The sequence below is a fragment of the Pseudophryne corroboree genome, chromosome 6 (assembly GCF_028390025.1).
Source record: "Pseudophryne corroboree isolate aPseCor3 chromosome 6, aPseCor3.hap2, whole genome shotgun sequence".
NCBI lineage: Eukaryota > Metazoa > Chordata > Amphibia > Anura > Myobatrachidae > Pseudophryne > Pseudophryne corroboree.
In genome coordinates, this window is record NC_086449.1 from 254,512,765 (window position 1) to 254,584,853 (window position 72,089).

A 72,089-nucleotide genomic window follows, 5' to 3' on the forward strand; every position below is an offset into this window, starting at 1 on the left:
AAATCCCAGACTCCATGACAAGCCCACAGCAGATGTCAAAAGTCAAAGTCAGATGCACGGCACTTATTACATTCTGCAGAATCTCTGGTACCTTAGCCAGACTAAGGGGAGTCCTTGAAGACCTATGAAGTATTTAGTAATTAATCTTTTGGTAGTGGGCACAAGGCGTAGTATATCTAATAGAACACAAAATGCAGCCCCACTGCTCACCAATTGTCAGGTCTGTAACTGTGTCTGTTCCCGGAGGGGGCACTAGTGGGTCAGTGGTGGTGTGGTGGAGGAAACGAGGAGGCTGTAGAAGATTCCTGTGCATGTGCGCAATTATATTTATTTATCACACAGAGATACATATGAACGGTCACTGAAGCACAATACAATACTGATGGTTCAAGCAAAGAAGCTGACGGAGGTATAACAACAGTCACAGATGATGATCTGTAAACCAGTGAAATAAATGACAGTGATGACCATCCTGGAAGCCGGTGGCAACAGGATCAAATACGTAGACGATAGTAATGCAACTGAAGACAGTGAACACAGCCAATAGTAACTCCAGAGATTAGTCTGGAAACCAATAGATTCACACAGTCTGTATATATGCACAAGTCCACAAAGCCAAGCAAGGCCAGAGCAGAAGACAGTTTGTAATTTGCAAGCTGGTTGTTTTAAGTGCCAGATGGAATAGCACAGTGCTGAACGCAGATAAACAACACACAGGTGAGAATAGTAAGTAGCACCTGGAGAGAGTCTCTTACTGCATGCAGAGGTGGAATGCTGACTGTGGAAAGAGTTATAGCAGAGCAGGATAGCTGGAGCCTGTAGTTCCACGGAGACACTGGAGCAAGGAAATCACTTGAGCCAGGAGATGCTGTACACTGGATGTGACGCGTTGTTCAAGGCAATGAGATTGAGCCGATGTTCTGGATTTATACCCCCTGGTCAGCAGGCATTGGATGCTTGAATCATGTGTGCAGACACAGCGCAGGATTGGGTGTTTTCAGGTCAGCTAACCTCAAGTGTCATGGCGGCGCCCATGACGTACAGATGGTGGGTACATACTAGATGGACTTCAGGGGTACACAATGACAAAGGGCACTGTGCCCGTGGACAGAGCATTCATGCAGCCGCAGACAGGGGCTGTGACCTCCGGAGGCCTACACACCAGCGCGCTGGTAGGTGAGATGCCACTGAATGCCGATTCCTGACAGAACCCCCCCTTTATGGGTGGGCACCGAACACCCACAACGCTTGGAAGGAAAAAGTCTATGAAAAGCTTGAACTATCCATGGAGCATGTACATCAGTGGCGTTAATCCAACTCCTCTCCTCAGGACCATACCCGGACCAGTCAATCAGATACTGTAGACGACCATACCGATGTTGAGAAACCAAGATCTTCTCAGCCTCGTACTCTACGTCCCGATGAGTTTTAACTTTTGGAGCCGCTGAAAGAGCTTTCTGGAAACGGTTGAGAATCAAAGGTCTGAGGAGAGAAATATGAGATGAGTTCGGGATTTTTAAATAAGGAGGTAACTTTAGTTTGTATGCCACTGGATTGATGACACATTTAACAGGAAATTGACCAATCAACCGTGGAGCAAACTTCATAGAAGGAACTCTGAGACAGAGGTTACGGGTGGATAACCAGACTTTATCACCAGGCATTAAACTTGTAACTGCTCGCCTTTTCCGATCTGCAAAGACTTTGTACTGGTTATATGCTTTCTTGAGAGAAAGGTGAATCTTTTTCCAAATATGAGAGAACTGTTGAAGAACTGAAGAAGCAGCGGGTACATCAACAACAGGAAGATCTTGAAAATCTGGAACTCTGGGATGTTGACCATAAACTGCAAAGAAAGGAGTAGTATCGGTGGCTGAATGATAACGGAAGTTGTGAGCAAATTCGGCCCAGGACAACAAATCCACCCAGTCGTCTTGCGAAGAAAAGATGTAGAGTCTTAGAAAGGTCTCAAGCTCCTGGTTTACTCTCTCTGTCTGCCCATTTGTTTGCGGATAGTATGCTGTGGAAAACTTGAGTTTGACTTGCAAGGCGGAACATAAGGCCCTCCAGAATCTTGGCACAAATTGATCTCCACGGTCGAAAATAATCTCGGTTGGAAGTCCATGTAATCTAATGATTTCACGTAAAAATAATTGTGTAAGTTTTGGAGCAGAGGTCAAGCCAATGAGAGGAACGAAGTGGGCCATCTTAGAGAACCTGTCGACCACTACCCAGATAGTATCGTACTCTTGGAGGGAGGTAGAGCTGAAATAAAATCCATTGACAGATGAGACCAGGGACGACTTGGTATGGAATTTGGCAACAGTTGACCAGCAGGAGCTTGACAAGGAACTTTATGCTGGGCACATTTGGGACATGAAGCTACAAATAGGATTGCAACAAGAATTTATAAGTTTTGAAGATTCCAGGATGACCAGTGAACTTAGAAGTGTGAGACCAAGATCGAAGATGTGGATGAAGCTCAGGTGAAATGAACATCTTGCCAGGAGGCAGAGCTGGAGACACATTAGTGGAAGCAAAAACCACAGGATTGAGAACTGGTCGAGAAACTTGTTCTGAAGATTCTTCATTAGCACTCATGGAGCGTGATAAGGCGTTCGCTTTGACATTCTGAGAGCCAGGATGAAACTGCAGCTTGAAATTAAAATGGGAAAAGAAAAAGGCCCACCTTGCTTGTCGAGGATTCACACAATGCTGTCTTCAGGTAAAGGAGGTTTTTGTGGTCGGTATAGATGGTGATGGGATGGTGATGGTGATGGGAAGCTTGGCGCCTTCTAACAAATACCTCCATTCTTCGTTTAATTGCTAGCAGCTCCTGGTCTCCGATGGAGTAGTTCATCTCGGCGGGTGAGAATCTTCGGGAGAAGAACCCACAAGGGTGAGTCTTACCGTCGGCGCCCGCTTGGGACAAGACTGCACCAACGCCAACCGTCGAGACGTCCACCTCTAAAACAATGTCAAAGAACCTCTTTCACTTGTTGGCGATGGGAGGCCAAGTCATGGGAGAAGATCAGTATGTCATCGAGGTAGACTACCACATACTTGTACAATATGTCTTAGAATATTTAATTGACAAAGTTCTGGAATACCATCGGGGCATTACTTAGGCTGAAGGGCATCACTAGATATTCGTAGTGGCCATTGCAAGTGTTGAAGGTGGTTTTCCACTCATCGCCACTTTGGATCCTGATGAGATTATAAGACCCATGGAGATCTAGCAGAGGGTAGCTGTTTTAATAGTAATATTATTTAAACCTTGGTAATCGATGCAGGGGCATAATCCTCCGTCTTTTTTCTTGACGAAGAAAAACCCCGTTCCTGTTGGAGATGAGGAAGGATGGATGAACCCTTTCTGCAGATTTTCTCTTATGTACTCACTCAAAGCGAGGGTCTTAGGAATGTAGAGAGGATATGTGCGTCCTTTGGGTCGGTTTTTCCCCGGGAGGAGATCAATGGAACAATCCCATTCTCGATGGGGAGGCAGAACATCAGCAGCCTTTTCACTGAAGACGTCAGCGAAATCCTTGTAGGCCTCAGGAAGTCCAGAATGTGCTTTTAACCCCGAAGATCTCACGGGACAGATTTAAGACAAACAGGAATGGAAACAAGAAGGACTCCATGCTGTGAGCTGTAGTGTGGACCAGTTGATTTGTGAGTTGTGTATTTGAAGCCAGAGCATGCCCAGTATGATCTCATGAGTGGCTTTAGGGATGACCAAAAGTTCAATGAACTTAGAATGGAGGAAGCCCACTCCCAGGACCACTGGCTTAAGGTGGGTACACACTAGTAGATATATCTGCAGATCAATTGATCTGCAGATGTATCTATGGACAGATCGGGCAGTGTGTTCAGCATACACACTGCTTGATCCGTCGGGGACTGACGTTATGAACTGGGCAGGCGTGTACACACGCCCGCCCAGTTCAGCTGTCAATCACCGCCGGCCGCCGCAGCATGTGTACGGGCGGTCGGCCGACCGCCCCGTACACACACAGTGACGCGCCAATATATCGGTAGATATATTGGTCGTCGGCTGTGCTGCGCGGCCGACGCGATACGTCTGTGAACGACGGAGTTCACAGACATATCGGCCGTACACACTGGCCGACGGTCCCGCGATATATCGGCCGTTCAAGAGAACAGCCGATATATCGACCAGTGTGTACGGGCCTTTAGTCTGCTTGTTGATGGAACCCTCGAAAATACGACTACCATCCACGGAAGTGAGGTAGACTGGGCAAGACAACTTTAAAACAGGTAGATGGATCTTATCAACTGCAGCTTGTGTAATAAAGTTCCTAGCAGCACCACAATCTACTAAAGCAGATCCACTCTGTGTTTCCACTGTTACAGGGAGGATGAGGTCTCGAGAAGAAGGAGCTTTGGCTGAAATTCCTAACTGAATTCAAACTGAAATCTAAATTGCAGTGTAAAAATAAAGCAGCCAGTATTACCTTGCACAGAAACAATATAACCCACCCAAATTTAACTCTCTCTACACATGTTACAGTACATTTGCCCCACCTGCATTGCAACATGGTTTTGCACAATTGCTAACTTTTTTTGCTTGCTAACAACTCTTGCTAACAAACCTGAATTACCCCATATGTTCAAAGATGCACTGCCGCTGCCACAGAGGCCATACTTGGAGAAGCAATCTGCATCTACCACAGAGCAGGTGCAAGTGTCGTTGTTGCACCTGATGGTGGTGTGTCAAGAATCACCCATGCTTACAGCGTACAGATGCTGAAAGTGGGCATCTCAGCGCTTGCACATTTAAGCGCAAGCCTGTACACCAGTCGTAGGCTAAAACTCACATGTACATAATGGTAAGAATAGCACATATCCATATGGAGGAAGTTTGAAGTTAGAGGGAAAAGACTACAGCAACCTGTAGACAGTGTCGGACTTGTGCATGAAGGGCCCACCGGGGGAGATGCATTGGAAGGTGCCCATGCTTAGGGTGTGTCCAGCCTCCTTATAAATATATAGTAAACACTGTTATTGCATGCAGTGTAGTGTAAGAGATAAAGAAAAGCAATGCACTGTAGAAAAATACCATAGTCCTGTGCAGTCAGTGCCAGATTAAGGTCCACATGGGCCTGGAGCTGAAATGTATGAAGGGCCTATTGTGTGCGGAGGCGTGACAAGTGCTGTGGTGGGGGTGGGATAAATAGGGGGTGTGGCCTGTGCCATGGGTGTAGGTATCTCCATGGAGGTCATAGCTAATTCCTACCGTCAACCATTTAGTAGAGGAGCAGAACAACAGACCCGTACACACATACATACAGTGGTCGTCGAAGTGGGAATTTAAAGTGGGGGTATGGAAAATGAGATGGGATTACAGTTGCGCGTACCTAAAAAGGGGGCATGGCCAATGAAATGGAGTGTGTCATTAAAAGTATATGCCTCAGTGTGCCCCCTCCTAGTCTCTATATACGTCAGTGTGTGTCCCCCTCCCCTCCTAGACTGTATGTGTATTAGTGTGCCACCCTCCCCTCCTAGTCTGTATATGCGTCAGTGAGCCCCCCTTCTCTCTTAGTCTGTATGTGTATTAGTGTGCCACCCTCCCCTCCTAGTCTTCTAATTTAACTAAGTTGTTCTGAAGAGACTCGGCATCCTCCTCCGTATTAATAGCCTTATACAATTTGGTATCATCTGCAAAAATTGACACCATGCTCTCTAGACCTTCTGTTAGGTCGCTAATGAAAATGTTGAACAATAGCGGTTCTTCTAATACCGAGTCTTGTGGCACACCACTTAACACTTCAGTCCAATTTGAAAAAGATCCATTGACCACAACGCGCTGCTCCCTATTATCTAACCAATTTTTGACCCAAGTGCATATTGGTGGTCATTCCGAGTTGATCGCTCGTTATTTTTTTTTCCGCAACGGAGCGATTAGTCGCTAATACGCATGAGCAATGTCCGCAGTGCGACTGCGCCAAGTAAATTTGCTATGCAGTTAGGTATTTTACTCACGGCATTACAAGGTTTTTTCTTCGTTCTGGTGATCGTAATGTGATTGACAGGAAGTGGGTGTTTCTGGGCGGAAACAGGCCGTTTTATGGGAGTGTTTGAAAAAACGCTACCGTTTCTGGGAAAAACGCGGGAGTGGCTGGAAAAACGGAGGAGTGTCTGGGCGAACGCTGGGTGTGTTTGTGACGTCAAACCAGGAACGACAAGCACTGAACTGATCGCACTGGAAGAGTAAGTCTCGAGCTACTCAGAAACTGCACAGAGAAATCTTTTCGCAATATTGCAAATCTTTCGTTCGCAATTTTGATAAGCTAAGATTCATTCCCAGTAGGCGGCGGCTTAGCGTGTGCAATGCTGCTAAAAGCAGCTTGCGAGCGAACAACTCGGCATGTGGGCCATTGTGCTGTATATGCTTCAGTGTGCCCCCTTCCCTCCTAATCTGTATGTGTATCTTAATGTCTCTACTGGTAATCATCGCCACCAGTGTGGACTTGCAGGATTGTAGAAAGCAATGGCCGGCCAAGTGATGGGAGTTTGAAAAGAAAAACAACTATGTGCAGTGACATACATTGCACTCCAAGGAGGGGGCATTCTTTCCCCCCCCTACACAGCTGGCATGGGCCCATTACAACCCCCCCCCCCCTTTCCCCTTTGCACCCCAGTGGACTTGCATCTGCCCTATAATAGGTGCAAATGTTTTGCTCAGCTCTGCATAGCCTGCATTTGCAACATCGCTGCACTATGCCTACATTAAAACGGGCGGTATTCATGTGACCAGCGGTTAGGAGACCGATAGTCACATGACGCCCCACAACATCCCACCCTCTCACTATCCTGACAGTTGGCATGCTAACCAACAGGGACTATTCATACTCGTGAGTATCCACGACACACATAGAGGTCGCTACCGAGCCCGCAAGGGGCTTGCTGCACTCGCCCCTCCCCGCCAGGATCCCAGCGTCGGTATGCTGCTGGGATCCCAGCGTCGGTATGCTGACCGGCGGTCAGGAGACCATCGGTCAGCCATACCACACACCATTAAAACGTCCAGTAATAAATCATTGCCACAGTATTGGGTGCTGACAGGGGGAGGGGGCTGGTACTATTTTCTTGGGAATGAAGGGGGCATGGAAAAAGGGGAGACCTGGACTGCACATCCTATTACTAAAGATATCAAGAGGTGCTATCATGCTGAGGCTTCTAATACTATGCTGGAGGAAGAGAGATGCAGATGCACACTCTTAGCACTAGGAACACTGATAAAAAATAATTTAAATAAACCCTCACAATTAACATGGAGTATAACTGAAGTTCTTAGCACACATTTGCGCAAATATGCGGGCCCATGTACCGCAGTCAGGTGACTTCCTCACATGGGTCCCAAACATTCCTAATACTAACGCATTCTATAAAGTTATTCAGGACTTACCTCTAAATAGGGCCTTATCAATGTGTGATCTGAAATGCAGGAACCCAGCTAATTAAAACACTTGAGGGTGAATGGGAGGAGTGCCAATCCAGAGGAAGGAAGCCTTGCCTTCCAGTGTACAATATATACACAAATATACTAGTGGAAAAAGGGGGGAACCTGGATTGCACATCCTATTACTATAGATATCAAGAGGTACTATCATGCTGAGGCTTCTAATACTATGCTGGAGGAAGAGAGATGCAGATGCACACTCCTAGCACTAAGAACACTGATAAAAATAATTTAAATAAACCCTCACAATTAACATGGAGTATAATGGAAGTTCTTAGCACACATTTGCGCAAATATGTGGGCCCATGTACCGCGGTCAGGTGACTTCATCACATGGGTCCCTAACATTCCTAATACTATCACATTCTATAAATTTATTCAGGACTTACCTCTAAATAGGGCCTTATCAAAGTGTGGGAATTCCAAACACGTATTATCCTTACCTTGAAAAAGCCTTTACGCCGTATTGTGCGGGATCTCCTCTCCTCTAACCTGATCTAACCAAAAACAGGTCCCGCGCAAGCTCTGTGTATTGTCCCCTTATATATTTGTAGATGTTGATCATGTCCCCTCTTATTCTTCTCTTTTCCAGTGTAAACATGCCTACTCTTGCAAGCCTTTCCTCGTATTCCAGCGTCTCCATGCCCTTAATTAGTTTGGGCGCCCGCCTCTGAACCTTTTCTAGCGCCAGGATATCCTTTTTTTATTATGGTGCCCAGAATTGTACACAGTATTCAAGGTGTGGCCTTACTAGTGTTATATATAACGAGAGTATAACATCCTCGTCCCTTGCATCAATTCCACGTTTTATGCATGCTAATATCTTATTAGCCTTCTTTGCTGCAATCCTACTTTGGGTATTGCTGCTTAGTTTGCTGTCTATGAGAACACATAAGTCCTTTTCCAGTACAGTATCCCCTAATTTTACCCCATTCAGTATGTAGGTGTTATTTTTGTTCTTGCTACCACAGTGCATTACCATACACTTGTCTGTATTGAAGTGCATTCTCCATTTGGCTACCCATGCTTCTAATTTAACTAAGTTGTTCTGAAGAGACTCGGCATCCTCCTCCGTATTAATAGCCTTACACAATTTGGTATCATCTGCAAAAATTGACACCATGCTCTCTAGACCTTCTGTTTGGTCGCTAATGAAAATATTGAACAATAGCGGTCCTAATACCGAGCCCTGTGGCACACCACTTAACACTTCAGTCCAATTTGAAAAAGATTCATTGACCACAACGCGCTGCTCCCCATTATCTAACCAATTTTTGACCCAAGTGCATATTGTGCTTCCTAGCCCTATTTCATGTAGCTTGTAGATAAGTCGCATGTGTGGTACTGTATCGAAAGCTTTGGCAAAGTCTAAAAAGATTACATCCACCTCTTTACCCTGATCGAGGTTTGCACTTACTGTTTCATAAAAGCCAAGTAAGTTTGGTTTGACAGGATCTGTCCTTCACAAATCCATGTTGATTCCTTTCAATGACTTTATTGGCTTCAAGGAACTTCTGAATACTGGGGGTAATTCCGAGTTGTTTGCTAGCTGCTTTCGGTCGCTGCACAGCGATCAGGCAAAAAAATGGCAATTCTGCGCATGCGTATGCGGCGCAATGCACATGCGCGTCGTACTATTACAACGAACAATGTAGTTTCACACAAGGTCTAGCAAAGCTTTTCAGTCGCACTGCTGGACGCAGAGTGATTGACAGGAAGAGGGCGTTTCTGGGTGTCAACTGACCGTTTTTAGGGAGTGTTCGAAAAAACGCAGGTGTGGCTGGGCGAACGCAGGGCGTGTTTGTGACGTCAAAACAGGAACTGAACAGTCTGAAGTGATCGCAAGCTAGGAGTAGGTCTGAAGCTACTCAGAAACTGCACAAAATTATTTTGTAGCCGTTCTGCAATTCTTTCATTCGCACTTCTGCTAAGCTAACATACGCTCCCAGTGGGAGGCGGCATAGCGTTTGCACGGCTGCTAAAAACTGCTAGCGAGTGAACAACTCGGAATGACCCCCACTATCCCTTAGAATACCTTCCAGTACTTTCCCCACTATAGATGTAAGACTAACTGGTCTATAATTACCCAGTTCAGCTTTACTTCCCTTTTTGAATATAGGCACTACTTCCGCTATACGCCAGTCTTTGGGAACCATACCTGATATAACTGAATCCTTAAAGATCAAAAATAGCAGTTTTGCAGTGAAGCTCCATTTGAACCCTTGGGTGAATTCCATCGGGACCTGGTGACTTATTAATCTTTAAATGTTTTAATCGGTCACAGACTACCTCCTCACTTAAATAAGTACCTATCAGTGGGATATTCTCATTATTGAGATTGTGTATTAGTCCCTGAATTGGGTCCTCTCTAGTAAATACTGTTGAAAAAAACTAATTTAGTGTGGCCACTATGTCATTATCATTTTTGATTAAGACTCCCAACTTGTCTTTTAAAGGGCCTATACTCTCCTTCTTTAATCTCTTGCTATTAATGTACTTAAAAAAATTTTGGGGATTCGCTTTGCTTTCCTTTGCTACTAGTTTTTCAGTTTCTACTTTAGCTGCTCTTATTTCTTTTTTGCATATTTTGTTACAGTCCTTATAGTGCTAAAGTGATTCCGCATTCCCGTCAGATTTGTATTTTTTAGATGCTCACCTTTTCTTGCCCATAAATTCCTTTATCTATTTATCAAGCCACATCGGTTTATGATTTTTATACCTTTTTTTGCTGCTCGTAGGAATAAATTTGAGAGTATTTTTAGCTAGCAGTGATTTTAATACATCCCATTTCTCCGTAGTATTTTTTCCTAGGAACAAACCTTCCCATTCAAGCGGTGCGAACGGATGTGGAATGCGCATGCATGGTGGGCGCAGTGCGTGGACGCAACATTGCCCGGCGACAGGGGTCGCCGGGTTACATCGCGGCTACCGACGGGAGCGGTTGCAGCTGCGACCGCTAAGAAGATTGACAGCAAGGAGGCGTGGTTGGGTGGATCCGGACCGTTGGAGAGCGTTTTCAGGGAGTGGTGAGTAAAACGCAGGCGTGTCCAGGACAATGGAGGGCGGAGGTGTGACGTCAAAGCCGGGACCATCAACCAGGGCTGCTCTATGTCCAGGACTGCTCTACTTCTGCTTGAAATTTTTTTAGCTTAGCAGGGCTGCACAAGCGATCGCAGCCCTGCTAAGCTAAAATACACTCCACCATAGGCGCGGACTGTTGATCGCAGCAGCAGCTAAAAGTTGCTGGCTGCGATCAACTCGGAATGAGGGCCTATATCCCTTAAAGTTTCCCTCATCATTTCAAAGTTGGCTTTGCTAAAGTTTAAAGTCCTAGTTGAGCCAGTATAAGACTGTTTATGAAAACTTATATTGAATGTGACCATATTGTGGTCGCTGTTTCCTATGGGCTCACCTACTATAATACCTGATACCAATTCCCCATTGTTTGTTAATACCAGGTCTAAGATTGCATTGTACCTGGTAGGTTCCTCAATTAGTTGAACTAAGTAGTTATCATTAAGTGTGTTTAAAAACATATTGCCCCTAGCAGTGTTACATGAATCGTTTTTCCAGTTTATCTCTGGATAGTTAAAATCTTCCATCATTATTATGTCACCTACTCCTGCTGCTCTTTCAATTTGCTTCAGCAACAATTCCTCATCAGACACATTAATACCAGGCGGCCTGTAGCATACACCCAATGCTAACTTTTTTATTCCTTTTTCCCTGCATGCAATTTCTACCCATAACGTCTTGACAGTGTCTACAGTCCCCTCCTGCATATCTTCCCGTATATCAGGTTTTAAAAATGGTTTTACATAACGACACACCCCTCACCCCTTTTATTTAGTCTGTCTCTCCTAAACAGCGTATAGACCTCTAGATTGACTGTCCAATCATGAGATTTGTCCCACCAAGTTTCAGTAATGCCTATAATATCATACTGTTTGCTTGCAGCAATTATTTCTAGTTCACCCTTTTTACCAGTAAGGCTTCTAGCGTTCACATATATACAACCAAGATAAGTATTTCCCCTTGCGTTAGGGACATCATTCACCGTATGTAGCAACGATGACCCGTAATTGTTATTAGTTAGTGCTTTGGTAAAACCTCTTTTAGCACCCATGTTAATACCCTTGCCGGCTGCTCTTACCCTCTCCCCAACTTCTCCCCCATTACTACCGCCATCCCCACTATTCTCACTGCACGACCCTTAGTTTCTAGCTAAACTCTCCCCCCAGGCTCCTAGTTTAAATTCTCCAACCTTCTAACTAGAGATGTGCACCGGACATTTTTCGGGTTTTGTGTTTTGGTTTTGGATTCGGTTCCGCAGCCGTGTTTTGGATTCGGACGCGTTTTGGTAAAAAATCCCTGAAATTTTTTTGGCGGATTCGGGTGTTTTTTTTCAAAACCCCCTCAAAAACAGCTTAAATCATAGAATTTGGGGGCCATTTTGATCCCATAGTATTATTAACCTCAATTACCATAATGTCCACTAATTTCCAGTCTATTCTGAACACCTCACACGTCACAATATTATTTTTAGTCCTAAAATTTGCACCAAGGTTGCTGGATGACTAAGCTAAGTGACCCAAGTGGCCGGCACAAACACCTGGCCCATCTAGGAGTGGCACTGCAGTGTCAGACAGGATGGCACTTAAAAAAATTGGCCCCAAACATCACATGAAGCAAAGATAAATTAAAGAAAAAAGAGGTGCAAGATGGAATTGTCCTTGGGCCCTCCCACCCACCCTTATGTTGTATAAACAGGACATGCACACTTTAACAAACCCATCATTTCAGCGACAGGGTCTGCCACACGACTGTGACTGAAATGACTGGTTGGTTTGGGCCCCCACCAAAAAAGAAGCAATCAATCTCTCCTTGCACAAACTGGCTCTACAGAGGCAAGATGTCCACCTCCTCCTCATCGTCCGATTCCTCACCCCTTTCACTGTATACATCCCCCTCCTCACAGATTATTAATTCATCCCCACTGGAATCCACCATCTCAGGTCCCTGTGTACTTTCTGGAGGCAATTGCTGGTGAATGTCTCCATGGAGGAATTGATTATAATTAATTTTGATGAACATCATCTTCTCCACATTTTCCGGACGTAACCTCATACGCCGATTGCTGACAAGGTGACCGGCTGCACTAAACACTCTTTCGGAGTACACACTGGAGGGGGGGGGGGGGGCAACTTAGGTAAAATAAAGCCAGTGTGTGCAAGGGCCTCCAAATTGCCTCTTTTTCCTGCCAGTATACATACGGACTGTCTGACGTGCCTACTTGGATGCGGTCACTCATATAATCCTCCACCATTCATTCAATGGTGACAGAATCATATGCAGTGACAGTAGACAACATGTCAGTAATCGTTGGCAGGTCCTTCAGTCTGGACCAGATGTCAGCACTCGCTCCAGACTGCCCTGCATCACCGCCAGCGGGTGGGCTCGGAATTCTTAGCCTTTTCCTCGCAGCCCCAGTTGCGGGAGAATGTGAAGGAGGAGCTGTTGACGGGTCACGTTCCGCTTGACTTGACGATTGTATCACCAGCAGGTCTTTGCACCTCTGCAGACTTGTGTCTGCCGGAAAGAGAGATACAACGTAGGTTTTAAATCTAGGATTGAGCACGGTGGCCAAAATGTAGTGCTCTGATTTCAACAGATTGACCACCCGTGAATCCTGGTTAAGCGAATTAAGGGCTCCATCCACAAGTCCCACATGCCTAGCGGAATCGCTCAGTTTTAGCTCCTCCTTCAATCTCTCCAGCTTCTTCTGCAAAAGCCTGAGCAGGGGAATGACCTGACTCAGGCTGGCAGTGTCTGAACTGACTTCACGTGTGGCAAGTTCAAAGGGTTGCAGAACCTTGCACAACGTTGAAATCATTCTTCACTGCGCTTGAGTCAGGTGCATTCCCCCTCCTTTGCCTATATCGTAGGTAACTGTATAGGCTTGAATGGCCTTTGCTGCTCCTCCATCCTCTGAAGCATATAGAGGGTTGAATTCCACCTCGTTACCACCTCTTGCTTCAGATGATGGCGGGGCAGGTTCAGGAGTGTTTGCTGGTGCTCCAGTCTTCGACACGTGGTGGCTGAATGCCAAAAGTGGCCCGCAATTCTTCGAGCCACCGACAGCATCTCTTGCACGCCCCTGTCGTTTTTTAAAAAATTCTGCACCACCAAATTCAATGTATGTGCAAAACATGGGACGTGCTGGAATTTGCCCACATGTAATGCACGCACAATATTGCTGGTGTTGTCCGATGTCACAAATCCCCAGGAGAGTCCAATTGGGGTAAGCCATTCTGTGATGATGTTCCTCAGTTTCCGTAAGAGTTTGTCAGCTGTGTGCCTCTTATGAAAAGCGGTGATACAAAGCGTAGCCTGCCTAGGAACGAGTTGGCGTTTGCGAGATGCTGCTACAGGTGCCGCCGCTGCTGTTCTTGCTGCGGGAGGCAATACATCTACCCAGTGGGCTGTCACAGTCATATAGTCCTGAGTCTGCCCTGCTCCACTTGTCCACATGTCTGTGGTTAAGTGGACATTGGGTACAACTGCATTTTTTAGGACACTCGTAAGTCTTTTTCTGACATCTGTGTACATTCTCGGTATCGCCTGCCTAGAGAAATGGAACCTAGATGGTATTTGGTACCGGGGACACAGTACCTCAAACAATTCTCTAATTCCTTGTGAATTAACGGTGGATACCGGACACACGTTTAACACCACCGCAGCTGCCAAGACCCGAGTTATCCGCTTTGCAGCAGGATGACTGCTGTGATATTTCATCTTCCTCGCAAAGGACTGTTGGACAGTCAGTTGCTTACTGGAAGTAGTACAAGTGGTCTTCCGACTTCCCCTCTGGGATGACGATCGTCTCCCAGCAGCAACAACAGCAGCGCCAGCAGCAGTAGGCGTTACACTCAAGGATGCATCGGAGGAATCCCAGTCAGGAGAGGACTCGTCAGACTTGCCAGTGACATGGCCTGCAGGACTATTGTTTTTCATGTCTAATGAGGAAATTGACACTGAGGGAGTTGGTGGTGTGTTTTTCAGGAGCTTGGTTACAAGAGGAAGGGATTTAGTTGTCAGTGGACTGCTTCCGCTGTCACCCAAAGTTTTTGAACTTGTCAATGACTTCTGATGAATGCGCTCCAGGTGACGTATAAGGGAGGATGTTCCTAGGTGGTTAATGTCCTTACCCCTACTTATTACAGCTTGACAAAGGCAACACATGGCTTGACACCTGTTGTCCGCATTTCTGTTAAAATAATTCCACACCGAAGAGGTGATTTTTTTTTTGTAATTTGACCAGGCATGTCAATGGCCATATTCGTCCCGCGGACAACAGGTGTCTCCCCGGGTGCCTGACTTAAACAAACCACCTCACCATCAGAATCCTCCTTGTCAATTTCCTCCTCAGCGCCAGCAACACCCATATCCTCATCCTGGTGTACTTCAACAGTGACATCTTCAATTTGACTATCAGGAACTGGACTGCGGGTGCTCCTTCCAGCACTTGCAGGGGACGTGCAAATGGTGGAAGGCGCCACCTCTTCCCATCCAGTGTTGGGAAGGTCAGGCATCGCTACCGACACAATTGGACTCTCCTTGGGGATTTGTGATTTAGAAGAACGTACAGTGCTTTGCTGTGCTTTTGCCATCTTAAGTCTTTTAATTTTTCTAGCGGGAGGATGAGTGCTTCCATCCTCATGTGAAGCTGAACCACTAGCCATGAACATAGGACAGGGCCTCAGCCATTCCTTGCCACTCCGTGTCATAAATGGCATATTGGCAAGTTTACGCTTCTCATCAGACGCTTTTAATTTAGATTTTTGGGTCATTTTACTGAACTTTTGTTTTTTGGATTTTACATGCTTTCTACTATGACATTGGGCATCGGCCTTGGCAGACGACGTTGATGGCATTTCATCATCTCGGCCATGACTAGCGGCAGCAGCTGCAGCACGAGGTGGAAGTGGATCTTGATCTTTCCCTATTTTACCCTCCACATTTTTGTTCTCCATCTTTTAATGTGTGGAATTATATGCCAGTAATATATCAATAGCAATGGCCTACTGTACCATACTGCTATATATATATATATATATATATATATATTTATATACTGGTGGTCAGCAAAATTCTGCACTGTCCTCCTACTATATACTGTGCACAACTACAATGCAGCACGGATATGTATAGTATACTATACGACACAGAGGTAGAGCAATGGACTACTGTACCGTACTGCTATATATATACTGGTGGTCAGCAAAATTCTGCACTGTCCTCCTACTATATACTGCGCACAACTACAATGCAGCACAGATATGGATAGTATACTTGACGACACAGAGGTAGAGCAATGGACTACTGTACCATACTGCTATATATATACTGGTGGTCAGCAAAATTCTGCACTGTCCTCCTACTATATACTGCGCACAACTACAATGCAGCACAGATATGGATAGTATACTTGACGACACAGAGGTAGAGCAATGGACTACTGTACCGTACTGCTATATATATACTGGTGGTCAGCAAAATTCTGCACTGTCCTCCTACTATATACTGCGCACAACTACAATGCAGCACAGATATGGATAGTATACTTGACGACACAGAGGTAGAGCAATGGACTACTGTACCGTACTGCTATATATATGTCCTGGTGGTCAGCAAAATTCTGCACTGTCCTCCTACTATATACTGCGCACAACTACAATGCAGCACAGATATGGATAGTATACTTGACAACACAGAGGTAGAACAATGGACTACTGTACCGTACTGCTATATATATACTGGTGGTCAGCAAAATTCTGCACTGTCCTCCTATTATATACTGCGCACAACTACAATGCAGCACAACTACAACACAGAAACTGAGAGAACGCAGCCATGTCCTCTCGCTATAATCTCCAATGCACGAGTGAAAATGGCGGCGACGCACGGCTCTTTATATGCAATACGAATTTTGCGTGAACACAACAGCGGGATGATGACGTTCGGGTGCGTTCGTGTTAACCGAGCAAGGCGGGAAGATCCGAGGCTGCCTTGGATCCGTGTAAAATAGGTGAAGTTCGGGGGGGTTCGAACCCGCTCATCTCTACTTCTAACCATCCTTCCCCCCCCCCCAGCACTGCTGCCCCCTCCTCATTCAGATACAATCCATCACGACAAAAAAGATGGCGCCTGAGAAGTCCGCCCAGTTTTCCAGGAACACAAACTCCTCTTTCCTTCACCAATCCCTAAGCCACACATTTACCTCCCTAATCTCCCTCTGCCTCTCTGGACAAGCGTGTGCCACAGGTAATATTTCAGAGAATATTACCTTAGATGTCCTTGCCTTAAGTTTCTTGGTTAAGTCCCTATAGTCTTTCTTAAGGACATCCTACCTTCCGCTAACTTTGTCATTGGTGCCAACATGCACCAAGACCGCCGGGTCTTTCCCAGCCCCTCCCAACAATCTATCTACCCGGTCCGCGATGTGCCGCACCCGAGCACCCGGGAGACAACAAACTGTACGGCGATCATGGTCCTGGTAACAGATTGCCCTATCTGCATTCCTGATGATAGAATCCCCTACCACCACCATCTGACTAGGTACCTCTCTATCTTTTATCCCAACCGCGCCAGAGGGACCGCTCCTTTGGATGCTGGAGGGAACAGTCTCCTCCAGCACCGTTATTTCCTCACTATCATCCTCTGAATCCTCATCTAGTCGTGCAAATTTATTCGGGTTTGATAGTTCGGAGATGTCGAGCCTCCCCCTCTTTTTCTTCCTTCTGTGACCCAGCTGGCTACCTGATATTCCTCTTCTACCAGTGACCCTTCCCGCAGCTCCTCCACAATTCTATCTAGTTCTTGCTCGAGATTGTTAATCTCCCTCAGTCGCATAACTGTTAACTCTAGATCAGTTACCTGGGCTTCCAGGGCAACCGTTCGCACACACCTCGTGCAGATGTAATCACACTGTGACAGTTGCTCCAGGTGTGCGTACATCTTGCACGACATACACTGAGTGAGGTCCCCAATCACAGCCCCACCCATAGTGTTTGTAAGGTCTAACTCCCTGTTACTCTCAACAGAGAAAGAAGAAGCAAAAATAGAAAAGAAGAAGCAAAAAATCTGGGAGAAACCACTCACTTATACAATAATTACGTTGGGCTTATACTTATCTATCTTTGTGCGGTCCTTGATCCTTCGCTTTTATGTAGCCGTAGCCCCCAGTTCCTCCAATGGCAGCAGCTGTAATGGCAGCAGTCTCTGTCCCCTTCTCTCCCCTGATGGCTATAGCAGCCAACTTCCTCGTCCCCCTTGTGCAGCTCAGTAGAGGGTTCTGACCCCAAAGGCTGGTTGCAGTGAGAACAATATGCAGCAGCCTCCCTGGAGGTTCCTAGTAAACACACAAAACACAGAACAAAACAAAACAGGCACCCTACACACCCCAAAAACTCTGCCCCTCACACACACTCAAAACTCAGCCCCTTGCTCACACACTAGTCGCAACCCCTCACACACACAGTAATCTCAGCCCCCCACCCACACACTAATCTCAGCCCCTCTCTCACACACAATTATCAGCCCCTCAGTCACACACTACCCTTTGTCCCTCACTCGTTCAAGATTAAACCCCCTTGATATCCTTTTTTACACTTTTTACACTGAGAGCGGCAGCAGCAGCTGTGACACTTGCTGTGCTCCACTCTGACCCCCCTTGCTGCGCTCCGCTCTGACCGGCTCCATATCCCACAATCCGGCGCCCAATACCACTGGCCCGATCCGGCAACCCCACTGGCCCGATCCGGCACCCCTCTCACGGCAGCTCCTCTCACCACTCACACGCTCGCACCCCTGACCCCCGCTCTGTGTCACTTCCGGCTCATGGACAGCCTCTCCTCGTCTGCACAGCGTCTCTGTGCCAGCTCTATAGGAATCTCTGGCTTAGAACAGAAAAATTATAGGACGTGTGCTCCTCAAGAGTGTATGAAACGGGAAATATGCAACTCTCAGGGACACAGATATAGGTTTTGCAGTGGTACATGCAAATTCGCAGTCATAAAGGTCCAATTTTGCATCACATTCCAGAATTTAGTTGTAAAATATAAAAAAAAGCTGGAAGAGCCCCCAGGACACTGTCAAATGTGACGTGGACACATTATAGTCCGTGCGGGTGATGGCCAGAGGGTGGCCAGAGTGGTGTAGGGATCGTGCAGCAGGAGAAGGCTGAAGGGGCCAGCGCAGTGTGTGAAGGGGGAGGTGGCCAGGGGGTGCTTGCCAGCGCGCGGTGTGGATGCGGCCGTTTCCTTGCGGTGCCCCTCCTCCCCGTCTGCAACCGTCCTCATCATTCAGCAGCACTGAAGACAGAGGGGGAGGAGCTGAGAGGAGAGCGGCTCCTCCTCCACTCTGCCCAGGCACTTCAATGACTTGCGGGGAGGAGACGCTCGAGAGGAGAGCTGCCTCTCCTCCCGCTCTGGACGGGATTTACAGACTGGGAGCCGCAGTGGCGGCACTGTATGTCACCGGCATACAATGAATCAGTGTGACTCATTGTTATGCCGGCGGTTATGAGCCTCTTCACTGCGGTGGGCTGTGGGCCTATTTTCAATGTGGGGCCTGGAGCTGCAGCTCCATCCGCCCCATTGTTAATACGACCCTGTGTGCAGTATAATATAACATATGTAGAATTATACATATGGGGGTATTATAATGTATAATTCAAGTGCACTGTCTGGAACGTAATCCCTAGTAGAGGTGGGGGGACGTCAGGCAGTTGGGCCCACCAAGGGTTTCCCCTGTACCCCTGTGGCCAGTTTAACCCTGCCTGTAGACAATGTAAGCTTTTGTAACATTAAAAACGACAACGTGTAGTGATATTTGGCTCTTGTGAGACCTGTAGAGGCGTAAAATGTACCCATTTATGTAGCAAAGTTGGAACATTCTAGCTGTACCACAGTTTCAGATTGGCGTCCACTAGCCTTGGCATCCACTAGCCTTGCTTCTACCGACAACATCCTGAAGAGGAGGAAGGGGTTTACACAATCTACGCAAAGTCAGCTGGCGTAATCGTAATGTTCACAAAAATGTAATAGAAAAAATATAACTCAAGTTGATTAGTACAAACTTAAAATGCATCTACAGTATTTATAACATCAATGTATTGTGCTGGCAATTCAGGTCTGATTCCACAAGAGGGCGCTTCTGCAACATCCAGCATAATTGCTTCTCTGTTTTTAGTTAGCCTCCTGTAAACGTCTGGAAAGTAAAACAAATTAACTTTATTCATTTTGATAGAACATTGGGGGTAATTCGAAGTTGATCGCAGCAGGAAATTTTTTAGCAGTTGAGCAAAACCATGTGCACTGCAGGGGGGGGGGGGGGGCAGATATAACATTTGCAGAGAGAGTTAGATTTGGTGGGTTATTTTGTTTCTGTGCAGGGTAAATACTGTCTGCTTTATTTTTACACTGCAATTTGGAATGCAGATTGAACACACCACACCCAAATCTGTCTCTCTCTGCACATGTTATATCTACCCCCCCCCCCCCCCCTGCAGTGCACAAGGGCCCTCATTCCGAGTCGTTCGCTCTGTATTTTTCTTCGCATCGCAGCGTTTTTCTGCTTAGTACGCATGCGCAATGTTCGCACTGCGACTGCGCCAAGTAATTTTGCTATGAAGATAGTATTTTTACTCACGGCTTTTTCTTCGCTCCGGCGATCGTAGTGTGATTGACAGGAAATGGGTGTTACTGGGCGGAAACACGGCGTTTTATGGGCGTGTGGATAAAAACGCTACCGTTTCCGGAAAAAACGCGGGAGTGGCTGGAGAAACGGAGGAGTGTCTGGGCGAACGCTGGGTGTGTTTGTGACGTCAAACCAGGAACGACAAGCACTGAACTGATCGCAGATGCCGAGTAAGGTTGAAGCTACTCAGAAACTGCTAAGTAGTTTGTAATCGCAATATTGCGAATACATCGTTCGCAATTTTAAGAAGCTAAGATTCACTCCCAGTAGGCGGCGGCTTAGCGTGTGTAACTCTGCTAAAATCGCCTTGCGAGCGAACAACTCGGAATGAGGGCCCTGGTTTTGCCCAACTGCTAAAAAATGTCCTGCTGCGATCAACTTGGAATTACCCCCATTTTCCCTAATATTGTGAAACAATGGACGTTATTTAAGATGTGGCCTGGACTTATAGCACAAATCACTTGGGTTTCTGCACTGGGGCATATATGATTTGCTTAGTGCTGTGCTGTCCAAGGTACATGCAAACCTTATGGCATGAAGAGATGACTCTGAAAACTATCAGTGCACGTAGGTTTGCAGGAAGGGGGGAAACAATAAAGAGGTGCATGGTGCGGAACAATAAACATCACAGAAAGTTGAACATTTTAAGTTAATTTACAGATGCAATTAGAAACGTGCTGCCCTGCAGTAGTGTAACTGGAAGGTGCAACGTGCGTAACTGGTGCTTGCTGGTGACGCAGTTTTGTTCTGATTTGCATCATCGTGATCCCTCCTCCTGCAGCTTAACAGCATCACCAGAGAGGCTTTGGCACTGTTCCTAAGCCATGATGCGTGTTATAAATGTTACTGAGTTTATGGGCTTGCAAAGAAGTCATACAAGAATCCATATTACACAAGTATAAGATTTACATTTTTTTTTAAATTGCGCAATGAAATATTTACATCAAAGTTTATGCAGATTAGATATATTTGTGGGTTTTTTCTGGATAAGTGGAAGTGCTATCTATGTATTATGAAGGTGGTCTCTGAACATATGTATACTGCTGTGGTCTGTGCATATAAACGAGCTGATGTGTTTTGATTCAGTGCACAATCACAAACCATACTAGCGCTTTCTGGACATTTATAAAAATCAGGAATAGTTAACTGGATAAAGGGGCCTAATTAAGACCTGATCGCAAAAGCAAAATATTTCTCTAATGGGCAAAACCATGTGCACTGCAGGTGGGGCAGATATAACATGTGCAGAGAGAGAGTTAGATTTGGGTGGGTTGTATTGTTTCTGTGCAGGGTAAATACTGGCTGCTTTATTTTTACACTGCAATTTAGATTTCATTTTGAACACACCCCACTCAAATGTAACTCTCTCTGCACATGTTACATCTGCCCCACCTGCAGTGCACATGGGGCCTAATTCAGATCTGGTCGCTTAGCTGTGTTTTTTGCTGTCCTGCGATCAGATACTCCGCCTACAGGGGAGTGTAAATTCACCGTAAAAGTGTGCGATCACATGTAGCTGAGCTGCAAAAATTCACTTTTTGCAGTCTGTGCGCAATCCATGACTTACTCTTCCAGTGCGATGTGAACGGCCTCTTCCTGTCAATCACAGTGCGAACACCCGTGCATTCGGATTTTTCGCAACACCCCATCGCTGACTGGCGATGCCCATTGTTGCTGACCAATGCGTGTGCGCATTGCTGTGCATACGCATGCGCAGTTAGGATCTGATCGCCCGCTGTGCAAAACCGCACAGCAGCGAACAGATCTGAAATACCCCCATGGTTTTGCCCATTAGAGAAAATATTTGCTGTTGCGATCAGTTCTGAATTAGGCACAAAGTTGGAACTGTGCCCTTCACTTCAGATGCCACAGAGGCTCTGTACAGAGCAGGTAAGTTGGATTGCACACCTACTTGAATGGTCCATAGAAGCTGTGTGTATGGTTGCAGTTATTCCCGTGGGTTAGTAATGCAATTTATATAGTAAAGCTAATAAATATAACATGTGAATGAGCCACTGCTCTGCCCTCTCCTTTGTATTAACATAATTATGTCAGCTCTAATGTTTGCACATGTACATCTTTTTTATTGTCATTGTTTTGTGTGTCATAGATGACGGGCAGATTGTGTGAAGCTGGTTGTGTCTCCCTGACCTGTTGCATCTGTTTGCGAAATTTTAAATGTAGCTTAACAGAAGATGTTATAATATAACACACCAGTCTTCTGTGGGAGGTCTAACTGCAAGTTATTGTATTATTTATCTCTCACCTTTATTTGTCCCTCAGGGGATGAATGTATGACCTGTCGTTATGGGGAAGAATCAGTATCAGAGCACGTTATGTGCACCAATACCGCTCCCCCCCCCCCCCATGTATTATAGCGGCGGTGCGGGTACAGTGCCGGCTCCTTACAGCGCTGGAGATCTCACATGAGTGCCGAGATTCCATGCATGCGCAGAGGAGCCGGCTGGGAAGGAGACATAGAGCTGATATGCTGTGTGCTCAGGTGAACATCGCCGGAGGTGGGAGCTTTCGCTCCCCCACTTCGGCAGACAAGATGTTTATACATCTTGTCTTTGTTCCTTGCTGCTTCACCCCCGTAATGAGGTGAAGCAGGAAGTGTGCCGATGTAATACACACATTGTGCCGCTATAATACATTTACCCGTTAGAACTGTTTTGACAACAATCAACACCGGAATACAACATTAAGGGGTGCATTAAGGCCCCCGTCCAGGCCCCCTCCTCTCTAACCGGCAGAGCAGTAGATTCTGAGAACTAGAAGACACTAGCGCTGTCCCAGAGTCTAGTGCGCATGTGCAGGTCTCTGGGAAAATTATGCAGCAGCCATTTTCCTACACCGCATGCACAGAATGCCAGGGAACTGGCCATTTTCCCAGTGATTTGTGTAGCACTGATGTAAGAGTCCAGAAGATTAAGCATTGAAAAACTGGGTGCAGGGTGCACCCATTATAGATACACTGTTAAGGGGGGAATTTAGCAAAGCATGGAGAGAGATAAAGTGGAGAGAAATAAAGCACTAACCAATCAGTTTCTAACTCTCATTTTGCAGGCTGTGTTTGAAAAATGAGCGTTAGAAGCTGATTGGTTAGTGCTTTATTTGTCTCCACTTTATCTCTATCCATACTTTGATAAATATCCCCCTAAATGCCGGGCCGTTGCTACCATTAGGCAGCTTTAGGCAGCTGCCTAGAGTGCCAGCATCTGGGGGGTGTTACAGAGCCCGCCTAGCACAAACCATATTGGACAAACAACATATGGGACTATATTTAACAATATCAAATACATTTCCTCATAGATTAAAACAAGCTGAAATAACAATTACGAGGTTAAGGAAGAGATACATTATCTGCAAGGTCACACACAAAAAGATGGATATGAGATTTTTCCAGGGAGGAAAGTGTCTGAAGTTTTTGCCTAGGGTACCGAGAAATATTGCACCGGCCCTGCCTAAAAGTCATAGAAAAGTTCATAAGATGCAAGCCGTGGCTGAATCACCAAGTTTATTCATGCACCCTTCCCTCAATACACGGAGCACCTAGATGATGCAAAATACACTGGGGTAAATTTACTAAGGTCCCGATTTTGACCGAGATGCCGTTTTTTCATCAAAGTGTCATCTCGGTAATTTACTAAGCAATAATCACGGCAGTGATGAGGGCATTCGTAATTTTATGGAAGTCCAACAAAAAAAATACAAATGAATACACCATCGGTCAAAACGCGGCTGTTTAAGTATGAATCTCGGTAATTTACTAAGAAGTGCAAAGCAAAACAAAAACAAACACTGCCGTGAAAAATTACAACTCGTAAAAAAGTGCTAAAAAAAAACAGACCTGCTTTTTTAATCCGTGATTGAATAGGCATGCAGGGATCCATGAGATCCGTGCATGTATATCAGTGGGAAGGGGTGGGAAAGTGGTTATTTTATTAAAAAAAATTGCGTGGGGTCCCCCCTCCTAAGCATAACCAGCCTCGGGCTCTTTGAGCCGATCCTGGTTGCAGAGATATGGGGAAAAAATTGACAGGGGTTCCCCCATATTTAAGCAACCAGCATCGGGCTCTGCGCCTGGTCCTGGTTCCAAAAATACGGGGGACAAAAAGAGTAGGGGTCCCCCGTATTTCTAAAACCAGCACCGGGCTCCACTAGCTGGACAGATAATGCCACAGCCGGGGGTCACTTTGATATAGTGCCCTGCGGCCGTGGCATCAAAAATCCAACTAGTCACCCCTGGCCGGGGTACCCTGGGGGAGTGGGGACCCCTTCAATCAAGGGGTCCCCCCCCCAGCCACCCAAGGGCCAGGGGTGAAGCCCGAAGCTGTCCCCCCCCATCCAATGGGCTGCGGATGGGGGGGCTGATAGCCTTTTGTGATAATGAAAAGATATTGTTTTTAGTAGCAGTACTACAAGGCCCAGCAAGCCTCCCCCGCATGCTGGTACTTGGAGAACCACAAGTACCAGCATGCGGCGGAAAAACGGGCCCGCTGGTACCTGTAGTACTACTACTAAAAAAATACCCAAAAAAAGACAAGACACACACACCGTGAAAGTAAAGATTTATTACATACATGCACACAAACATACATACATACTTACCTTATGTTCACACGAGGGTCTGTCCTCTTCTCCAGTAGAATCCAAGGGGTACCTGTTGAATAAATTCTACTCACCAGATCCCGGGTCCCAGGGTCCTCGGGGCAACCATTTGTAATCCACGTACTTGAATAAAATAATAAAACGGAGAGCCGAGCCACGAACTGAAAGGGGCCCCATGTTTTCACATGGGACTCCTTTCCCCGAATGCCAGAAACCCACTCTGACTGATGTCTAAGTGGGTTTCTTCAGCCAATCAGGGAGCGCCACGTTGTAGCACCCTCCTGATCGGCTGTGTGCTCCTGTACTGTCTGACAGGCGGCACACGGCAGTGTTACAATGTAGCGCCTATGCGCTCCATTGTAACCAATGGTGGGAACTTTCTGCCCTGCGGTTGACCTAAAGTGACGTCACCGCTGAGCAGAAAGTTCACACCATTGGTTACAATGGAGCGCATAGGCGCTACATTGTAACACTGCCGTGTGCCGCCTGTCATACAGTACAGGAGCACACAGCCGATCAGGAGGGTGCCACAACGTGGCGCTCCCTGATTGGCTGAAGAAACCCACTTAGACATCAGTCAGAGTGGGTTTCTGGCATTCGGGGAAAGGAGTCCCATGTGAAAACATGGGGCCCCTTTCAGTTCATGGCTCGGCTCTCCGTTTTGTTATTTTATTCAAGTACCTGGATTACAAATGGTTGCCCCGAGGACCCTGGGACCCGGGATCTGGTGAGTAGAATTTATTCAACAGGTACCCCTTGGATTCTACTGGAGAAGAGGACAGACCCTCGTGTGAACATAAGGTAAGTATGTATGTATGTTTGTGTGCATGTATGTAATAAATCTTTACTTTCACGGTGTGTGTGTCTTGTCTTTTTTTGGGTATTTTTTTAGTAGTAGTACTACAGGTACCAGCGGGCCCGTTTTTCCGCCGCATGCTGGTACTTGTGGTTCTCCAAGTACCAGCATGCGGGGGAGGCTTGCTGGGCCTTGTAGTACTGCTACTAAAAACAATATCTTTTCATTATCACAAAAGGCTATCAGCCTCCCCATCCGCAGCCCATTGGATGGGGGGGGACAGCCTCGGGCTTCACCCCTGGCCCTTGGGTGGCTGGGGGGGGACCCCTTGATTGAAGGGGTCCCCACTCCCCCAGGGTACCCCGGCCAGGGGTGACTAGTTGGATTTTTGATGCCACGGCCGCAGGGCACTATATCAAAGTGACCCCCGGCTGTGGCATTATCTGTCCAGCTAGTGGAGCCCGGTGCTGGTTTTAGAAATACGGGGGACCCCTACTCTTTTTGTCCCCCGTATTTTTGGAACCAGGACCAGGCGCAGAGCCCGATGCTGGTTGCTTAAATATGGGGGAACCCCTGTCATTTTTTCCCCAATATTTTTGCAACCAGGATCGGCTCAAAGAGCCCGAGGCTGGTTATGCTTAGGAGAGGGGACCCCACGCAATTTTTTTTTTGGATTTTACAGTGTTTAATTTAAAAAAAATAAAAAAAATGAACCCCAGCACGGATCACACAGATCCGGCCGAGATTCATTGTAAAAAAGTCGGCAGTGTTTTGCTAATCACTGCCGTAAAAAACAGAAAAAAAAACACGAATGACATCGACATCGGAACAAAAGAAAAACCCGAATACGGCAGCTTAGTAAATCCGTCGTAACAAATTCAAAAAGTTGCAGTTTTACACTTTCAATGTCATTCGTGATTGAACTTTGACCTGAAACGGGAAAATACGAATGTTAGTAAATTTACCCCACTGTATGGACATTGCACATTTGTAAACCACCTCTTTACTGACCTGCAGGTAATGTCAGAGAGATGTCTGCATAGTTGCAGGTTTCTTTGCTTACACAAGTGTTTATATACTGTATGACCCTAAGCATGTGCATTGCACAATGGTAGGGCTCATAAATGTGTAGATTAGCCATGTGATCAGAAACACTAGTGCTCTTTGTAGATGTGCTGAAAGGTGTGTTCACTTTGTGCGTGAATGTGAAAGGAGGTGTGCATATATTTGTATTGCTTAGTCAGTGTAAATTCCCGCAATGTATATGGGGTGGTTGGCTCGGCTGACTGCTAAATGTATATGAGATAATGTTTTAACTAGGATTGTTACCATTCACTCGTCAAGTATTAAACACCCCAGAATAAATGATAAATAAACTAAATGGAAACAACTTTATCTGTTATTTACACATAATTAATCCATCTATCATTTACAGCATGACAAGAGCCCTTTGGTGGTTTTTTCCCCACAGAATTAAAGTGACTTGGTCTAAATAGGATACAGTTGGGCTAAAAAAAAAATCAATTGGTAATCTGAGGCGTACGGCTAATGCAGAGTGTTACGCCCACCTCCTTAGTAGCTTTCTGTTCGCTTGACATGAAACTAATAACTTTATCTTGGCCGTGCAAATGACCATTGGGACATTGCATAAAAATAAGCTATTGATCCATAGAACCTTTGTCTCTGGTTCTCAGAACACAGGGCCATGTCTGGGGAAAGAGTTATTGTTTAGAAAGTCAATCAGGTGTGGTTGTTGCCTGCAGTTTGCACAACTATATTGCTGCTTTGACAGAATAAATATATGTCTCCATGTTACAACTGCAAGTAGAATAAAGAATTCACAAATGTGCATTATGATTCCTCTTTATACTTTATTACCCTCAAGAAAGAATTTACCTCATTCTTAAGAAAATCCAAGTTGGCAACCGGAAGGTCTCATTGAACTGTAGCATTAAAGGAAGAGCAGCAGTACGTATTTCCTACATAGAGGGATTGTACAGTTTGAAAAAAATATACTTTCTATGGGAGATTTATCAATAGTGACAAGCCAGATTACTCTGAATGTAAAGAATAAAGCAAACCTCACTCACATTGCCCATCGCATTGTAAATGTAGAAGATTAGCTAACAGGCTAAAGACAGTGCTGCCTTGTAGAACTGGCGACTCATCAGAACCAAATAACTGACCTGTGAAGAGATACTCACACATCTCACAACAGAAAACAGGAACTTTGTACCATAAAGACAAAGAAGTGGGGTGAGGAACTACACACACTCTGTAAATGGGAGTGTTCGGTTCATGGAGCTAGAAGAAGGCAGGGGAGCCTTTCCATGGACACTAATACCCATTTTCTTCTGGCCTACAGTGGGACACTGTGAAGATACTGGGTTCCAAATCACTCAGGCACGGTAGTAGATGAAAACCAACAGTGGTTTATTAAACAGAATGGGTTATAAACAGCTCAGCACACTTCTGTAATCTAATTCCACACGACAGTTCCCACCACAAACTCCTGACAGAACATTGGGCCTAATTCAGACCTGGTCGCACGCAGGCTATTTTTTGCACTGCTGCGACCAAGTAATCGCTGCCCACAGGGGATGGAGGATTCGCTGTGCAGGGCTGCAAACTCTTGTGCAGAGAGCTGCACAAATAAAAAAAGTTTGTGCAGTCTCTGCACAGCTCAGGAATTACACGCTGCGATGAACAAAGACGGAGCTGACATCAGGCTCCCTCCCTGGAAACGGCCGGGCACGGCTGCGTTCGCATGGACACTCCCTGAAAACGGTCAGTTGACGCCCCCGAACAGCCTATTTCTGTCAATCTTCTAGCGATCGTCGGTGAGATCACTTTTTGTTAGATCCGTCGAAAAATGGCAGCGTACGATCAGTTCTGAAAGACCCCAATACTTCTTAGTCAAGGAGCATAGAATCTCTTCTAGCAACATAGAGTCCCAGATAAATCCAATATAATGGGTTCCACAGCAGATCCCTGGCAGAACATTACTTCTTAGCCTAGGGTCAAAGAATCTCTCTCCAGCTCTCTGGGTAGCTCTACTTATACCTCCAGAAGCTTCATATTGCAGGGGTGTGTGTGACCTCTGTGTCTTAGGATCTTACAGCATTGGAATACGATACATATTCTAATCAAGCTGATTACATCAGCCAGAGAGCCACCCTGTCTGGTCAGCTCACTCTTGACAATAGGGAGTAAACAAAAAGGGACAATGGTACCTTATATGAGGCGCTGTCCAGTCGTGATAAATAGTTAAAATATATTTATTTTACAAACAACACATATCTGGCCATTTAGAATAAAAAATAAAATAAACAGTATAATAAAATTGTGATCCAATGATCACCAGTGTATAGCATCCGATGTTAGTGCATCAATAAAGGCATGCAATCTCTCTTACTGCCGGCATTAGTCACTCATAATTATTAGTATGTTAGTATATTAATACAACTGTCCACTTGAACTTGGATCCAATGCAGTCAATTCATTGCCCCAGTTGTTGCTATTGGTTTCACTCCTACCTCCCTTATATGGCAAAATTATGGGGGCTTTTACAAGTTGGAGTCCATAAGTAACTGACGCAATGAAGGATCCAAATGAAGATTTTGTATGAGCTAAAAGGGAGCGCTCCCTGAGTATACTTGCTTTCAGCAGCTGTTGATCCAGCAAGACAGTGTCCACAGATAGGTTAAAGTGCGAGTGTGCGGTATCCAGCAGTGGTTGCAGCCTAACCACGTGACGCGTTTCCCCGCCTCTCCACTCTCGGGTATTCGGCGGCTTCCTCAGACGTGATGCACTAACATCGGATGCTATACACTGGTGATCATTGGAACACAATTTTATTATACTGTTTATTTTATTTTTTATTCTAAATGGCCAGATGTGTTGTTTGTAAAATAAATATATTTTAACTATTTATCACGACTGGACAGCGCCTCCTGTTAAAACTTTTTGTTTTCAAAATGTTTTTGTTTTTGTGTTCATTAATTAGGGTCTATGCAATAGCCCTTTTTCCAGGAGGCTGCAGCCCAGTTTTAGCTATACGTTTGTCAGTGGTAATTTGATCAGGCGCCAAGTATATTGTGTTTTTGTTTGGTGTTACCTTATATGACTCAACCTTTGAGTGTCCACTGTGGTGTATGAAAACAATAGGAAACTAGGTCTAACATAAATACATTATCTAAAGGGTGACAGATAACATAACACAATTGCATATGTTAACAATATTAAGGTTGATTTAAACAGTATTGGGTGAGCAGCAATGGACATGTTATGGAGAATGAACAAACAGACATATTGGATGTATATGGATATGAGTATAAAATGTACATATTTGACATGGGAAATGAGGCATAGCTATATTAATTGTCACAGACCTCATTTCCTAACAGACACTTAGATGTCCATAGCAGGGAAGTGTGCCCCCACAGATACCTTTCTAGAATGAGTGAGAATACCATAGCATAGGCAAATGTACACTTAACCTATCTAGGAGCTAATGCCCGGACTTACCAACACAGAAATACCTGCCATTACTATACATGGCTTCCTTGATTGGAGCTCAGCTTCAAAGATACAAAAGCCTCCCACAGTGACTTTCCTACACTATCTAACAAGTAGCATGTTCTACCAACACAAGCAAAATGGAGCAATGACACAACAAACAACTGACTGGTCATCTACTGAGCTACCAAAAACTATAGTTAGGTGTGGTACACTTTCCTAACTATTTACCTAGCAGTCCTATCACAGTTGTAGGAAATGACCAGTCACAACGTAGACGTAGCGCAAATCAAAATGCTGGCAAAAGGACACAATACAGTGCACTGTATCGGCACACACAACACAAGTAATACACCAACCTCCACCCTTGTGAGGGAGCCTCAAGATGGCTTTGCACATGCTAAATAGTAGCCTCAGTGGCCATCGGCACATGGAATGAAGCCTTCTCTGAGGAGCAGAAACATGGACTCTGCATAGTAGCACACACCAACTTTATCAAAAGCCAGCGGAAGCAGTGTCATACCACCAGGAAACATGGCTCCAGTGCAAATGCAGACGTTCTCACCAAAAAGCAGTTCTATAATATTTATGATATGATGTGCAGTGGTGGCCCTGCATGTGATGAACTGCTGAAGTATGAACGCTGGATGCTAAATCTGCTGGTCCAAAACTGATTTCTGTTCTTAACACTGAACCTGTATCCACTGATGGTAGTCCATGCTATAGTATGCAGCCAATGACCAAATGGTACAGGACTCCTGGGCCTAGTGATCTAATTACACCATGGAGCGCATTAGACAAGATTAGCATCTTCTGGACATCTCCACCTTAACCTCTGACCGTCCAAGTACCACTCTGTTACCTGATTCTGGGTATTGTGCTGCTGCTCACACAGGGCAGGGCGGCTCAGCCCATCCAGACCTTTTTGTCAGAGCTCCCTAGAAATGCATTTGGATACTAGGAGGATGGACTCCTACTTGGTCAAACCACTTTGAAGCAAATGATTAGTATGGATTACTGTATATTTGAAATTTTGCACTTTGTCAGTAAATAAGCTCAAACGTTACTTTTCCAAACATATAACTTGCAAAGTTGTACTTATTGTGAACATATCACTGTATGTAACATTACTATTTAACTAATTGCTAACATTTCCTGTACAGTATTTATAAAAATAAATAAATAGGTGTTAAAAATGGTAAAAATTATTTGTAATTCAATAATATTGGACCAATTTTTACAGATAAAAAATATACACACGGATTACAGCAAGATCAAAGTATACAACATTTTATAAATACAGTTTAAAAATAATTTTGTTTTAACCTCTTGTAGCAAATATATCCTCGATGTCAATTGCATGCCTTTGGCTAAAAATTACAAATAATCTCTTACACCCTATCAATTAGAAAAACATTTTGCATATTCAAATCTTAAAATAATCTATATACAGTACAATATGCTAAAATAGTTCATATTGTTGATTTAATGACACGTTCAATTAATTGAATATGGAGCTTCATTCAGTAGTTACACTGATCATTGTGAGTTATTGTTTTGTTTAAGTTCTCCAACTGTAGCACTTGACTGCATTCATTACCTCTATATCAGATAATTACTGAAATAAAAATCAGTAATAGACAGAATCAGTGCTCTACATCGGACTGTGATAATGACCAGTTCCTAGTACAACCTCCAGAGACTTCTTTGATTAGTGAATCCCATTCTTTGTGACTTTATGCAGTTTGTTGGTGATGAATGGCATCAGATGCGGTCTTACAGTAGTCTATATTAGGCTTAAGTAGAAAGAGATTTGCTTACAACAACACCATTTTAAATCTGTAGTCCAAAGCAATTTATTATGTGTATCTAAGCTTTAGCAGCCTTCTGTTCAGATCCCGTACTACTCACAATAAAACAATGTGTGAGTCTTTAATAATATCAGTCTTTGGCAGCTCTCACATAAGATAAGCTCCTACATAAAGTGAACAGTACGTGATATCTTTTGGATTTTGATTCAGTGTTGTAAGGCCGGTACTCACCAGCCAATGCGGGAGAGATGTGTGCTGAGCGAACTGCTCAGCACACATCTCTCCCGCCGCTCAGCACAGCGCGATGTGTGCTGAGCATGCGGGGGGAGACGGGGGGCCACTCATTTCACCCAGCGGGTGAAATGAGCGACCTGCTAGATTGGCCTGCATGGCAGGCCAATCTAGCACCAGCTATAGCGATGCGCGAGGCTGCGCATCGCTATCGCTGTGGGGGCTACACACGGAGCGATCCTGCTTAAAATCTAAGCAATCTAGTCAGATTGCGTAGATTTTAAACAGCGATCGCTCCGTGAGTACCCCGCTGTAGAATCTAAACAGTTACATACAGTAAAGCTAAGTGCCTTTTTTATATATATATTGAATGGAGAGTCAGTTTTATATTATATTATTTTACTCATACAAATTAGTAGTTAAATATTTTTTCAAAAAGCTATATAAGATATTGCTTCCCAGTGTATGTATAATAAAAATAAAGATAGAAATTTAAATGTGTGTTTTTGCCTGCTTTTCTCCTATACATATATGGTGTACATGATCACTTCCCCTGTCATATTAGTCACCATATGATTGGTCCCCCATTATGGTTTTAGATCTCCTTCTCCTTGGCTCACTGCTTCTATCAAGTTTTGCTCTCACTCCCTCTTTATGTTCTCCTCTCACTTTCTAGTTTCTTTTCTCTTCTTTTATTTCCTTTCACTTCTTTACTTTCTTTTTGTCAATTTGTTCTCTTGAGCATTCTACGCTCTTTAAGGTGTTTAGATCTATTGTGCCCAGTGATGAAACGATAAGGAAAAAGAAAAAGGAAGAAGACTGGATGATGTACTCTATCCTCTTGCTATTGGCTGATCCAGTGGATTCGCGTTTGAAAATTTTACTTTTTGGTATCCTGCGATGTTTACTAAATATTCTTCCATAAGAGATTTGCTTTATTATGACTGCCATGCTTGAATTATCTGTTATCCATTTTACTATTGCTCTCTGGAAGTTCTTGCATATTTGACCACCTGTTTGTATTGCCATCTTCCATTCCTTCCCTCAATAAATACAATTTTGAAAAAAGGGTAAATTCAAACCCAATTACCAGTGGTGTTTCTAGTGGCGGGTCTCCTGGGCATTGGTTAAAGTGGTCCGGAACGGGGCGGAACTGCGTTCCGTCACCTCTAATTGCAGGCGGAACCAGTTCCGCCTCCGCCCGGCCACAGCATCAGGTCCCGACTCCCAGCTGCATTTTAAAGGTGGCAGCGGCCGCCAGCCAATCCAGGCTCGCGGACCGCTGTAGCACCAATCAGAAGTAGGGGCGGCTATGTCAAAATCTGGCGTGAGCCAATCACGGCTCGCGGACCGCCAGCCAATGAGAAGCTGCCAAGTGGCAGCTTCTCATTAGCTGGCGGTCCGTGAGCTGGGAATGGCACATAATCGGCGCCAGATTCAAAGTAAGCCTCGCAAAGTACATCCCCTGTGTGTGGAGGCTGGTGTCCCAGGCGCCCCTGTGCAGCACTTAAACCTGCTCCTTCACACAGCACTACATAGAGAGAGCCGGGCAGCGCTACAGCTACATGCTCCGCCCCTTCCCAGCTCCCGACCTCAGCTGCCAGGCCCGGCGACAGGGGGCGTCTAAGGGGACATCCGTATCGGGCCCCATGCTTCAGAGGGGGATCAGGTGCATAAAAAATGAGGCCGCATCACCTAATCGCTATAAAGGAAATTTGAATTACCTCAGCTCCCGCCCACTCGCATCCTCCTGTTCGTCCGTATCCATCCGTCCAGCCTGCTGGCTGCCTCAAATCAACTGGCTTTCCGGCAGTCAGCGGCGCTTTCTCACGACTGACTGTGTGCCCATGAAGAGTGGAGGAGCTGAAGCAATGTTCACTGATCACCGTCCAGGTGCAGGAACTGGATCGCCTGAGCAAGTAAAGACTCAAAAAAGGTAGCCTCTATTAGCTAGGAGAGGGACAGGACCATTGTAATAACAATCCTGAAAAATGCATTTGAGTTTGCCTAGAATGACACACTAAAGCACCAGCACCTTTGTCATGTGGGGCAATTATTTACTATAAAATAACAACAACAAAAAAAGTTCTAATTTGTGATGCTTTGAATAATGCTTAACTGTGTGTTTATGTGTGTATATTTGTGTGTATATTTGTGTATATATATATATATATATATATATATCTATCCCATACTAGTATGTGGGGCGGGCAATGTGAAAAAGGTTGTGCTACTGTGAGGCATTATTTTGAATTGGTGGTACTTATGTGTGGCCATGCCCCTTCCTTGTGAGGCCACACCCATTTTTGCGGCACGTGTGTCTTCGGCGTGCGCTAAGCGGGAGGAGTCGTGGAGGTGGTGAGTTCCCCCACCTCTCCAGGACCACTTTAAGCCCTGCTCCTGGGGTGCCCGCCGCAGCCATCAGCAGGAACCTGCTGGCAGCGGCGCCGGGGCATAATACTTAGCCAATGCCGTGGGTAGCAGACAGTCACAGCTAGGAATGGCCATCGACCATCGATGATTCAAAATTATTTCCCGCCATCGATGCTAAAGAGTTATCAATTTTTTTCAATCTTAGCTCCGCCCCCCAACACCAATGGTTTAATTTGTGGATCTAGCTTGTTCAAATTTCTTTATATGTGAATCTGGCTTGTTTAGAAAAAATGAATATGGTTCTTGGGGATGCAGAGTACAAAACTGTGCATCCCCAAGGTGCACAGTTTTGTGCACCTTGGTGATGCACAAGGTGTAAGGTTGTCTTTTCCTGTGAAGCCACACCCCTTGCAGCAAGACCATGCCCATTGCATCAAGGCCACATTTTTTTTTTGCAAAATGTTTATTTTTTTCAGTGTCCATGGAGAGGGGGGGGGGGGGGGGGGTGCCGCGGGGTACTTGCAGGGGCAACCTGGGTTGGTGGTCCAGGACCAATTCAAATTATTTATGGTCAATGTAATAGGCAAAATCACAGCAGTGGCTGCTGATCATAAAATATGTGGACAAACAGAAGCAAATCTTGTCCCTCATCACACAATAGAACCTAAGGAGGACATATAAACACAATTTACTTCTAAATTTATCAGTAAGAAACTTTTGGCCTAAGGGGGCCTTGAAATTTTTTTTGATACTCTAGGGCGCTGTAATTCAAAAAAGTTTGAGAACCACTGATATATGGAAATACATGTCAGGCATAAAACAACAAACAGTAAAATAGAAATTGGTTCAGTTTCCCTTTAAAATAAGATGTTTATAATGTATGTACAAATTGTAGATAATCCAAAACTGAAAACAAAGAACAAAATAAAATAGAATAACATCTTTCAATACATAATTTGAAGGAATCTAAACACAAAAGAATGTAGAACTATCACTCACTAATAAATACAATATTGTCAGAATAAACAGAAATGTTAAACTTGTAGCTGTATCATAACCAGTGGTTAAAGTGGGCCGGAACGTGGCGGAACTGCATTCTGTCACCTCTAATTGAAGGCGGAACCAGTTCCTCCTCTGTCCGGCCAATTAAAAGAAAGCAAGGTGCTTTTAATTTACACTGCGTGAGCCAATCACGTCTCATGCACCGCCAGCGACAGCTTCTCACTGGCTGGCGGTCCGCCAGCCGTGATTGGCGTGCAATCGGCGCCAGATTCAAAGAGCAGCCTCTTCTTTTGATCAGCTGCCGGTCCATAGGAATGGCTGGCAACTTGAAACTGCACTGCAGCTGGGACCTAGCCGATGCTTCCTGCTCCTCCTCCGTCCCACTTTCAGAGAGAGACAGCGGTGTGCCTCATGGAAATGCCTGGAGCAGGGGATGATATGGGGGGGCGGGGGGTGAGATGGCAGAGTGAGGAACAGGAGATGAGATGGGAGAGTGAGGCACAGGAGATGATATGGAGGAGTGAGACAGAGGAGGTGATATGGCGGAGTGATGCAGGGGGTGAGGTACAGGGGGTGAGATGGTAGAGTGAGGCACAGGGGGTGAGATGGCAAAGTGAGGCACTGGAAGTGAGATGGGGGAGTGTGGCACAGGAGATGATATGGGGGAGTGAGGCAGAGGAGGTGATATGGGGAGTAAGGTGGGGGGAGATGCACATGGGGGTGAGATGATGGAGTGAGGCACAGGGGGTGAGATGGTAGAGTGAGGCACAGGAGGTGAGATGGGTGAGTGAGGCACCGGAGATGAGATGGGGGAGTGAGGCACAGGAGGTGAGATAGGGGAGTGGGGCCCAGGGGGTGATATGGGGGAGTGAGGCACAGTGTGTAAGATAGGGGAATAAGAGGTGCAGAGGGCGAGATAGAAGCAGAGGCTGAAGGGATAGCAGGGAGTGAGAGGAGCAGGGGGTGAGATGGGGGAGTGAGGCGCAGGGGCTGAGATGGGGAAGGGAGGCACAGGGGGTGAGATAGGGAAATGAGAGGAGCAGGGAGTGAGGTGGGGGAGTGAGGCACAGGAGTGAGAAGTGCAGGGGTTAAGATAGACGCAGAGGCTGAAGGGGTAGCAGGGAGAGAGAGGTGTAGGGGGTGACATGGAGAAGGGAGTTACAGGGGGTAAGACATCTTTCACATGGATAAAACAAAGATTCAAAATGGGAAAATACACACAAAAAATGGGGCGATAACCTTATCTGTACATTATTTATTTTTTTACAAAAAAAGAAAACTAACCTTACTTAATTGTAATTAACCTTATGACACATTAAAATAAATTAATTATCTAAAATTATACAAATATTTTATTTTTGTTATTTCTTATAATTCCTGTGCCCACATTGCAAGTGATAGGACTTCTCCCATACCACTGGGAAAGGGCTGACCACACCATCCGTAATCTCGGTTTATGTGGAGCCCATAAAAGGTGAAATCTGTCAATACATTTTCATTTAATTTCTCTAAAGTCTCCTTTCTCATGTTACCAATTAATAATGGAGTACTAATTCTTGCAGGAATGCAATTGACAAATCCATTATTAACAAGCAGTTACGGATGACTTGACCTCTGTAACCCTCGGATTCTATATGTGTTCCTAGTACAGACACATGACTAAGATGCTTAGATCAAGACAAGTAGTTCAATGTTTAATCACCTTGTTAAAGACTCTGGAAATTTTACACTAGGAACATAAATATTTTATTTGACCCTTTTTTATAAAGTGCCAACAAATTTCCATATTTCAGTTTTAATTTGAATGTTTTCTAATGTAAGCACACTCACTATTTTCTCCAGTTATCATCTTATATCCCAAGCATATGCCTCAAGTATATAAGTAAGAAGGTATTTAATACTAAATAACAAAACATAAACTTAGACCATTTTTTCATGTAAACCCTGTAAAATTACTTTCTCTGGCAGATGTGTCCTTTCCCCTCTAAAAATCTAAATATTGTAGCTGGTTTCACAGAAATCCTATATAATAAAAGGTTATAACTTTTTTTCACCTCTATGGGGGAATTCAAGTGCTTTGCGTGCCGGCGGCCACTAGAGCAATTCAAGTGTTGCTCCATTCGGGTGCCCACAGCTGCCGGCGCTGACTTTACTGTTATGTCTGGGGAGAAGGAGAAAGAGAAGGGTAGAAGCAGAAAGAGAAGGTATACATTTAAAATTGGATGCTTCAACCACCCACCACAACAAAACAAAACAAAACAAAACAAAAGATACATCTAAAAAGGTATCACAAATATCACATTGTATACAGAGTAAACGGTATAGAATTGAGCAGTCAGGGTGTAAGTACATCAAAAAATGAGTGATACAAATTATGTGAAGAATTTTGCAGACTAATACAAACATTGCAATATATACAAAAGATACAAAAGTACAAAAATACAAAATGTGAACAGGTTTTGTGACAGCCAGTGTTGTGGGTGATTCTCATTGGTAGATGTTAATTACTTTGTATATGGCTGTATTTAATAATGAATGAGGAAGCACTATCTAGTCAGCATATAGGGCCTAATTCGGACCTGATTGCTAGGCTGCATTTTCGTACAGCCTGCGATCAGGTCTAAACTGCGCATGCGTATGCACCGCAATGCGCAGGCGCATCGCACGGGTACAAAGCGGATCACCGCTCAGCAATGGGTTTGTGCGAAGAATCCATTCGCACGGGCGTTCGCAAGGAGATTGACAGGGAGAAGGCGTTTGTGGGTGTCAACTGACCATTTTCTGGGAGTAGTTGGAAAAACGCAGGTGGGTCCAAGCGTTTGCAGGGCGGGTGGGTCTATTATCAAATCCGGGCTGAAGTGATCGCAGCGGCTGAACAAGTCCTGGGCTACTCAGAGACTGCACAAGATCTGTTTGTACAGCTCTGGTACACATGCGTTCCCACACTTGCAAAGCGAAAATAAACTCCCCTATGGGCAGCGACTATGCAAACGCCGGACTGCAAAAAAAACCTAGCGAGTGAACAGGTCTGAATTAGGCCCTTTGTGATAAGACAAACAATGTAGTGTTGTTTCTAAAAAGGGCAAAAATATAAAGTTAAGTGGGGTACCTTGTCATATAAACTAAATAGCAGTAGATAGCACATGAACTCTGATATAATAATGTTAGATAACACTAAGGGGGTATTCAATTGTTTGAAAAGTCAGTTGGGAATCTGTTTCTTCCTATCTAATAGACAGGAAAAAAACAGACACCCAACCGACTTTTCAAACAATTGAATTTCGCCCTAAGGGGGATATCCAATCAGCCCCGGTAATTAACCGGGGCTAATTGTCCCGCCGGGGGCTATCTAATTAGCCCCGATAAGCCGGCGCATGCCGAGGCTTATCAGGGATTTTGTTTCACCTTCCTTCGGCAGGCGAAGCAGAATCCCCGGAAACAGCCCCGTTTTCGTCCGAAAACGGGGCTGTTTAACACGAAAACACACAAGTTTCACTGAACCTGTGTGTTTTCGGGAGAAAGGGTTTTTTTTAAAAGGCAATCCATCTGGATAGCCTGTAAAAAAAATCGTTGAAACATAGGAAAAAAGTCAGAAAAACGTCCGAAAATGGACGTTTTTCGGACACAATGTTTTAACGAGGATAATTGGATATCCCCCTAAATATGAGATGTGTACTGTATACATATTTTGTATCTAAGGTGCCCTGTTGAGAGGAAAAGGGTCCTTAGATAGTTAAGTTTACTCAGTGGGTCCCCTCTCTACTTCTATTGCCCAATCGTGTTTTACTATGAACAGTGAACGAGTGGGTGAGAGTGTAGAGGAAGGGATCTCTTGTGAGTGAAAAAAGAATTAGTAACAGGGATCTGCTTTTGCACGTACAACTAGGAAGCACCCCCTGATGGAAATCCAGTGCATGGAGTGCGTTCAGTCCCCTAGAAATAGAAACAGGTTTAGTATGCAAGGGTTAAAGCCTGTTTGAAAGCAGAAATTTCTGCAGGGAGTAGTAGCAATAAAAGTGAATACATTTAGATAAATGTGGTATGATAACCTGAAAGAGTACCTTCTGTGTGAGGAATGTCATTTAAAAAACATAGTTCTTTGTACATTTGATAAAGAAAATAAGATAAATTGAGGATATAATTATCAGAGATTCCGTGCCTTGTGTCCTAGGTCCTGTGCATAGGACCCGCACTTCCTGCTTGGACACGCGTTTCGCCAGGGGTTGGCTTGTTCACCAAGTATGTTAGGAGTGTACCCTGTGGCAGCTTTTATCCCCTGAGTCAATTAACATTAATTGGAGTTGTAGAAAGGAAGTGTATTGGGTCCCGCCTCTGGGAGGGATATCCTCCTGTAATGGCCAAATGAATGGTTAGGACAGCCACTTCTGTCCATGTAGTGTGATGGATGCCTAAAAGGGCCAATGAGGTAGTATCTAGCAGTTTGAATGACGTGCAATAACCAATGGGAGACCCTTGTACAAATAGTTTTGGCTGCTGTAATAGCTCTTTAATAAGTGTGTGTTACATCCATTTACTAATTCTGCCTAAGATGCTGAGGGTGCCTCGAGGGTTGTGTAGTTCGCCGTACCGTTACTAAGCAACAGGGACTGGCGAGGTATAGGTCCCATGTAGATCACGTGGTATTGTACGGTATTCAGTTGCTGAGCAACCCACGTGGTAGTGCGGGGTGGTCCGGGCATTACGTGTAACATGGCGCTGTGAGGATGCATTAAGGGCTGTGTAGTTCAACCGGGCTTGGCGAGGTATAGGTCCCATGCAGATCACATGGTGTTGCATGGCATTTAGTTGCCGAACAACCCGCACAGTAGTGCAGGGTGGTACAGGCTTCCGTGTCATGTGGTGCCATGACGCGCTCAGTGACACGGGAGTGAATTGGTATTGCCAAGCACCCGTAGATCATGTTGTTAGGCAGCTGTGGTGCTCGTAGATGCTAAATTGTAAATCGCAGTATGGTAACTGTAGCTAGAGTGTGATAATGGGACAAGTGTCCATATGGTGATTGCGGCTGGGCTATACTGAAATAAAATTATAAAATATATATATATATATAGCGTAAAAAAGATACAAATAGAGGATATTTATAGGTTACTGTTATGTTGTTCCGTCATTTTGATGGGCTGGTAACTAGTCCTGTAATAATGAAATAATGTAAGATTCCACAAAGTTAGTATAGTTTATTTTTGGATGTACAGTATTTTTATTCAGCTCAGTTCGATTTCATATATACTTGTATCTTTTTCCTATCTATTAAAAGTGTGTAAAGATTTTTTTGATGACATATGGTATAGCAATTACAAGTATATTAATAGAAATGCAACATTTAATGAGTTTAAATTAACTGAAAAATTGCTCAAATCTGACAATATATCAAAGTAAAATGGATCCTAATTGGATTAATTATAATACACGCACAGCATTCCGCCACCTTAGAGGTACATCCTTTGTGTACTGGAAGGATTATTAAAATAGGCTGAAAATGTTAAATGGAGGTGAAAACATGAGTAGTGAAAAGGCCAAGAGGGCTTTAGTCAAAATAGCCATATCAAGTAATAAATGAATCTGTTTCTTAAGTTTGACATGTTGTTTACTATTTCAAATTATACTGTAAGTGAATGTAAAAATAAAGGTTTAATTAAGAAGCTGGGTATATCAAATTACTGTTAAACAACACATTTATCTTTGCTAGTCAATTAACTTTTTTGCCTTTACACTGAATCTGGTATAAATAATTTATCTAGCAAAGTTAATCACACGATATGCCCTGTCTTCTCTTTAATGTTTGTCAGTGACAGCAGACAAAAAAATAACTTTCGATGTGGCCTATGTCACTGACTGTTGTAGCACTTGGCAGTAGAACATGACATATTCATACATACATAACCTATATATATATATATATATATATATATATATATATATAAAACTGTGGATGAGCCTTTATATATACTGTTATATTGCATAGTGAGGCAATAGCCTACTTGTCTTATTCACACATAATTACCAATTGCAAACAAGGGGTTACATTTAATATATGCTATACTTAAAATCTGTCTTCGCTTAATTGTGAGTAGCAGAGTGTAAGCAAATGCTAGATACATAGGGCCTAATTCAGAGTTGATCGCAGCAGCAAATGTGTTAGCTATTGGGCAAAACCATGTGCACTGCAGTGGGGGCAGATATAACATGTGCAAAGAGACAGGGCCGGATTAACAATGAGGCGGATGGAGCTGCAGCTCCAAGCCCCCATTGAAAATAGGCCCAGAGAGTTCCCTGCAGTGCGCCCAGTGCTGACAGGAAAAAATATATTTCCTGTCATCACACACAGCAGCGCACTCACCTCCGGCTGCCCATTCACCCCACCACGGCACTAAACCTGGCTTTCCTTGCAGTATCGATGTGAGGCTCCGCCCCGGGTCCGCCCGAAGCTCCGCCCCCATTCGGCCCCTACCAATCCAAAATGCATGCTTATACTTACCCTCCCCGCTGCAGCTTCCCAACAGGAAAAAGCTTCATGATAGAGGGGAAGAGTCTGGGGAGGTGCTGCTGTCTTTTGGGAGAGCTGTCTTTTAGGTGACTTGCAATCCACACCAGGCCCTGAGGTCTCCTCCTCTGTAAGTGGTGTCAATATCAGTAAGTTTTGTGTGTTGTGTGTGTGCATGTGTATGTGTCAGTAAGTGGTGTCTGTGTCAGTAAGTGTTGTGTGTGTGTGTCAGGAAGTGGTATGTGTCAGTAAGTTTTGTGGTGTGTGTGTGTGTCAGTAAGTAGTGTCTGTCAGTTACTGGTGTCTGTCAGTAAGTTTTGTGTTGTGTGTGTCAGTAAGTAGTATGTTGTGTGTGTCAGTAAGTAGTGTATGTCAGTAAGTGGTGTCTGTCAGTAAGTTTTGTGTTGTGTGTGTCAGTAAGTAGTGTATGTCAGTAAGTGGTGTCTGTGTCAGTACGTTTTGTGTTGTGCCGTGTGTGTCAGTATGTAGTATCTGTCAGTAAGTGGTGTCTGTATCAGTACGTTTTGTGTGGTATGTGTGTCAGTAAGTTTTGCATTGTGTGTCAGTAAGTAGTGTCTGTCTGTAAGTTGTGTCTGTGTCAGTAAGTATTGTGTTGTATCTGTGTGTGTCAGTAAGTAGTGCCTATGTTGTGCGTGTGTGCCAGTAAGTAATGTCTATCAGTAAGTGGTGACTGCCTCAGTAAGTTTGTGTTGTGTGTGTCAGTTAGTAGTGTCTGTCAGTAAGTGGTGTGGTAAAGAATGAGCGTTTATGTTTTAATGTGGCACCTGTGAAAAAAAGTTAGTTATTAAAAACAAATGTTTACAGCCCTTTATATGAGCCCTTTGGCGGTGTAGTACACAGACTTGTCCGGAATTTAGACCTAACTGTCTCTACCTTACTGATGGCCACGGGATTACTCAGCCTGGTGTAGAAGCAGCTGTCCGTGGCTTGCTGGTATAATCGTGTCTCTCACTACTGCTGCGTCCAGCGGGGGAGACGTGGTGGATAAGCGGTAACACAAAGGATCTATACAAACTAACGTCCAGCGGATCCAGCGATTGCCTAGTGACGTCATCTGCTCAACTTCCCTGCAGCACGTCTCCCCCGCTGGACGCAGCGGTAGTGAAACGCGATTATACCAGCAAGCCACGGCCAGCCGCTTCTACACCAGGCTGAGGAATCCTGTGGCCATCAGTAAGGTAGGGACAGTTAGGTCTAAGTTCCGGACAAGTCTGTATACTACACCGCCGAAGGGCTTATATAAATGGCTGTAAACATTTGTTACTAATAACTAACTTTTTTTCACAGGTGCCACATTAAAACAAAAGCGCTCATTCGTTACCACACATTTATTATTATAATTTGAGCTGCTACATATCATTAGCGCAGAAAACATTTATATATAAATTGTCAGTAAGGGATGTCTGAGGCATTTAGTTTATCTGTATTAGTAAGCGGTATCTGTATCAGTAAGTTGTATCTGTGTCAGTAAGGGTTGTGTGTTAGTAAGTATGTATGTACCAATAAGTGTTATCTGTTAGTAAGTAGTGTCTGTGTAAGTAAGGGGTGTCTAAGTAAGTGGTCTGTGTCAGTAAGTTGTATCTATGTCAGTAAGGCGTGTCTGCCAGTAAGTTTGTATGTTCCAACAAGTGGCATCTGTGTCAGTAAGTGGCGTCTTTGTCAGTAAGGGTTATCTGTGTTAGTAAGTGGTATCTGTCAGTAAATGTGTTTGTATCAGTAAGGAGTGTCTGTGTATGTAAGTGTGTGTCAGTAAGTTTATATCAGTGTGTTTGTGTCAGTAAGTGTGTCTGTCAGTAAGGGGTGTCTATGTCAGTAAGAGGTCTCTGTGTCCGTAAGGGCTATCTGTGTCCATTAGAGATGTCTGTATAGGTAAGTGGTATCTGTCAGTAAGGAGTGTCCGTGTCCAGGGCTGCGTCAGGGGTTGGGGGGGAACTGCTGGACAGGAGTACCTGTCCTGGATAGAAAGTGGGGCTCCCTCTGGCTCTTACAGTAAGGGGCTGACACTGTACTTAGGGGAACATTAACTAAGCAGTGATAAGAGCGGAGAAGTGAGCCAGTGGAGAAATTTCCCCATCAACCAATCAGCATCTCTGTATAATTTTATAGTATGCAAATTATAGAGGTTACTTCAGTGCTGATTGGTTGTCATGGGCAACTTCTCCGCTGGCTCACTTCTCCACTCTTATCACTGCTTTGTAAATGTACCCCTTAAGCTCTGGCCCGGCCGCGCAGAGTTTATCTTCCAGCTTAGATATTGCCCGGTAACCAGGCAACCTGGCAGCCCACCATTTGTGGGCCAGGAGAGTGCTCGGCAGCCAGCATCTTTTCACTGATGAGAACCTTTATATTAATGTTGCTGCCGAGAGGGGTGTGTGTGTGTGTGTGTGTGTGTGTGTGTGTGTGTGTGTGTGTGTGTGTGTGTGTGTGTGTGTGTATGTATGTGTATGTGTGTGTGAGGGGGATGAAACAGAAGGAAATGTGAGTGTGAGTGTTGCGGTCACTGAGAGACAGAGGGGAATGTTTTTGGGGGGGGTGTCACTGAGAGACAGGGGAATGTGAGGAGGGGATCCGGTCTTTAGGTCGACAGTAAGTAGGTCGACAATGTTTTGGTCGACCACTATTGGTCGACAGGGTTTCTATGTCGACGGGGTCTTTAGGTCGACATGTTCTAGGTCGACAGGTCAAAAGGTCAACATGAGGTTTTTTACATTTTTTTTTTAAAATTTTTCATACTTTATGATCCTCGTGGACTACAACTGGGAATAGTAACCTAGCCCGAAGCATGCGAGGGGACACGGTGAACTAATTGGGGTTCCCGGTCACTGTACGGAGAAAACGACACACAAAAAACATCAAAAAATCATGCCGACCTTTTGACCTGTAGACCTAAAGACCCTGTCGACCTAGCATCCCTGTCGACCAATAGTGGTCGACCTACTTACTGTCGACCTTACATACCGCACCCGTGGTGAGGTGGGTCACAGAGACAGGAAAATGTGTGGGTGTCACTGACACAGATAGGAATGTAGGGGCGGTATTTGAGAGACAGAGGGCAATGTGGCGAGGGGGTTCACTGAGAGACAGGTCAATGTGGCCATGTCACTGAGGCAGAGGGTATTGTGGGGGGGGAGGGTGTAACTGAGAGACAGAGGGAAATATGGCTATGGGGGTAGCATATGCATGTGTGAGGCTCTGTGGGTCGAGGGAGGGGGGGGGGGGGGGTTACCTATTTTTTTCATCCAAGGCCCCATAATTTCTGATGGCAGCCCAGTCCCTGCCAGTAGGAGTGTTTGTGTCACTAAGTTGTATCTACTATTAAGTATGTATGTGCCAATTAGTGGTGTCTGTGTCCGTAAGTGCCATATGTCAGTAAATGGTGTCTGTGTCAATAAATGTTTGTGTTAGTAAGGTATGTCAGTAAGTGTTTCTGTGTCAGTAAGTGGAATATGTCAGTAAGGGGTGCCTGTGTTCATAAGTGATATCTGTCAGTAAGAGGTGTCTGTGTCAGTAAGAGGTGTCTGTGTAGGTGTCAGTAAATGGTATGTATCAGTAAGTCTGTGTCAGTAGGTGGTGTGTATGTTCATAAGTATGTCAGTTAGGTGTTTCAGTAAGTGTGTAAGTAAGTGAGTCTATATTTGTATTTGTGTCAGTAAGGGATGTCTGTTGGTAAGCAGTGTCTGTCTGCAAGTGTGCCTGTGTCAGTAAGAGATGTCTGTCGGTAAGTGGTGTCTCTGTCAATAGGTTTCTGAATCAGTAACTGTGTCCCATGAGCCCTCAGTTCACTGTTTGCTCTGTTTTGCCCCTATCTCTGCTCCCCTTTCCCTATCTCCTCTGTATTGCCCCCCTCTTTTCCAATCTTTCCACACCTGCTCTGTTTTGCCCCATCGTTTCTCCCCTTTCCACCTTCTTTGCATGTTGATACAGCTCTCTGTATCATATGGCGGTCACTACGATGCTCCCTGTATTAAATGCTGGTCACGGAGATGCTCTCTGTATATATGGTGGTCACTGATGCTCTGTATTATATGGAGGTTACAAACTTTTTCTTGTTATAGCGCCACTATTAAGTGGTTGAAGGTAGGCATTAGCTTTGACCTCCATCGAGATAGCCACACCCATGGCACAGTCCACACCCCTATTTAGACCACACCTACACCACACTGGTCACACACCCACATCACTAATCACACCACCGCAGCGCTTGTCACACCTCCTGCCGAGGCACATAATAGGCCCTTCCTAAATTTCAGCTCCAGGCCCATGTGGACCTTAATCTGGCACTGCAAAGAGAGTTAGATTTGGGTGGGGTGTGTTCAAACGGAAATCTAAATTGCAGTGTAAAAATAAAGAAGACAGTATTTACCCTGCACAGAACCAAATAACCCACCCAAATCTAACTCTCCCTGCACATGTGCACTCTCTCTGCAGTGCACATGGGCCCTCATTCCGAGTTGTTCGCTCTGTAATTTTCTTCGCATTGCAGCGATTTTCCGCTAATTGCGCATGCGCAATGTTCGCACTGCGACTGCGCCAAGTAAATTTGCTAAGAAGTTAGGTATTTTACTCACGGCATTACAAGGTTTTTTCTTCGTTCTGGTGATCGGAGTGTGATTGACAGGAAGTGGGTGTTTCTGGGCGTAAACTGGCCGTTTTATGGGAGTGTGTGAAAAAACGCTGCAGTTTCTGGGAAAAACGCGGGAGTGGCTGGAGAAACGGGGGAGTGTCTGTGCGAACGCTGGGTGTGTTTGTGACGTCAAACCAGGAACGAAACTGACTGAACTGATCGCAGTGGCAGAGTAAGTGTCGAGCTACTCAGAAACTGCTTAGAAATTTCTATTCGCAATTTTGAGAATCTTTCGTTCGCAATTTTGCTAAGCTAAGATTCACTCCCAGTAGGCGGCGGCTTAGCGTGTGCAATGCTGCTAAAAGCAGCTTGCGAGCGAACAACTCGGAATGAGGGCCATGGCTTGGCCCAACTGCTAACAAATTTGCTGCTGCGATCAACTCTGAATTACCCCCATAGTCACTATCCCCCTATACAGACCATGAGCTTGGCCACCCCATCATAGTGCCTCGGTTGTCTGATAATAAGAGTTGCATGAATTGCGTGAACATCAGTGGGCACTGCAGTGTTCTTACATATTATGGCTTTGGTTGTGTAGCCAACAGAACTGACGCCTTCCAGCACCCAACAAAACATTTCATATTGCCATACCCGTATGGATTTAGGGTGACACCCACTGAAATTTTGACACTTAGCCCTTGTCACTAGGCCATGGCCCAAAAAGCTGTGGGGATAGACGATATACAGGGGAGGGGTACTGGGGTGCACACCGGTAATGAGAGGTGCAACTCTGCAAGGTTCTTTGCATAGTTATGGCCATAAATAATGGCTCTCTCACTAACCTATCGTCACTTTTTTCACTATATATTTCTCTTACGTCCTAGAGGATGCTGGGGACTCCAAAAGGACCATGGGGTATAGACGGGATCCGCAGGAGCTTGGGCACACTAAAAAGACTTTGACTGGGTGTGAACTGGCTCCTCCCTCTATGCCCCTCCCCCAGACCTCAGTTCGACTTTGTACCCAGGAGTGACTGGACACACACTAGGGGAGCTCTACTGAGTTTCTCTGGAAAGACTTTTGTTAGGTTTTTTTTATTTTCAGGGAGACCTGCTGGCTACAGGCTCCCTGCATCGTGGGACTGAGGGGAGAGAAGTCAGACCTACTTCTTCTTAGTTAAGGGCTCTGCTTCTTAGGCTACTGAACACCATTAGCTCCAGAGGGTTCGATCACTTGGTTCGCCTAGCTGCTTGTTCCCGGAGCCGCACCGTCACCCCCCTCACAGAAGCCAGAAGAAAGAAGCCGGGTGAGTATTAGAAGAACCGAAGACTTCAGTGACGGCAGAAGACTTCAGTAACGAGGTACAGCGCAGCGGTAGCGCTGCACTCCATGCTCCCACACAGATCACCAACGGCACTCGCAGGGTGCAGGGCGCTAGGGGGGAGCGCACTGGGCAGCAGTTACTGGGGTCAGTGGACCGGCAGAACTGATCATACGGTGCCTGGGCACCGTATACATTACGCCCGCCAGTATAAAAATTTGAAATTGAGCGGGCTACAGCACGCCAGGAAGGGGCGGGGCTTAGCCGCACATTGTTCACCCGCGCCATTTTCTCTCTCTCTACAGTGCTGCAGAGACGCTGGGCCGGACCTCCAAGCTCCCGCAAGTAACAAGGGGGCAAAAACGGGGGGGGGGGGGCACATAAAATTTGGTGCTTTTATCATATTATAGACAGCGCTGGTCACATATATTATATCTTTTAGTATATGGGCTCTGGGGTGTGAGCTGGCATACTCCCTCTGTGTTTCTCTCTACAGGCTTCCCTGTGGGTCTGTCCCCTTGTTTTTGGCCAGTGTGAGTGTGGGCATGTCGGTACTCCGTGTCGACATGTCTGAGGCTGAGTGTTCCTCCCCGGAGGGGAGCGCAGAGAGGGATTTGGGTATGACTTTGTCGGCACAGCCGACTGCTGATTGGGTGACTATGCTGAGTACACTGAATGCAAATGTGGCTTTATTATCTAAAAGACTGGATAAATCTGATTCGCAGACACAAACATGGGGGGTCATTCCGAGTTGTTCGCTCGCAAGCTGCTTTTAGCAGCATTGCACACGCTAAGCCGCCGCCTACTGGGAGTGTATCTTAGCATAGTAAAATTGCGAACGAAAGATTCTCAAAATTGCGATTACACACCTCTTAGCAGTTTCTGAGTAGCTTCAAACTTACTCGGCATCTGCGATCAGTTCAGTGCTTGTCGTTCCTGGTTTGACGTCACAAACACACCCAGCGTTCGCCCAGACACTCCTCCGTTTCTCCAGCCACTCCCGCGTTTTTCCCAGAAACGGTAGCGTTTTTTCGCACACACCCATAAAACGGCCTGTTTCCGCCCAGAAACACCCACTTCCTGTCAATCACATTACGATCACCAGATCGAAGAAAAAACCGTGAGTAAAATTCCTAACTGCATAGCAAATTTACTTGGCGCAGTCGCACTGTGGACATTGCGCATGCGCATTCGCGACTAATCGCTCCGTTGCGAGAAAAAAATAACGAGCGAACAACTCGGAATGACCTCCATGGAGGAAATCCATGGAGGAGGCTTTGTCTAAGGTACAGACCACCTCAGGGTCACAAAAGCGTTCTTTTACCCAGATGGCAGATACAGGTACTGACACGGACTCTGATTCCGATGTCGATTTCAATGAGGCTTCTTTACATCCAAGGGTTGTTAGGAGTATTCAGTACATGATTGTAGCCATCAAAGATGTTTTACATATATCTGAGGAACCTGCCGTTCCTGACACAAGAGTTTGTTTATTTAAAGGGAAAAGGCCTGAGGTAAAATTTCCCCCCTCTCATGAAATGAATGTGCTTTGTGAAAAGGTTTGGGAGTCGCCTGACAAAAGATGGCAGATTCCCAAGAGAATTTTGATGGCATAGCCTTTCCACTCTGACGACAGGGACAAATGGGAGTCGTCTCCCAATGTGGACAAAGCTCTATCCCGATTGTCCAAGAAGGTGGCGCTTACGTCTCCGGACACAGCCGCTCTCAAGGAACCAGCGGATCGCAAGCTGGAGACGACACTGAAGTCCATTTTCGTTAATACTGGTGCATTGCTCAGACCTGCTGTGGCATCGGTATGGGTGAGTAGTGCTATTGCTAAGTGGGCTGATAATTTGGCTTCGGATATGGATACCCTTGATAAGGATAACATTCTTTTGACTCTTGGTTATATCAAGGACGCTGCAGATTACCTAAAGGATGCGGCGAGAGATGTTGTCCTCTTGGGATCAAGAGCCAATGCCATGGCGGTCTCGGCCAGGAGGGCGCTGTGGATTCATCAATGGAATGTTGATGCCGACGCCAAGAAGAATATGGAAGCTCTCCCTTTTAAAGGTAGTGTCTTGTTTGGTGACGGCCTTGCTGACCTGGTGTCTACCGCTACTGCGGGTAAGTCATCTTTTCTTCCTTATGTTCACACACAACAGAAAAAGGCACCCCATCAGCAGATGCAGTCCTTTCGGCCTAATAAATACAGAAGAGGAAAGTGCTCGTCCTTCCTTGCCTCAAAGGGTAGAGGAAGGGGAAAGAAGTCGCCTGCAGTGTCGGGCACCCAGGACCAAAAGTCCTCCCCCGCCTCTACCAAGTCCACCGCATGACGCTGGCGCTCCCCTGCGGGAGTCCGTACCGGTGGGGGGCCGTCTCCGATTCTTCAGTCAGGTCTGGTTTCAATCGGCCCTGGATCCTTGGGTCTTAGACATAGTGTCCCAAGGGTACAAACTGGAGTTTCAGGAGATGCCCCCCCCGCCGCTTTTTCGTGTCGGCCTTGCCAGTTTCTCTTCCCGAAAGAGAAGTGGTAAAGGCTGCGATACAAAAGTTGTGTCAACAGAGGGTCGTTGTGCTGGTTCCCCCGTCCCAATGGGGGGAAGGGTTCTATTCGAGCCTCTTTGTCATGCCGAAGCCGGACGGCTCGGTCAGACCGATTCTGAACCTAAAATCCCTCGATCCATACTTGAAAATTTTCAAGTTCAAGATGGAGTCTCTTCGAGCTGTGATCTCCAGCCTCGAAGGGGGGGATTTTATGGCGTCAGTAGACATAAAGGATGCTTACTTGCACGTCCCGATATACCCTCCTCATCAAGCCTTCTTGAGGTTTGTGGTACAGGATTGTCATTACCAATTTCAGGCGTTGCCGTTTGGGCTTTCCATGGCCCCGAGGGTCACAATTATCCCGTACTTGGACGATCTCCTGATAAAGGTGAGGTCCAAGGAACAGTTGTTAAGAAATGTGGATCTCTCCCTGTCGGTTCTGCGACATCACGGTTGGATTCTAAATTTGCCAAAGTCTCAGTTGATCCCGGCCACTCGGCTGTCCTTCATGGGTATGATCCTAGACACGGAGCTACAGAGAGTGTTTCTTCCAGAGGACAAAGCTCTGGAAATCCAGAACATGGTCAGGGAGCTCCTGAGGCTGACAAGTGTGTCGATTCATCAATGCACTCGGGTACTAGGGAAGATGGTTGCGGCTTACGAAGCCATTCCGTTTGGCAGGTTTCATGCCCGGGTGTTTCAGTGGGATCTGCTGAACAAATGGTCCGGGTCTCACCTGCACATGCACCGGAACATAAGTCTATCTTCCAGGGCCAGGATTTCGGAATCCAGGACTGGGTCCTGCTGACAACAGATGCAAGTCTCCGAGGCTGGGGCGCAGTCACGCAAGGAAGAAATTTCCAGGGAAAGTGGTCAAGCCAGGAATCTTGTCTCCACATAAATGTTCTAGAGTTAAGAGCCATTAACAATGGCCTGCTGCAAGCGAAGAACCTTCTTCAGGGTCTCCCTGTCCTGATCCAGTCGGACAACATAACAGCGGTGGCGTACGTAAACCGCCAAGGCGGTACAAGGAGCAGGGCGGCAATGGCGGAGGCCACAAGAATCCTTCGCTGGGCGGAACAGCACGTGAGCTCTCTGTCAGCAGTCTTCCTCCCGGGCGTGGACAACTGGGAAGCAGACTTCCTCAGCAGAAACGATCTCCATCCGGGAGAGTGGGCTCTTCATCAAGAGGTATTTGCAGAAGTGACAAGGCGTTGGGGAATACCTCTGATAGACATGATTGCGTCTCGCCTCAAGAAGAAGCTTCCGAGGTATTGTTCCAGGTCAAGGGACCCCCAAGCCAGTGCAGTGGACGCCCTGGTAACTCCGTGGGTGTTTCAGTTGGTGTATGTGTTCCCTCCGCTTCCTCTCATTCCAAAGGTGCTGAGGATCGTACGACGAACAAGGGTTCAGGCAATACTCGTTGTTCCAGATTGGCCACGGAGGGCCTGGTATCTGGATCTTCAGGAATTGCTTGTAGAAGATCCTTGGCCACTTCCTCTAAGAGAGTGCCTGTTACTGCAGGGGCCCTGCGAGTTTTCGGACTTACTGCGGCTGCGTTTGACGGCGTGGAAGTTGAGCGCCAAATCTTAGCTGGGAAAGGTATTCCCAGGGAGGTCATCCCCACTCTCCTTAAAGCTAGAAAGGAGGTTACGGCGAAGCATTATCACTGTATTTGGAGAAAGTATGTGTCGTGGTGTGAAACCAAAGCAGTTCCTGCGGAGGAATTTCACTTGGGTCGTTTCCTCCATTTTTTGTAGGCAGGCGTGGATGCAGGCCTGAAATTGGGTTCCATCAAAGTGCAGGTTTCGGCTTTATCTATTTTCTTTCACAAAGAATTGGCCGTCCTTCCTCAGGTTCAGACTTTCGTGAAGGGAGTGCTGCATATCCATCCTCCATTTGTGCCACCCGTGGCGCCGTGGGACCTTGAAGTGGTGTTGCAGTTTCTTATGTCTCACTGGTTTGAACCTTTGCATAAGGTTGAGTTAAAGTTTCTCACTTGGAAAGTGGTCATGCTTTTGGCTCTGGCGTCTGCCAGACGAGTGTCCGAGTTGGCGGCTTTGTCTCACAAGAGCCCATATTTGATCTTTCATTCGGATAGAGCGGAATTGAGGACTTGTCAACAATTTCTGCCTAAGGTGGTTTCTTCGTTTCACATAAACCAACCTATTATGGTACCTGTGGCTACGGAGGCTGTGGCGGTCCCAAAATCTCTTGACGTTGTAAGAGCTTTGAAAATTTATGTCGCCAGAACTAGTGATGAGCACCAGAAATTTTCGGGTTTTGTGTTTTGGTTTTGGGTTCAGTTCCGCGGCCGTGTTTTGGGTTCGAACGCGTTTTGGCAAAACCTCACCGAATTTTTTTTGTCGGATTCGGGTGTGTTTTGGATTCGGGTGTTTTTTTCAAAAAACCCTAAAAAACAGCTTAAATCATAGAATTTGGGGGTCATTTTGATCCCAAAGTATTATTAACCTCAATAACCATAATTTCCACTCATTTTCAGTCTATTCTGAACACCTCACACCTCACAATATTATTTTTAGTCCTAAAATTTGCACCGAGGTCGCTGGATGACTAAGCTCAGCGACCCAAGTGGCCGACACAAACACCTGGCCCATCTAGGAGTGGCACTGCAGTGTCACGCAGGATGGCCCTTCAAAAAACTACTCCCCAAACTACACATGACGCAAAGAAGAAAAAAAAGAGGCGCAATGAGGTAGCTGTGTGAGTAAGCTAAGCGACCCTAGTGGCCGACACAAACACCTGGCCCATCTAGGAGTGGCACTGCAGTGTCACGCAGGATGGCCCTTCCAAAAACTACTCCCCAAACAGCACATGACGCAAAGAAAAATGAAAGAAAAAAGAGGTGCAAGATGGAATTGTCCTTGGGCCCTCCCACCCACCCTTATGTTGTATAAACAGGACATGCACACTTTAACCAACCCATCATTTCAGTGACAGGGTCTGCCACACGACTGTGACTGAAATGACGGGTTGGTTTGGACCCCCACCAAAAAAGAAGCAATTAATCTCTCCTTGCACAAACTGGCTCTACATCATCCTCCGATATATCACCGTGTACATCCCCCTCCTCACAGATTATCAATTCGTCCCCACTGGAATCCACCATCTCAGCTCCCTGTGTACTTTGTGGAGGCAATTGCTGCTGGTGAATGTCTCCACGGAGGAATTGATTATAATTCATTTTAATGAACATCATCTTCTCCACATTTTCTGGAAGTAACCTCGTACGCCGATTGCTGACAAGGTGAGCGGCGGCACTAAACACTCTTTCGGAGTACACACTTGTGGGAGGGCAACTTAGGTAGAATAAAGCCAGTTTGTGCAAGGGCCTCCAAATTGCCTCTTTTTCCTGCCAGTATAAGTACGGACTGTCTGACGTGCCTACTTGGATGCGGTCACTCATATAATCCTCCACCATTCTTTCAATGGGGAGAGAATCATATGCAGTGACAGTAGACGACATGTCCGTAATCGTTGTCAGGTCCTTCAGTCCGGACCAGATGTCAGCATCAGCAGTCGCTCCAGACTGCCCTGCATCACCGCCAGCGGGTGGGCTCGGAATTCGTAGCCTTTTCCTCGCACCCCCAGTTGCGGGAGAATGTGAAGGAGGAGATGTTGACAGGTCGCGTTCCGCTTGACTTGACAATTTTCTCACCAGCAGTTCTTTGAACCCCGGCAGACTTGTGTCTGCCGGAAAGAGAGATCCAAGGTAGGTTTTAAATCTAGGATCGAGCACGGTGGCCAAAATGTAGTGCTCTGATTTCAACAGATTGACCACCCGTGAATCCTTGTTAAGCGAATTAAGGGCTCCATCCACAAGTCCCACATGCCTAGCGGAATCGCTCTGTGTTAGCTCCTCCTTCAATGTCTCCAGCTTCTTCTGCAAAAGCCTGATGAGGGGAATGACCTGACTCAGGCTGGCAGTGTCTGAACTGACTTCACGTGTGGCAAGTTCAAAAGGTTGCAGAACCTTGCACAACGTTGAAATCATTCTCCACTGCGCTTGAGACAGGTGCATTCCACCTCCTATATCGTGCTCAGTTGTATAGGCTTGAATGGCCTTTTGCTGCTCCTCCAACCTCTGAAGCATATAGAGGGTTGAATTCCACCTCGTTACCACTTCTTGCTTCAGATGATGGCAGGGCAGGTTCAGGCGTTTTTGGTGTTGCTCCAGTCTTCTGTACGTGGTGCCTGTACGCCGAAAGTGTCCCGCAATTCTTCTGGCCACCGACAGCATCTCTTGCACGCCCCTGTCGTTTTTTAAATAATTCTGCACCACCAAATTCAAGGTATGTGCAAAACATGGGACGTGCTGGAATTTGCCCAGATTTAATGCACACACAATATTGCTGGCGTTGTCCGATGCCACAAATCCACAGGAGAATCCAATTGGGGTAAGCCATTCCGCGATGATCTTCCTCAGTTGCCGTAAGAGGTTTTCAGCTGTGTGCGTATTCTGGAAAGCGGTGATACAAAGCGTAGCCTGCCTAGGAAAGAGTTGGCGTTTGCGAGATGCTGCTACTGGTGCCGCCGCTGCTGTTCTTGCGGCGGGAGTCCATACATCTACCCAGTGGGCTGTCACAGTCATATAGTCCTGAGCCTGCCCTGCTCCACTTGTCCACATGTCCGTGGTTAAGTGGACATTGGGTACAACTGCATTTTTTAGGACACTGGTGAGTCTTTTTCTGAGGTCTGTGTACATTTTCGGTATCGCCTGCCTAGAGAAATGGAACCTAGATGGTATTTGGTACCGGGGACACAGTACCTCCAACAAGTCTCTAGTTGGCTCTGCAGTAATGATGGATACCGGAACCACGTTTCTCACCGCCCAGGATGCCAAGGCCTCAGTTATCCGCTTTGCAGCAGGATGACTGCTGTGATATTTCATCTTCCTCGCAAAGGACTGTTGGACAGTCAATTGCTTGGTGGAAGTAGTAAAAGTGGTCTTACGACTTCCCCTCTGGGATGACCATCGACTCCCAGCAGCAACAACAGCAGCGCCAGCAGCAGTAGGCGTTACACGCAAGGATGCATCAGAGGAATCCCAGGCAGGAGAGGACTTGTCAGAATTGCCAGTGACATGGCCTGCAGGACTATTGGCATTCCTGGGGAAGGAGGAAATTGACACTGAGGGAGTTGGTGGGGTGGTTTGCGTGAGCTTGGTTACAAGAGGAAGGGATTTACTGGTCAGTGGACTGCTTCCGCTGTCGCCCAAAGTTTTTGAACTTGTCACTGACTTATGATGAATGCGCTGCAGGTGACGTATAAGGGAGGATGTTCCGAGGTGGTTAACGTCCTTACCCCTACTTATTACAGCTTGACAAAGGCAACACACGGTTGACAAATGTTGTCCGCATTTCTGTTGAAATACTTCCACACCGAAGAGCTGATTTTTTTGGTATTTTCACCAGGCATGTCAATGGCCATATTCCTCCCACGGACAACAGGTGTCTCCCCGGGTGCCTGACTTAAACAAACCACCTCACCATCAGAATCCTCCTGGTCAATTTCCTCCCCAGCGCCAGCAACACCCATATCCTCCTCATCCTGGTGTACTTCAACACTGACATCTTCAATCTGACTATCAGGAACTGGACTGCGGGTGCTCCTTCCAGCACTTGCAGGGGGCGTGCAAATGGTGGAAGGCGCATGCTCTTCACGTCCAGTGTTGGGAAGGTCAGGCATCGCAAACGACACAATTGGACTCTCCGTGTGGATTTGTGATTTCGAAGAACGCACAGTTCTTTGCTGTGCTTTTGCCAGCTTGAGTCTTTTCATTTTTCTAGCGAGAGGCTGAGTGCTTCCATCCTCATGTGAAGCTGAACCACTAGCCATGAACATAGGCCAGGGCCTCAGCCGTTCCTTGCCACTCCGTGGGGTAAATGGCATATTGGCAAGTTTACGCTTCTCCTCCGACAATTTTATTTTAGATTTTTGAGTCCTTTTTTTACTGATATTTGGTGTTTTGGATTTTACATGCTCTGTACTATGACATTGGGCATCGGCCTTGGCAGACGACGTTGATGGCATTTCATCGTCTCGGCCATGACTAGTGGCAGCAGCTTCAGCACGAGGTGGAAGTCGATCTTGATCTTTCCCTATTTTTGGAACCTCAACATTTTTGTTCTCCATATTTTAATAGGCACAACTAAAAGGCACCTCAGGTAAACAATGGAGATGGATGGATACTAGTATACTTATGGATGACGAGCGACTGCCGACACAGAGGTAGCTACAGCCGTGGACTACCGTACTGCGTCTGCTGCTAGTATAGACTGGATGATAATGATATAAAAAATATATATATATATCACTACTGCAGGACAGGTATATATTATATAATGACGGACCTGCTGGACACTGTCAGCACTGCAGACTCTTAAAGTAAACTACTAGTATGAAGAAGATAGAAAAAAAAAAAAAACACCACAGGTAGGTATACAATTATGGATGGACGAGCGACTGCCGACACAGAGGTAGCTACAGACGTGGACTACCGTACTGCGTCTGCTGCTAGTATAGACTGGATGATAATGATATAAAAAATATATATATATCACTACTGCAGGACAGGTATATATTATATAATGACGGACCTGCTGGACACTGTCAGCAGAATGCGTTTATAGAATAAAAACACCACACGACGAGTGTTTAACTTTTTCAGGCAGACAATCACAATATACTGGTGGTCAGTGGTCACTGGTCAGTCACACTGGCAGTGGCACTCTGGCAGCAAAAGTGTGCACTGTTAAATATGTACTCCTGCTATAACTGCTCCCCAGTCTCCCCCACAATTAAGCTGTGTGAGCAGTGAGCACTCAGCACAGTCAGATATACATAGATGATGCAGCACACTGAGGCTGAGCACAGATATGGTATGTGACTGTGTATCGTTTTTTTTCAGGCAGAGAACGGATTATATTAAATAATAAAAATAAATAAAACTGCACTGGTGGTCAGTCACTAGTATAACTACCAGCAAAACTCTGCACTCTCTGAGTACTCCTCCTAATGCTCCAGTAAATCAAGTGTCTCACTCTCTATCTATTCTAAATGGAGAGGACGCCAGCCACGTCCTGTCCCTATCAATCTCAATGCACGTGTGAAAATGGCGGCGACGCGCGGCTCCTTATATAGAATCCGAGTCTCGCGATAGAATCCGAGCCTCGCGAGAATCCGACAGCGGGATGATGACGTTCGGGCGCGCTCGGGTTAACCGAGCAAGGCGGGAGGATCCGAGTCGCTCGGACCCGTGTAAAAAAAGGTGAAGTTCGGGCGGGTTCGGATTCCGAGGAACCGAACCCGCTCATCACTAGCCAGAACGTTTCTTACTATGAAGACAGAGGCTATGTTTGTCCTGTATGCTTCCAACAAGATTGAAAATCCTGCTTCTAAGCAGACTATTGCACGCTGGATTTGTAATACGATTCAGCAAGCTCATTCTTCGGCTGGGCTACCGTTGCTGAAGTCAGTAAAGGCCCATTCTACCAGGAAGGTGAGCTCGTCTTGGGCAGCTGCCCGAGGGGTCTCAGCACTTCAACTTTGCCGAGCAGCTACGTGGTCGGGTTCAAAAACTTTTGCTAAGTTCTACAAGTTTGATACCCTGGCTGATGAGGACCTTATGTTTGCTCAATCGGTGCTGCAGAGTCGTCCGCACTCTCCCGCCCGGTCTGGAGCTTTGGTATAGACCCCATGGTCCTTTTGGAGTCCCCAGCATCCTCTAGGACGTAAGAGAAAAATAGGATTTTAATACCTACCGGTAAATCCTTTTCTCCTAGTCCGTAGAGGATGCTGGGGACTCCAAAAGGACCGTGGGGTATAGACGGGATCCGCAGGAGCTTGGGCACACTAAAAAGACTTTGACTGGGTGTGAACTGGATCCTCCCTCTATGCCCCTCCCCAGACCTCAGTCATAGGAACTGTGCCCAGGAGAGACGGACATTTCGAGGAAAGGATTTTTATTAAACTAAGGGCGAGAAACATACCAGCCCACACCACAAACATACCGTACAACCGGAGTAGCAGGAAACCAGATAACAGTATGAACTGACAACAGCAACAAGCTGTATATAACTGATACACAACCCACGTGTAACCAAAAATAACCAGTATGATTATGAATACAACTGCAAGTAACAGTCCGCACTGGGATGGGCGCCCAGCATCCTCTACGGACTAGGAGAAAAGGATTTACCGGTAGGTATTAAAATCCTATTTTTTTCACTCTAGTGTTGCCCTGGGGTCACTCAGCTGCTTGAGTTTGGGGTGTCCCGTCCCTAGATTCATACCACCCAATATGTTAGGTTCATAACTATGTGAAGAACCTCACTCAAAATACAAAATTTATTGCAATAATTATTATTAATCAATCAATCGGTAGTGTCTGAATTGTGCACCTGCAACCTTGTCTTTGTATGCAATACTGAAAAGTCTCTGCAGGGTCGCACCTCTCATTACCGGTGTGCACCCCAGGACCCCCTCCCCTGTATACCTAATGCTGTGTATTTACCTACACAATAGAAGGCCGGAGATCCCTTCTGCCTGGTGGTAGCACCCACACCCATATTGGTTTTAATTAGGTTCCTGACATTTCTTAGACTGCATGCAGAGCAAGGTGAGTCCTGCACAAATGTATATTAGATTGTCAGATGGGGATAGATTTCTGGGGCGTGGGTCCCCCTGGACTGCTGTGGCTGGTTGGCCTCAGGAGCAACACAGGTTAACACTTATTTTCATATTTCCTTTCATCCCTATTGTGTGCAGGGTCGGACTGGCCCACGGGGGTACCAGGGAAACCACCGGTAGGCCTCACTGCCTGAGGGTCCACTCCTTCCTCTAGGGATCAGGTTCCAGACTGTGCACTTGTAGATAGTGATGTGCACTGGACATTTTTCGGGTTTTGTGTTTTGGATTTGGTTCTGCGGCCGTGTTTTGGATTCGGACGCGTTTTGGCAAAACCTCCCTGAAATTTTTTTGTCGGATTCGGGTGTGTTTTGGATTCGGGTGTGTTTTACAAAAACCCCTCAAAAACAGCTTAAATCATAGAATTTGGGGGTCATTTTGATCCCATAGTATTATTAACCTCAATAACCATAATTTCCACTAATTTTCAGTCTATTCTGAACACCTCACACCTCACAATATTATTTTTAATCCTAAAATTTGCACCGAGGTCACTGGATGACTAAGCTAAGCGACCCAAGTGGCCGACACAAACACCTGGCCCATCTAGGAGTGGCACTGCAGTGTCAGGCAGGATGGCACTTCAAAAAAATACTCCCAAACAGCACATGACGCAAAGAAAAAAAGAGGTGGGACTTCCGGTGGGCGGGGCATCCAGAATGGCCGCATCTTAACAGTCCTCCCGGCAGAAGCAGCTATATCCCTTCCTTAACACACTCGGAGAGCGCTTCTACCCGAGAAACTTTTATAGCCTAAGGGAGCTGAGACAGTGTGGTCCCTAAAAATACCACCTGCGGGCCGGGAGATCGTCTTTACACCGGAGTCTAGCCTGATTTGTGAAAGGCGCGAATGACCGCCATTGCTTTGGCGCGAAAACTGGCGTGGAGCGAGGGACGCCTGATCTGACATAATCGGAAACCTTCAAGCACCTAAACATTGCAAGGGCCCTTGTCTAATGGGTCTCACACATGCAGATGCTCACCCGTGCAGATGAAAATTGGACAATTCCTCGTTCTGAGCTCGGACCGGCGAGGGAGAAGCCGCTTACGGTGACGGCCTGACTGAGATCCCGCTACTTCACTAGTTGCAAGTGTGGGAACAGAGGTGAGTGAATCTCATCTATATATGAGACTGTGAAAGCCTGCACCTGAAGCCTGCTCTCTACGACGGGGGCCGTGAGATGCTGTTGCAGGCTGGATGCAGCGGGCCCTCGCCGCTGTGAGCTGCAGGGAACTGGGTGGTACGGCCCGGAGCCGTGACTCGGACGGAGGCGGCGGATACGCCCGCACACTCGTATCTACACTGACATCCAGCACCAAACTTGCTGGGTATCCACAGAGAGGGGGTCCTGCGTGTGGATACATACCCTGTAGACATTTCCTCGTTGGAGGACAGGACTGCGGAACATGGACGATGCCCCTTGGAAACTCCCCACTACCCTGAACCCTGCTAGGATTGCCTGAGGCTGATGCAGATGCCGTGCAGCACCATTGCAGGTTGCTGAATTCCCCTGCCGTTGTACTCCGCATGGGCTGTTGGCAGTAGGGTCCGAGTGCCTTGGATCGGAAGGCGACGGTGGATGCACCCCCCCGCCGCTCATTGTATTATAAGCATCAAACAACAAACCCGCGGCATAATAGGGGAAAGAGACGTATGCAACGCAGGCTGACTTCTAGACACATCCCAGATACCCAACCCCGCTGGACGTGGTCTCCTCGCTCGGTACCCCCGCTCGCAAGGAGGCAACTTAGACACTCCTCGATACCCTTGTTGGTGGACACCTATCCTTTGGACTGGAGAAAGATCTGATGGTTCGTTGGCAGCGGTAGGGTAAAGCATCTCCCGGGGCCTTCCTGGCTACAGAAGGCACATTAACAAGAAGACTGCACCTGCCCGCTGGTTCATTCTTGACTGTTACATCTCACGCCTTGCGGAATATCTGATGACCTGCCGTGTGTCTTTGCTCACGCCGTCTCCTGCCTGGTGAGTTCGTTCTGACTTGGGGAGGTATAGGTAACACTTAAACTTTGTGAATCCTCGCGACTGAGACTAATATCTCAGCTGGGACTTTTTGCATGAACATTGACAGCACGGTGCTTGTGCCCGGACGATCCGGGAACCTCATGCCCTTACCTCACACGGGAACGAATCGCTCCCTGCTCACTGAATTATATGTTCTGTGATACACATGCAGGCTACGTAGACCCGGGGCTTTATATTCCTGTCAGAGACACTAGTATTATCTTTTTGTTTTAGTTTTTGTTTCAAAAATCAGTGCCTGAAGTGGGATAGTTTGCTTTCCTCTGTATTGCAGGAGGATATCTTCACACTGTTCTATTATCCGTATTGTTTACTATGTCTAGGTTGTAACCTCAAATCGTTGTAATTTGAATACCTCACTGATATAGTGAGCTCCTTGCGGGCTTAATTATAGGTTATCAGTATCCTGTCAAATAGTTATATTAGAATTTAAAGGTGGGCCTTGAAATCCCCTTACTATACACGCCTGGGATACACTGACGCCTAATGACAACGGCACTTGTGGCGGCCGATTTTGTGTACCCACGCCATCTCAGATTAATACATTAGTATTTGAGGACCCTTGGTCATTGCCACCTTATATTTACTTATTTTGATTTATAACATCTCAAAACACATTGGGGGTTTTTTTTTTTTTTTTTGTTTTTTTTCTCCCTCTCTCTCTCTCTCTCTCTTTTTTCTTTCTCCCCTTCTTCTTTTCTCTCTCTCTTCTCTCCCCTCTCTTCTATTCTCCGTCCCCACACACCCCCAGTTCACATACTGGATAGGTATGACTTGTGTCAGACGATTCCTAAGATATTTTCGTAATAATATGTGAAAAAAGAAAAAATCTCCCCTATGGTGAGCCTATAGCCCTTCCTTGGTGCAAACAAATTCAGAGTAACAATTATCCTGCCGTCTGGGGCGCCTATTTAGTTAGCTCAGTGAAGGTGGCCGGTCAGGCCGGGTATGGACAGATTTGTGTCTAGAACAACTACTCCAAACTCATCAATATTCCCCACTGATACAAACATGGTTAGAAATAAAAAACGCTCTGCACAATCGCAGAATCCCCCATCCCCATCGGGATCATCTTCCTCTTCCACGGGAGGACTCTCAGCCCACACCCCAACTCCTCAAGGCGTTGCTATTCCGTCATCCACGGAAAACGCAAAAGAGGTAATCTCCATGCTAATGCCTTTAATGGATAAACGTTTTGAAGATCTACATGCCCGTCTTGATGCCTCTCTGGCTAAAATTGATGCCAATACGGCAAGAATAGAGGAAGTAGAACAACGCACCAGTGCGACAGAAGACTCTGTGCATTCATTACAGGTGACTGTTGCCTCTCAATCGCAGACCATTGACGCCTTAACAGAAAAGCTAGATAATCTAGAAAACAGAAATAGGCGGAGTAATCTGCGATTCATTGGTATCCCTGAGTCAGTCAAAGACGCCCAACTTGATGAATATATTAGTATCAGAATCCCTCAAGCTTTAGACTCTCCGGACATTTCTAATGTACCGCAACTAGAGAGAGTGCATAGACTAGGCCCCCAGAGACAACGTGAGGACTCTAGACCTCGCCCGGTCATAGCCAAGTTCTTGGATTATAGGGCCAAAGAACGGATGCTATCGGCCTATAGAGCCAAACAAAAGTTACTCTTAGATGGCAATCATGTCTTAATCTTCCAAGATTTCTCCACGTTGGTGACGCAGAGAAGAAAAGCCTTCTCTGAGGTATGCAAAATGTTAATTGACCAAAACCAGCGCTTTGCGCTCCTTTATCCAGCTAAACTAAGAGTGATGATTGATGGTCGACCAGTAATTTTTACTGACCCGCAGAGAGCCAAAGACCATTTTCAAAGACGGCGTTCACCCTCTCCACCTAGTTCTGTAGCGGGGTCTGCAGGGGGTTCCTGAGTAATTTTAACGATTAAGATTTGCACCTTTAACATACTTTGATAGATTATATTCTATAAAATTTGGGCTATAGGCCCCAGATTTCTCATACAAAATGTATTACATTGTAGCAATGACCTTTTTTTTGCATGTCCTGATTTATACACTTTTGTGGATTCTCAGGGGCGCCCCTCCTGATCCAGGAAGGGGCCCTCCAGTTTATCCGGTGGAGCAGATGTTCCTCCACCATGCTATATGTTTTGTAATTTTGTTATATGGAAAATGTTTACACCGCATTTTGTCACTGTTTTCAATTATTTTCTGTGTACTTGTTGCCTTCCCTGGGGGGGGGGGGATGGACGTGGGGCCGCACGGAGGGACTTTAGGCCTGTTTTCTGGGATGGATCATTTCCTTAACAGCCTGAATGGCAGCACAAAATAATGACGACCCTGCAAGTCGAGCCCCTTCTAGTGTTTCTCTGTTGTCATGGAATGTAGGAGGACTAAATTCTCCTATAAAACGCAAAAAGGTACTTACACATATTCGTAGATCACGCCCTCAGTTAATCTTTTTGCAGGAGACCCACTGGGTGGCGGGGGGTGGTTCTGCTCTCCGGGCTTCGTGGATTGGGGAATGCATATCGGCATCCTATCACTCAAAATCACGTGGGGTGGCCATTCTCTTTCATAGAGACTTGCGATATTCTATATTTGACTCAATGCTGGACCCTAATGGCCGATTTGTGGTGGTAGATGTGGAGCTGGAGGGAGCCAAATACACTCTAGTCAATCTATATGCTCCCAACGTAAACCAGAGCGAGTTCTTTCGTGACCTGGGTCAGAAACTGGCCAGTCGTACGTTATATCCTTTGGTTATTGGCGGTGACTTTAACACGGTAGATGACCCAAGCATCGATAAATCTCCACCTGCTGCCCGAACAACGTCACAATGTTGGCGCTGCATACAAGAGATGAAAAATATGTTTCATCTGGGGGACCCCTGGCGTCTATTGAATTTAACAGATAGGACATACACGCATCACGCTAGAGCACATAACTCGATGTCACGTATCGACTACCTCCTGGTGGCCTCTTCACTTTTAACCCAAGTTAAATCTACTGATATAGGAGACATAGTAATATCTGACCATGCCCCGATTCATTTATCTCTCTATTTACAGAACGCTTGCCCTCGAGACCGTTTTTGGAGATTCCCAGATTATCTGGCGCAATCAGAAGAGTTTAAACGGTTTCTAACTTACAATTGGACCAATTTTGTAGATGACAACGTTGAACACTGGGAAAATCCAGTGCTTTTCTGGGAATCATCCAAAGCGGTGATGCGGGGCCACATTATAGGATATGTTACAAAATTAAAAAAAGAAGCCGCCCGAAAATATCACACATTACAATCTGCGGTCTCTCACAGTTTCCAGGAACACGTCAGATGTCCCTCTGACCTAACATTGGAGGGCTATTTGCAACACAAAAAATTGTTAGAATCCTTTTTGACTGTACAGGCAACCCAACGCTTAGATTATACCAAACATTCGTTCTATCGCTGGGGTAATAAACCAGGACGATTACTATCTATGATGTCGAAGCCTGGGAAGAAACGTACTTTTATATCTTCCATAAAGGATTCAACCTCGGGTAAACTTCTCCTTAAGACATCAGAGATACTATCTAAATTTACTCAGTTCTATACTGAACTATATTCAGCAAAATCTTTTGACTCTGACTTACATTCTAAACTACTGACTGATGCAAACCTTCCTGTACTTACACAGGCTCAGAGGGACATACTGTCGGCAGACATCACAGAGGAAGAGCTTGAAGCGGTGATTAGTAATCTCCTGCCACACAAGTCCCCGGGTCCGGACGGATACACGGGAATATACTTTAAACTTCTCCAAACCGAGATTACCCCTACCCTTCTTGAGCTTTACAGAACACTCTTTCAAACCACTCCGACATACCCCTCATTTTCTCAGGCACATACTACACTAATCCCCAAACCGGGCAAGGACCCTAATGAGGTAGACGCATATAGACCAATTTCATTGCTAAACAATGATTTTAAAATTTTTGCAAAAATCATGGCTAATAGACTCCAAAACATTCTCCCTGACTTGCTCACGCACCATCAGGTCGGATTTGTTAAGGGGCGCCATTCAGTAAAGGCAATACGAACGGCTCTTGCGTCAGTAATTGCCGCCTCTCAACCCATGGGCCCTGATTGCATGCTACTAAGTCTAGATACCCATAAAGCCTTTGATACAGTGATTTGGCCCCATCTATTTGGGGTCCTCGAGAAACGAGAATTCACCCCATCATTTATACAACTAATTCAATATTTCTACTCCTCGCCTACTACATCCTTGATTGTCAACGGAGTACGTGGCCCTATGATAAATATGCAAAGAGGCACACGCCAGGGATGCCCCCTTTCGCCCCTATTGTTCAACCTGGCAATTGACCCGCTATTTCGAATTCTTCAGGCCTCCCCCTCCTACAAGGGAATCAAAATCGGAACAGTAGAAACCCGCCTTACGGCTTTTGCAGACGACGTCCTATTGCATATATCCAACCCCCAAGACTCTTTACCCATAATTTTAAATATATTGACTGATTTTGGGCGGGTATCGGGCTTTGAGGTGAATATGTCTAAATCTATGGGCTTATTTCTGAAACCAGGGGTTACCCGGCCTGAGTGGAGTAGTCACCTGCCATTGTCTTGGGCCAAGTCGCACATAACCTATTTGGGGATTCAATTGCCAAAATCGCCATCGGCTCTCTACCGGCTAAACATCACTAAGGCTATCTCATCCATGGCGGCGGAGCTCGGGGGGTGGAGCCATCTCCTGCTATCTTACCTAGGTAGGGCAAGTCTAATAAAAATGGTCACCTTTCCACGTCTACTCTATTTATTTCAATCTTTGCCACTCCTTTTAACGCAAAAAGACACCCTACAGATCAATGCTCTATTCAGAAAATTTTTGTAGAAAGATAGGCGTCCCAGGATCGCCTTGGTGAAGCTGCAACAGACCAGGGGCAATGGAGGTATCAATTTCCCGAATATAACACACTATAACCATGCATCTCTTTTAAGACATTTACGTGATTGGTTACACGATAGTGACATCTATACAGACTCGTCTTTGGATAAACAATTTCTGTCGGAGGGTAACTTAATTACCTTCTTACATCAACATGATGCAGAAATTGATCAGGTAATACGAGAAAATCCACTGTTGTGGTCCACGAGGAAGGTGTGGCATATCCTACGCCATCAAAATAATTTAAATGCTCATAAATCCTTGTTTATGCCATTTCTGTCCAATCCGGACTTTCAAAGTGGATTAGCATCCTTCCCCTTTACATTGTGGAAGAGGGGAGGAGTGCAAGATATAAGTAATATAGTTGACACGTCTACTAAAAGTCTGATGACGTTTGAACAAGCTAAGGGAAAATACCCAGTTCTTCATAGTTTCCCCTTGGCATTCTTCCAGGCACAACATTATGCAAGCTCAATCATTAGGGCTCTTTCAGAGCAAGATTGGCAAAATGCCACCGATAGTATGCTTCGATTATCTCCACCGAATAAAAGGGCTATTTCTTGGCACTACTCGATTTTAAGAAAACATATGGAACACGGGCGGGTTACCTCGGGGGTTAGTCAATGGATATCCTCGTTCCCCTCCTTGTCATGCGACGATATACTAAAAAATCTCCGCAGTTGTTGTAAACTACTGCCCGCTGAACAATATAGAGAAATGTTCCTGAACATTTTTCACCGGTCGTATTTCACTCCCCATAGGCAATACTTGGCAGGTATGACGGCTTCTCATAACTGTTTGAGATGCATGTCCCCCCGAGCAGACTTCCTCCATTGCTTCTGGTCTTGTCCTTTGCTCCGGAGATTTTGGTTGGCGGTGAGGAAGTTCTCCTTGGAGCATCTGGTCAATTACATTCCATTTGACGCTGAATGGGCAATATTCGGGACGGTACCTACTACACAAAGAGTTGCTAAGGGTTGCAGGAAATTATTGTTAGCCATAAGCGCAGCTGCCCGCAAGTCTATACTGCAGTGTTGGATTTCTGCTTCCCCGCCTTCTATGCAGATGTTTAGAAATAAGCTGTTCCACATCTTTAATATGGACTGGATTGAAACTTCATTGAATAAAGAACGATTGGCTTCGCCCTTTTTTGAAACTTGGGAAAGCTATTTCCCTATTTTGCCCGGGGAGTTTCGGAACAGAATTATAGAATCACTTACGAACACAACGTGGTTCCACCAGAGAAGAGTTGCAGGTGATCTCCCCTTTGAAGTATGAGAAAGTGCGGTTAATGGCTTCCCCCCTCTTACTGCTCATAACTGACACTTCGAGGTTTGGCTCTTGCGGGCATGTGCGGCTCTTCGTCCTCTTTCCCCCCCCCCCATTTTCTCCCCTTCCCTCTTCCGTCATTTCACTTGGCAATGTGTATTGTAAATGACAGTACTATAATGCTCTTTAGTTTACAGTTCTAACTGATAAATTATACACTGTCTTATAGATAAATGGATGGTCTTTTAACATTGATTACTCTATTTCACTGTGATATGATTACTTTATCTGATTTTAATTGATGTTTGAATACACATTGCTGAATAATATAATGTATTCTATGCACAGATTGTAAATTGATGTTGATAATTGCGGTGATTAATAAAAAATAATACTGAAAAAAAAAAAAAAAAAGAGGTGCACCGAGGTCACTGGATGACTAAGCTAAGCGACCCAAGTGGCCGACACAAACACCTGGCCCATCTAGGAGTGGCACTGCAGTTACAGACAGGATGGCACTTCAAAAAAATAGTCCCCAAACAGCACATGATGCAAAGAAAAATGAGGTGCAAGATGGAATTGTCCTTGGGCCCTCCCACCCACCCTTATGTTGTATAAACAGGACATGCACACTTTAACAAACCCATCATTTCAGCGACAGGGTCTGACACACAACTGTGACTGAAATGACTGGTTGGTTTGGGCCCCCACCAAAAAAGAAGCAATCAATCTCTCCTTGCACAAACTGGCTCTACAGAGGCAAGATGTCCACCTCCTCCTCATCGTCCGATTCCTGACCCCTTTCACTGTGTACATCCCCCTCCTCACAGATTATTAATTCGTCCCCACTGGAATCCACCATCTCAGGTCCCTGTGTACTTTCTGGAGGCAAATGCTGGTGAATGTCTCCACGGAGGAATTGATTATAATTCATTTTGATGAACATCATCTTCTCCACATTTTCTGGACGTAACCTCGTATGCCGATTGCTGACAAGGTGAGCGGCTGCACTAAACACTCTTTCGGAGTACACACTGGAGGGTGGGCAACTTAGGTAAAATAAAGCCAGTTTCTGCAAGGGCCTCCAAATTGCCTCTTTTTCCTGCCAGTATACGTACGGACTGTCTGACCTGCCTACTTGGATGCGGTCACTCATATAATCCTCCACCATTCTTTCAATGGTGAGAGAATCATATGCAGTGACAGTAGACGACATGTCAGTAATCGTTGGCAGGTCCTTCAGTCCGGACCAGATGTCAGCACTCGCTCCAGACTGCCCTGCATCACCGCCAGTGGGTGGGCTCGGAATTCTTAGCCTTTTCCTCGCACCCCCAGTTGCGGGAGAATGTGAAGGAGGAGCTGTTGACGGGTCACGTTCCGCTTGACTTGACAATTTTCTCACCAGCAGGTCTTTGAACCTCTGCAGACTTGTGTCTGCCGGAAAGAGAGATACAACGTAGGTTTTAAATCTAGGATCGAGCCCGGTGGCCAAAATGTAGTGCTCTGATTTCAACAGATTGACCACCCGTGAATCCTGGTTAAGCGAATTAAGGGCTCCATCCACAAGTCCCACATGCCTAGCGGAATCGCTCTCTTTTAGCTCCTCCTTCAATGTCTCCAGCTTCTTCTGCAAAAGCCTGATGAGGGGAATGACCTGACTCAGGCTGGCAGTGTCTGAACTGACTTCACGTGTGGCAAGTTCAAAGGGTTGCAGAACCTTGCACAACGTTGAAATCATTCTCCACTGCGCTTGAGTTACGTGCATTCCCCATCCATTGCCTATATCGTAGGCAGATGTATAGGCTTGAATGGCCTTTTGCTGCTCCTCCATCCTCTGAAGCATATAGAGGGTTGAATTCCACCTCGTTACCACCTCTTGCTTCAGATGATGGCAGGGCAGGTTCAGGAGTGTTTGCTGGTGCTCCAGTCTTCGGCACGCGGTGGCTGAATGGCGAAAGTGGCCCGCAATTCTTCGGGCCACCGACAGCATCTCTTGCACGCCCCTGTCGTTTTTTAAATAATTCTGCACCACCAAATTCAATGTATGTGCAAAACATGGGACGTGCTGGAATTTGCCCAGATGTAATGCACGCACAATATTGCTGGCGTTGTCCGATGTCACAAATCCCAAGGAGAGTCCAATTGGGGTAAGCCATTCTGCGATGATGTTCCTCAGTTTCCGTAAGAGGTTGTCAGCTGTGTGCCTCTTCTGGAAAGCGGTGATACAAAGCGTTGCCTGCCTAGGAACGAGTTGGCGTTTGCGAGATGCTGCTACTGGTGCCGCCGCTGCTGTTCTTGCTGCGGGAGGCAATACATCTACCCAGTGGGCTGTCACAGTCATATAGTCCTGAGTCTGCCCTGCTCCACTTGTCCACATGTCCGTGGTTAAGTGGACATTGGGTACAACTGCATTTTTTAGGACACTGGTGACTCTTTTTCTGAGGTCTGTGTACATTTTCGGTATTGCCTGCCTAGAGAAATGGAACCTAGATGGTATTTGGTACCGGGGACACAGTATCTCAATCAAGTCTGTAGTTGCCTGTGAATTAACGGTGGATACCGGACACACGTTTCTCACCACCCAGGCTGACAAGACCTGAGTTATCCGCTTTGCAGCAGGATGACTGCTGTGATATTTCATCTTCCTCACAAAGGACTGTTGGACAGTCAATTGCTTACTGGAAGTAGTACAAGTGGTCTTCCGACTTCCCCTCTGGGATGACGATCGACTCCCAGCAGCAACAACAGCAGCGCAAGCAGCAGTAGGCATTACACTCAAGGATGCATCGGAGGAATCCCAGGCAGGAGAGGACTCGTCAGACTTGCCAGTGACATGGCCTGCAGGACTATTGGCTTTCCTGTGTAAGGAGGAAATTGACACTGAGGGAGTTGGTGGTGTGGTTTGCAGGAGCTTGGTTACAAGAGGAAGGGATTTAGTGGTCAGTGGACTGCTTTCTCTGTCATCCAAAGTTTTTGAACTTGCCACTGACTTATGATGAATGCGCTGCAGGTGACGTATAAGGGATGATGTTCCGAGGTGGTTAACGTCCTTACCCCTACTTATTACAGCTTGACAAAGGCAACACACGGCTTGACACCTGTTGTCCGCATTTGTGTTAAAATAATTCCACACCGAAGAGGTGATTTTTTTTGTAATTTGACCAGGCATGTCAATGGTCATATTAGTCCCACGGACAACAGGTGTCTCCCCGGGTGCCTGACTTAAACAAACCACCTCACCATCAGAATCCTCCTTGTCAATTTCCTCCTCAGCGCCAGCAACACCCATATCCTCATCCTGGTGTACTTCAACAGTGACATCTTCAATTTGACTATCAGGAACTGGACTGCGGGTGCTCCTTCCAGCACTTGCAAGGGGCGTGCAAATGGTGGAAGGCGCCACCTCTTCCCGTCCAGTGTTGGGAAGGTCAGGCATCGCAGCCGACACAATTGGACTCTACTTGGGGATTTGTGATTTAGAAGAACGCACAGTTCTTTGCTGTGCTTTTGCCAGCTTAAGTCTTTTCATTTTTCTAGCGAGAGGATGAGTGCTTCCATCCTCATGTGAAGCTGAACCACTAGCCATGAACATAGGCCAGGGCCTCAGCCGTTCCTTGCCACTCCGTGTCGTAAATGGCATATTGGCAAGTTTACGCTTCTCCTCAGACGCTTTTAATTTTGATTTTTGGGTCATTTTACTGAACTTTTGTGTTTTGTATTTTACATGCTCTCTACTATGACATTGGGCATCGGCCTTGGCAGACGACGTTAATGGCATTTCATCGTCTCGGCCATGACTAGTGGCAGCAGCTTCAGCACGAGGTGGAAGTGGATCTTGATCTTTCCCTATTTTACCCTCCACATTTTTGTTCTCCATTTTTTAATGTGTGGAATTATATGCCATTATCAATAGCAATGGCCTACTACTATATATACTGCGCACAACTGAAATGCACCACAGGAATGGATGGATAGTATACTTGACGACACAGAGGTAGGTAGAGCAGTGGCCTACTGTACCGTACTGCTATATATTATATACTGGTGGTCAGCAAACTGTGCAAAACTGAAATGCACCACAGGTATGGATGGATAGTATACTTGACGACACAGAGGTAGGTAGAGCAGTGGCCTACTGTACCGTAATGCTATATATTATATACTAGTGGTCAGCAAACTGTGCAAAACTTAAATGCACCACAGATATGGATGGATAGTATACTTGACGACACAGAGGTAGGTAGAGCAGTGGCCTACTGTACCGTACTGCTATATATTATATACTGGTGGTCAGCAAACTGTGCAAAACTTAAATGCACCACAGGTATGGATGGATAGTATACTTGACGACACAGAGGTAGGTAGAGCAGTGGCCTACTGTACCGTAATGCTATATATTATATACTGGTGGTCAGCAAACTGTGCAAAACTTAAATGCACCACAGGTATGGATGGATAGTATACTTGACGACACAGAGGTAGGTAGAGCAGTGGCCTACTGTACCGTACTGCTATATATTATATACTGGTGGTCAGCAAACTGTGCAAAACTAAATAGCACCACAGGCAGTGCCAGATTAAGGTCCATA